The sequence below is a fragment of the Talpa occidentalis genome, unplaced genomic scaffold (genome assembly GCF_014898055.3).
Source record: "Talpa occidentalis isolate TD23 unplaced genomic scaffold, MPIMG_talOcc4v2.1 talOcc4.3, whole genome shotgun sequence".
Lineage (NCBI taxonomy): Eukaryota > Metazoa > Chordata > Mammalia > Eulipotyphla > Talpidae > Talpa > Talpa occidentalis.
The window spans coordinates 135,489,717-135,560,795 of record NW_023603184.1 but is presented as its reverse complement, the minus strand read 5'-3'; the positions used below and the strand labels follow the sequence as shown (position 1 = coordinate 135,560,795).

Here is a 71,079-nt window from a genome sequence, read left to right as displayed (position 1 = left end):
ATGGGAAAGGTTGCCCTGAGAGACAAGGAGGCAACTAGGAGAGGTTTAGATTTTGGTTTACATTTTCATCAAAAAGGGGCAGTTCCCCAGGGGCCACCCTTCAATTGTAACCTGGATGTGTTTTCTGAAACAGTAAGATTGATTACATAATTGCAAAAATAAATAAGCATATTAACCAGGAAACCAAATCTAGGCTTCTGCTCCCCCCTCCTCTGTGTCTACAGAACCCCCCCCCTTTTGCTTCTAATTCCATTTCTTTCTACAATTTTTATTATCATATTTTCCTCTCTTTTTTTAATCCAAATCCAGAGTGACTGGAAACCTCCGTGAGAGGGGGAGTGGCTCTTCCTGCCTGGCCACTGGGCTCATCTTGGTTCTAGCATCTCTCCTGGACTTGCCCTGGTATTGGCCAGAGTGTTAAAGCTGGAAGCAACCTGGCCCTCGTTTTACAGATGAGGATGCTGAGAAGTGCCGAGTCACTTGCCCAAATTTAGGTGCAGGGTTGGCAGCAGAGTAGGGCGTGCCCTCCTCTTCCCTCTGAATGTCCGCTCAGTTCCACTCTCCCTGCCTTTCCTCAGTCACCAGGGCTCCTGATGGGGTCAGGTCTAAGCTGTCATAAGACCTTTGGCAAATATTACCCAAAGCTGTCCTACCATAATGGGGGCTGTGAAAATGAACTAAGAACTCAGAACTTGGGGATGCTCTATCTTAGGGGAGGTAGTGAAGTAGCCCCAACATGGAAAATGCAGCACCCTCTTTCTTTTCAATCACACTCCATTCCATCCCAGCCTTGCAAGGAAGACTAGCCTAGGCCAGTGGTTTGGTGAGGGGTGGGGGCAAGGAAGATGGAGAGGGGGGTGGTGTTCAACCACACTTAAGGTCCTCATGCTAAACCTCATTTCCTGCCCCACAGGGCTCTGTCCTGGGGTGGGTAGGCTGGTGCAGCCACAGGGAGCTGTGCAGGCTGGAGCCCCAGTCCCTAAGGAGAATGCAGCACCAAGGTGGCTGCTTCCCATGGTAACCAGCCTCTGCCAGCGCAGGCCTTGCAGGCATCAGGGCTGGAAGGATGAGGGGATCTGAGCCGTGAGGTGGGAGGAATGAAGGAACAATCGGGGATGTCTGCATCAGGGGAAAAAGAAAGCCACCAAAGTTGGTAAGGAAGAGAGCAAGAGAGGCACTGAGCGTATGCAGACACCACGTCAGTGATGCGGAGACACAGGACCCCAGAGTATAGTAGATCTGGGGGTTACAGAGAATCATCCTGATACTTGCTGGAAGGGGGACAGCTCCTCCCTAGGGGAGTCTTCTGAAGGAGGCATATAAGATTAGCTGCTCTTCCCAGTAGACTAGACCCACCAGGTGAGCCCTAGGGGAGCTGGAAAGTACATAGGTGGCCTCATTTTTGATCCCACAACCTTACCTATTGGCTCTGAGCCATTTCTCTCCCCAAATTCTGAAGCCAGATCCTGTCTGTATTTGTACTCAGACCCCAGCCTCATAGACCTCCACTGTTTTGCATGTTTTATGTGGACCCCAGTTATCCTGGCCATCAAAATTGGACCCCCACAGCGGGCATGTCTCTCTGTCACCCCAGTGAAAAGGACTTACCTTCCAGACCACTTAGGATAACACTATCCAATTGAAATATAATGTCATATGGCATTTCAAAATTTCTAGTAGCCACATTTTTTTAAAATGGTAAAATGAAGCATGGTATTATTTTCATCATATATTTTCATTCAATAGATCCAAAATATTATACTTTAATATCTAATCAAATAAACAGTGATGGGATCTTTTACTTTTTTTCTTTGATATTAAGTCAGCTGTGTACTTTATGCCTATGGCACATCCCAGTTCAGACGCTGAATTCACTGGGAACCTGCAATCTGTATTTTTAGGTTTCATAAAATTTACAGTTGAAAAAGTCCATCACGCATCCATGTTGTTCTAAACATACTTAGAAATTTTCCAGTGACCAAATTGAGTACTGGTTTTCTAATTTAAATTAATTCAAGTAAAAGAGCTTTTAAAATTTCATCCACTGGTCCTATGTTAAGTGTCCAGCCACATGGGGCTAGTGGCCATCTAACCTGGCTGCAGAGGGGCCATCGTGAGCCCCTCCCTCACCTGAGAAGGGAACCCTGCTCCACTCTTTCCTCCTGCCCTCAAAGAGTCTAAACAAGAGTCTAGAGTTTTGATTGCCAGAGTGGACAGAATTCCCTTGTTTGACCCCTAGCAGAACTTGGGGGGAGTTCCAGCTGCCTGCTCCCTGCCGCCCCCTTCTGGCCATCCAGAACTTTTCAGTGGCAATAAGGGGGCCGCTCTTGTACTATTGGCCATAGGCTGTACTAAGCCATGAGTGGAAGTGTAGCCAGGTCAGAGAAATGGCCCTACCTCTCCTCCATCAACCCTGTTCCATGCTGAGGCTGCTCCCCACCTCGCCCCTCCAGGACCTGCTGATGTGGGGTGTATATGGGGAACCTATACAGATGTTCTTACTGAGCATGCTCCATTTTTTCCAACTCCAAAGAAACCTGACTGGAGACTCTCACCCTGAGAGATATGCGTGAGTGTATTTCTTATGGGTGACTCTGTCACCAGCTCCGCCCAGGGATCAAGGAATGTAAATTAGAGTCATGGGTCAGAATCCTGTTTTGGTCTTAGGGAGAAAAAAATGAGGGGGATCTTTTTACTTACCCCTGTTCTTTTGGCAGTGGGGGATATGTGAGACCCCACTTTGAGAATGTCACCTCCTTGACATGTGCCACATCTTTAGGGTCTTAATGCAGCATGAAGGAATGGAGTCGCAACAGGGAGGGGAGAGCTCCCTCACGAGACCTCTGAGAGGGGGCTCTTTGCAAAGTCCTTCTACTTGGCCATCAGGCAGACTCCCTAGAGCCTAGGGAGAGCCATCACTTAACTGCAGACCTTTCTGCCCTCCACAGAGTCTTGGCTCTTGTGCTCTGCAAGGAAGTAACTGTCAACCAGGAGCCATGGCAACCAAAGTTTTAGTTGATGAATGGAATGAAAGGCAACCGAGACCACAAAGGCAGGAACGGGTGCTGAAATCAATTAGCACGTATCAGCTCATTTCACCCTCATAACCACCCCACGGGGAGGGGGCTGTGTTCATCCCACCCATAACAGAGACTGAGAGCATTCCGAGGACATCTGCACACAGCAGGGCGGATAGGGGTGCATTTGGCAGCACCATCTTCAGCCCAGGAAGGCTTACTGCACGTTAAGAGCTTGCAGCCTGGCCATTTCCGAATCCTTGCTCACTCTACTGAGCGGTCTTTGTGTCTGCTCAGGACCAGAGGCTCCATACCCGCCTTGGCCAACTCTGCTGTTGGTTTCGAACACCTAACACGTTGGTTTTTGTGGCCTGAGATGGGGTGGGGACTGTGAGGGAGCTCAGCCAGGTAAAACTCTGGCCCTCAGTGTCCAGTCACAGATGCTGAATCTGCAGCCCCACTCTGCTCCTCACCCCACAAGCACAGGACTGATCTCTAGAGTGATGGTTGTTCGGGTTTGTTTTCCTCTTGCAAAGTCAGTGTTCCTTTGCTTCTCAGCCCATAATTTGGATTAGAAAGAGCCCAGGACTTGCACGTCCTTTGCTGAGCACAGAGGAAAAGGAAACTCTTCCAAGAGAGCAGGGGACAGGTAGATGCTGCTCAGGAATCAGGAATGGCATGGGAGGAGGATCACATCACCCCAGAAAGGCTCCTCAGTCCCCCGAGTGCCCTGTCCATGCCTTTTGTGCAAAGATGAGCACACAGCAGCCCTGAGTCATCTGGCATCTGGAAACCGGTCAGGAGACTGAGACATGGCTGACAGTTTTTTCAACAGTGAGCAGCTGAGCTATCAGTCTCCGTAAGCCTCAGGTTGTAGCAAAGAGCAGGTGGCTGCAGGTTGGCTAGGAAACTGGGGAGAAGGCAGAGAGCACCTGGCCTGGGCCTTACCCACACACAGGCATGGACCAGTGACCTCCACCAGCACTTCCACTGGAAATTCCTGCGATGTTGGAAAAGGCGTATGTCTCCACGGTCCAATTCAGTAGCCACCGGTAGAGCAGAGAGGCCCAGCAAGTCCAGGGCACCCGACTTCTGCCCACCCCCATGAGGCTCATCTCCTTGTCCTTCCTGTGGCAGTGATTACACTTAGAGACAGGGACACAGGGGAGATGACCACTCATGGCGTCCACTGAGCTCTCATTGGCCCAGATATTGCACAGAAAGGACCTCATGCCTACTATTGTCAAGCTCTTGAGCAGATCCGGGCATCTCTCCATTTCAAGATTATTTCTTCAATACCACACACCCAGGTGACCATGATAAATGATAAAGTTCTGCCCTGAAGAAGTTTACTCTTTAAATTCTACAGAGGGAGGGAGCTAGATTGAGGGCGAGAAGAAAAGCTCACCTTGTCATTCTTTGGAGAGAAATTCTGGCCAAACCCATCTTGTCTGCTGGCTAGAAAAAGAGACTTTCCTTTCCTTGGGCCCAGGTGGCCCAGTATAGCCCCACAATCTACCGGAGCTGCAAATTCTGAGTACCCCTAGTTCCTTCCACTTCTCTAAGCAAAGTCGCAATATCTGGGCCATCCAGTTTTCTCTTGTGTTTGATTATGAGGTCACAACAGAGCAGGAAGCTATTGTCAGTTGAGGGTCCAGCTGTTATTGGTACTGGGGGGCACTGAGAACCCCCTGGGGTAGGAGGTCTACAGCAGGATGGAGCAAGAAGAGCAGGGGGAGAGTAGGAGGATGTGGGTGGGTGTGTATATTGTGTTTTTGTACTGTGAGCAGCACTGCCCACCCTTGGGTGCTCCAGGTCCCGGATGTGCCTCAGTGGATGCTCCTGTACCAGTGTGACTGGGAATCCTCAGGAATGAAGGCAGAAGGGAGAGACGACAAGGCAGCAGGTGGGAGAGAGGTGGCTGGCAGGACTGAGGAGGAGAAGCCAGTACCCACCCCAACATACATACCAGGAAGATCCAAGGGTTCTTCTAAGTCTGGGAGTGAGAGCGCCCTGCCTTCTAGGCTTCCAGCAGTTGGGAGGGCCCTGAACATTCCACTTTCCCCTTCTCTGCTAAATCCTTTCCAAATGAAGCGAGGTCCCACATAAGCTTCTCTTCTTTCCCTGATTATTTTCTTTCCTTGATTCCACTTTTGGATGGAAGAAACAGCCAGGGTTATGCAGAGATAATCCATGCCTGTCCTCACCCCCCAACTCCCACACCTGCCTTCTTCCTCTGCCACCCCACCTGGCTTATTCCCAGTCCTCTTGGGCACAATTTACCTGACCCTTTAAATGCAGGCTTCAGGCACACAGAGAAAAGGAGAGGATGTGGGTGGTTGTCAGAGAAGTAGGAGAGGATGGAAGCAAACAAATTCCAGATTTTTCAATTGCTCAGAGTCCCTAGAAATTAGCAGCAGGACATGTCCTGTGGCTGTCAATCTCCTCCGCCATCTACTGGCCATGGGAGGTATTGACCTGTTGGGTGACCAGCTTCCAGACCCCACCCAACTGAGAGTCCCTTCTCTCCAGCTCAGGGGGAGCGCTGCTTCAAGCTGCTTCTCGGGCAGTCCCTCTCTGTATCCCACCTAAATCCCTCTGCAGTCTTGGTCCATTTTCTCTTAAAGAAATAGCCCAGGAGTTGCCAGTCTACTTGTTGTTTCTGGTTTTATTTAAAATGCAAACCCTTCCAAAATTGAAAGCCTATTTATGACTCGGCCACAAAGTAGCTGAGTGGGGCTAACTGGCTCCAGTGTCCCAGCCCTGGCTCACTTTCCAGTCCTTTAATCTCTGTGGCTCTGGACTGGCTCCACTCCAAGTTTCCGCTGTCTCCCTGAAGCCTACAGGTGACCACAAGGCCTTGATTAGTATCTCTGATACTCGACTCCCCGCTGCCTAAGTAATAGGTCCCATGGGGTTAATTGGCACCAAAATCCTGAGGCACATTAAAACCCGAATCCTGCACCTCAGAAGGGACCCAACTGGGGAGGGTGGGTCCTCAGGACGACCCCTGCCCCATCCCCTAGAGTGCAGCCCAGAAAGGAGACAGGGTTTGCAAAAGTGTTTTGCATTCCTTAAGGATGATGGAGGAACCCAGTTTGTTCCCTAACATCTTCATTGCCTCGCCCAAGGCAACACTTGCACACCAGCAAAGAGAAGACTAAGAGGTTGAAGTAAATGTGTCCCAGAGTTTCCCCAACCATTGTTAAGAGCTTCATCCTCCTTCCAGGACGGGTGACTCAAAGTTAAGGTGCCCACAGCATTTCTTAGAAAAGGTCCTTAAAGGGGGAGGACCTTGAGATGCATTATTGATATATGGGAGGCTGGACATGGCTGTTACCAAAGAGAGATGCCAAAATGACATCTGGGGGACAGCACATTTCACCAGAGGTAACCCCCAAAAACAGGTGGCCAGAAGAGGGTCAATGGGACCCCCCATCTTCTTAAGTTTTCTTTAAGAAGTAGAAAGAATACCGCTGCCAAAGGCATGGGGACTTGTTTCTCTTGGACACAGAGGGATGGACTAGGTGGTCTATTGGGAGAATTCCAGGAGCTGGTCCAGCTGCTGGAGATGGGCCACTTCCTGAGCTCTTTTCCCTGGATGAGGCAATTCTGGAAGCCCAGAAGGGACCCACCTGTCCCCTGAGGACAATTTTCTGGCCTTCCAGACCAGGCTGGATCTGTGTTCTGTCCTCCACGCCTTGGCCAGCACCAAACCCTCTTGTCCTCATCCCCCTTTTATCTGGTAACAATCTTCATGGAGAAGGGCTTTGCCTGTGTACCCCTAGAAAGCCCCCAGCCTTTCTGGGGCAACCCTTTTCCCAGTGATCAAGTGCTCTTTGAGGATTCGAATGCTTGTTGAGGCCCAGAGAGATTGAGTGTAGAATCTCAAGTCACTCAGTAAGATGGGCCCGGCGAGCCTTCCACACCCACCATGGTGAGCTTCTCCCTCCTCACCCTCCTCACCAAGACCTGCTCCTCAGTCTCTGCCTGTGTTCTCAGATGACAGAGTCCCCCAAACCAGCTATGCTCCTCCCTGCATCACGCCCCATCTTAGCACCCCCTTACCAAGAAAAGCTGGTGGACCCAAAACACTCCTAGCTACATCCCACCTCCAGGCACATCACCTGCTGATCAATCATCACAGCAACTTCTGATTAAAAAAACAGGGCGTAAGCCAACAAGAACTGGGGAAAAGGGTGAAAGGCCAAAAGTGGGAGGTAGGGGTTCTTGTCTTGAATTTTGTTCAGAGAGAATCTCCCCACTGTTTTGCTATTTGCTCTCTCCAGTCATTGTCCTCTCTTGTAACTACTTCCTTTCCTCTCCTGTAGATAAATACCCAAATCAAATAACCCTCCCACAATCCCCCCTCACCCCAGCACTGGAGTCTTCTTCAGGGCTGGGAACTTCACTGCTAAGGCCTTAAAGAGAGGATGCCAATACAATGAAACTTGACAAATCCTGAGCCAAGAGACAAACAGGTGCTAGAGTGCATTCTGCCACCTGCCACCTGACCTGGTAGACCAGGTCTCCCAGTGCCTCCCTTAAATGCCCTGAAACTTTTGCGGAGCTGGCAGCTCTGAGGTCGGGTTCAAGTCCTGCCCCAACACCCAACCGTGTCTTCCCATTAAGCTTCTCTCTCAGTGTGCCTCATTCCCACCTCCTTGTTTTCTACCCTTCATATTCCATATACCCCTTACCAACGCAGGTCCTGGATAACCCAGCGGCGTTGAGAGAAAACAGGATTTTTGTTTACCCTGCTTGAGTTATTGTGGCCACCCTAAAACACTAGTTCCTGAGGGTAGAATTTGAAAAGCAAAGGGAGCAATAAAGACAGGGTCTTCCCACTCCACCCCTGCCCCTCTGCTCACAGTGGGCATCCTGGCCAGTGGGGAAGAGCCATGTGAGACCTCCCCACTCTGAGTCTGCCAAGGGTGGTGGAGTCAAGGAGCTGACCATGGGACATCTAGGGGTGGGTGCTGTGAGATAAGAATTGGGTACAAGACAAGGTCAGGCAGGGAGAATTAACAGACTAACAAATAAGCGAACAAAGTCCTACTTCTTTAAAGGTCCTGAGAGTCAGCTAAGTATAGACTGTCACCAAGTCACCCCTATATATAACTGCTCCAGCCCCAGCTGTCAGCCTCTCTGGGCCCAGAACTGAGTTATGTTTCAGCCTGTCAGGGCATGGGGCACAGAGATAGGTCTGAGCCAGGGCTGGGAGCCAGGCCTTCCCACCCGCACTGGCACTGTTCCCCCAAGGCTCCATACTTCTGGCTCTCTCAGAACCCCTCCACCTGCTAGTCCAACCCCCCAGAATTCCTGCTCCCACTCCCCAAGTCCAAATATTAATATCTCTCTGTTCCCAGCAGTTCTGAAAGCACCAAGATGTCCCAGAAGATAGACATCACCTTTCCTGTCCATGCCCTGGCTGTCCCCCATTTTGCTCCCCCAGCCCAGATCTCCAGGCTGTCTTCTTATCCCAGCCCCCTCCAGCCACCACCCCGTCGCCTCATTCAGTCTCCCAGCAAGCAACAGCCCTCCCAAAGATGCTCCCCTCCCGCTTCCTCCTTCCAGCCCCCAAAATATTCCTTTCTCTCTTATGTCCCCTTGGCTTTTCCAAGAGTCTTCCACTCCCTGAGGTCTTGCGGGCTGACTCTCCACTCAGTGCCAGCAGCTCCCCCTCCACCGACACAGGTGTGGATTGCTTCCCTGGTTCTGGTCTCCCTGCTTTCCCCGGTCAGTACCCCAAACCTCCTCACCCCAAACTCCAAGTCTAGGCGCTGGTGCCTCCACACCATCTTGCTCGACCCGCAGAGGCTGACCCTCTCTCCCCACTTCCACCTGCAGAGAGAGACTCCCGCGAGCATGAGGAGCCTACCACCTCCGAGATGACCGAGGAGACCTACTCCCCCAAGATCTTCCGGCCCAAGCACACCCGCATCTCCGAGCTGAAGGCCGAAGCAGTGAAGAAGGACCGCAGAAAGAAGCTGACCCAGTCCAAGTTTGTGGGGGGCGCTGAGAACACTGCCCACCCCCGCGTCATCTCTGCACCTGAGATGAGACAGGAATCTGAGCAGGTGAGCCTCCAGGGCTCCTCCCCACCCCACTCTGCTATAGCTCCCTGCAGCCTCTGCCACCCTGTTCTTCCCACCATGCCCTGCGACGGATGATGGGACTCCTGGCAGCAGGGCGACTTGGGCTGGACCTATCCAAGGACCTACCGCTTACCAAGGCAGCTGAGCTTTGGATTCAGGAGGATGTTCAGAGCTTCCATTTATTCTGGGCGATCATAGATGTAGTGTCTTTCAAGAGCAATGCCAGCAGGCCTCAGAGGCCACACAGCAGGCCGTGAATGCATGCCCTGGGGCTGCGTCTCCACAGCAACAGCTGAACCTTCTCATAGAGCACCCAGAGGCTCTCCAGTCTTCATTACCCAGCAGAATGGAGAAGCTGAGGGTGGGCGGCCTGGTGGACAAGTGAGACATTGGCCCACTCTGGCCTGGTCAAAGGCAGGTTTTATACACCCAGAGTACATGACAGGCAGAGGAGAAGGGAAAGATCTGTGGTAGCAACTCATTCAGACCAAAAGCAGTCACTGTCCCCCTAGACCACTCAGCTCCCACACCCCAGGGTGGCTGGTCTGCACATGCAGGTGGCTTATGCCAGCCTCTCACCCTCTGTCCCTCCGCACACAGGGTCCCTGCCGCAGACACATGGAGGCCTCCCTGCAGGAGCTCAAGGCCAGCCCCCGCATGGTGCCCCGCGCCGTGTACCTGCCCAACTGTGACCGCAAAGGATTCTACAAGAGAAAGCAGGTATGCCCCCAGCCCGTGAGCCCCAGTGCAGAGGGCCCCAGGGAACCTCAACCTCTAGCCTGGTAACCTGAGTTACCAGGGAACCTCAACCTCTAGCCTTAACAGCAGTGTTTCCGGGTCCTCCAGCCTCCCCCACATACCACGACCTTCCATGCTGATTGCTTGGAGCCTCCCAGACTGTCATCTACTTTTAATGGTCCACCTTAAGTGCATGAATTCACCTTAAGGGGAATGTGCTCCTTGTCTGTGCTTGTTAACATCTCTGCTGGTGCAAACACACCCACTCATGTATATACATATATGTGACTTCACAACAGATTTTCTGCATGTGCCACAACAGATTTTCTGCATGGACCAGGTCATGTCTGGTCCAGGTCAGGCTACACTTTGGGCAGCCCTATTGTGGATTAGGCTGGAATACTTATTAAAGGGGTACGTGTGACCTCAAGGCAGTGGCCCTCAGACTGTCCAGGGCATCAGAACAGGCCCAGAGGACTTGCTGAAAACACTGATTGTGGCCAGTTGCACCCTAAGAGCTTCTGACTGGCAGTTCTGGAAGTGATTCAGAGTTTTGCATTTCTAAAGTTCCCCGGTTGCCCTGCTGCTCCATAGTGGCATCCCTCATGTAGATTAGGGGTTAAGTAGGAGACAGGTAGCCTGAAGTCAGTTCTTGACTCTGCCACTTACCAGCAGGGACTCCTTTACCCTGCTTGTTTCATGTCTCTGCTTCCTGAAGGGGAAAGGAATCAGCCCATTCTCCCCCATCATGAGGAATAACAGGTTAATCTTTGTAAAGCACAGTGACCAGGACCTGCCACACTGGCACACCTCGTAGATAATTGCGGGTTCAGTTCCAGACCACTGCAAGAGAGCAAATATTGAAATAAAGTGTGTCTCAGGAATTTTTTGGTTTCCCAGTGCATACAAAAGTCCTGTTTACACTACACTGTAGTCTATTTGGTGTTCAATAGCATTCTGTCAATGCTATTATATCCCTTAATTAAAAAGTACTTCATTGCTAAAACACACACACACACACACACACACACACACACACACACACTAATCATCATCTGAGCCTTCAGCACATCCTAATCTTTTTCCTGGTGGAAGGTCTCATGATAAACACAATATCTGCAAAGCACAATAAGACCAGGATGGGATGGCTGTTTGGTTTAGTGGTATCTGGTACATGATGAAGCTATACAAGCAGTGCCTCCTACCACTATTATTATCATTATCATCATCACCATCATCATCAGATCATGTAGCTCTCTGGCAAATCGCTGGAGAATACCACCTTGAATGGCATGGGAGATATAAAAAACCTGTAGGAGCTAGCCAAAGGCAGACCGGCAAAGAGGGCACCAGAACCCCGAGGATTGGTTACAGCTCCCCCAGCTCTCTGGGGCTGGGAGTCTCTCTTAGAGGGTGGGGAAACAGATAGGAGCAGAGTTTCGGGGTCCCATCGCCCTCACTGCCTATCGCTCTCCCCACCCCAGTGCAAGCCTTCCCGTGGCCGCAAACGTGGCATCTGCTGGTGCGTAGACAAGTACGGCATGAAGCTGCCAGGCATGGAGCACGTCGGGGACTTCCAGTGCCACACTTTTGACAGCAGCAATGTGGAGTGATGCGTCCCCTCCCCGCCCCACCTCCCCTTGCGCCCCTCCCGCCCCTAGCCCCGGCTCCAGCCAGCGCCTCCCTCCACCCCAGGACGCCACTCATTTCATCTCATTGAAGGGAAAAAATACATATATATATCTTTTTGAGGAAACTGAGGACCTCGGAATCTCTAGCAAGGTCTCAACTTTGAAAACGGCAACAACAGAGATGCAAAAAGTTAAGGAGAACCCCCTTTAAAATGGTTTTCTTTTGAGACAAGTCAGGTGCACATGGAAGGGAAGAGAGGAAGAAGAAAAGCAAAGGGCAGATGATGCTGATGTCAGAGAGAGGGAAAGGAGAGAGAGTTCAGAAAAGGACAAGAAGGGCGTGGGCAGGGAGGAAAGATCCCAGGACCGGGGCTGGATCCAGGTGTGCACCTGGCCGCAAGCTGAGTCCCTAGGGCGTTTGGGCCCTAGGAGATGTGGCCCAGGTATGGCTTTGCATGGCATACTTGCAGTTTCCCCAGTGTGAGTTGGTCACATGGGAGAAAGGAAAAGACCCAGGTGTCTGTGCCCAGCCTGGCTCTCTCTCCTCCAGGCAGCAATTCAGAAGGCTTGGAGCCTGTTCTTTCTCTCCCCTGATCCAGCGGAGTGTTCTCTCTCCCCCAAATTTGTGAAAACTGAAATGCATTCCATTCCTCCCAAAGCAAAACAAATTAATAACTGAGTGATATTAGATAGACAAGTTTTCCTGTGCACAGTTCACTCCCAGGCAGACTTTTAGAAATCAACACACAACCAATAGCCAATAACTGAAAGACTTGTCCTCCCAGGGTGACTAAAATTACCTGCTGAAGCCAGTGGTTTCAACCCCTATTGTATTCAATTTGCAGACAGTACAGCCTCTGAGGGAGAGGCTGGCTGGAAAAAAAAAAATTGTGGGCCTGTATTTATCTACCAGGCTCCCTATCGCCATATATAGGCATGTAAATCTCTCTTCTTTTTCTTTCTTCCTTCCTTTCTTTTAAAGGTTTGCATTTACTTTCCAAAGTACTTTCTATAGAGGCATTGAAGAGCTTCCTCATTCTGGGAAAACCAAGAAAAATCATATTCTTTTGATGGGACATAGTGTGGAGCAATTCCCTCTGTGCCTGTGTGTGTAACGACCGCCAGGCCAGGTAGATGAGAACTCCCAGGTGCGCCCACCTTGCTCCCAGTAATCACCCTTTTAGCCTTCAGACCCTCCAGAGGTCCAAGTTTGACCTATGGGGCCTGGCCAGACTTTTCATGTCTTCTGGGCACCATCTGCCTTTTGAAAGCCTCCCAGGCTTCAGACTGGAGAGCAGGAGACTGAGCGAGAGATGGTATGGAGGGAGATAGAGGTGGGAAGGTTTATATACAGGGAAAGAGCCAAGTGGTTGCTCAGGCCAGAATAGATGGAGGGATGGAATGAAGGCACACAGGGCTTGGGGAATGGGCTGGGGGGCTGATCGCCCCTTTCAGGGGCAACAAAAAAGGGGACAAAGCCAAGAGAAATTTCCTTGGGTCCTCACTTTGTAAGCTCTCTGGGATTTGGGAGAAAAGAGAGAAGTAAGAGGGGGAAGGTAGGTTTAAAGAGAGCAATGAGCCTCCTCCAGGCCATAGAGTCCCAGAAGTGAGTTCTAGACATTAGCAGCTGAGAAGGAATGCGGTCCAGTAGAGGACGGCCATGCTTTTGAAGAGACAAGACAATGTGCCCATAGGCCCACCTTCAGCCTGTACGAGGGACAGAGGCCAAAGAGTCTTTCAAGCTCTTCATCCACTCTGGCTGGTTCACGCTTCCTCCCTGGGGTGGAGGATGGAAGAAAGGTATAGGGAATGGATACTTTGGGGGTGCTGTCATTGGCAGCCAGATTCTGAACTAAGAAAAATCCCATTCTCCACTGGCTTTCTCAACAACGGGAGGCCTTAAAGCTGTCCTCCACGGCTGGAGATAGCCTGCAGGGGAAGGGGGCTTGGACACTGGCAGAGGAGGCCCTTCCTTGCTGTGAACAGTCTCTCCACTCTTTCCTGATGGCTTGACACCATGAGACAACCTCCAACACCAAGCTTGGGGCAGCGAAGAGGAAAACAAATTAGCACGTATATTTCGACCCATGGATACATGGAGCAGTGCACCCCGGGGACTGCCTCCTACTGTCCAAGATGGACAGTGACGGGCAGTGAGAGAAGTGGTCAGTCTTCACGGGACAGGGCCCAATGGGGCTGGCAGCCATGAGGACTCACCTGACCTGCCGAGTCATCACCCCCATCTCGGCACAACTCTCCCAGCCCCCAGCTCGCATCTCGGTGTCCTAGGCCAGTACCCTCTCCCTTTCCCACATCACTCTGCTCTCTGCCCATTCCTTCTTGGATCTTGAGAGCTTATCCAACTGAGATCTGCCAAGTGGATACTGGGGTACCATTCCCCCTAAGAAAAGACTGAGCCAGGAATTGCGTGCCCTACCCCCACCCCTCCCAAGGCCTGGACTTGGTTCCTGAGGGGCTTCCCCCACCCCCATCCCTACTGTTTACTGGACTTTACTTGGCTCTTTGCTGCCAGCCATAAGGTGGGGAATTGTGTTCTAGTTGTCCCTGCCAGCGTCATCGGCTTTCCAAAGTTTCCATGTCAACTCACCCACACCTGCCAGCGCCTGCAGGAAGTGATTCTGGTGCCACACCCCAGAGGAAGCTGGACCTTCATGACAGATGGAACTAAACCTCCCAAAGGGGAGGTCTGGCCTGAGCCCAGATTGGGGTGGGGGGTCACAAGGAGGGAGCCACTGAGGCAGATGGAGCCCCTCCCTTGGAGGGTGGGAGCAAAGGCAGGTGTGGAGGGTCAGGGGCTGTGAGGCCCTGAACACCAGCCTCCTTCACTCCCGACTGCCTGTTGCCACTATCTGCCCACCTTGGCCATGGACTCCGGTTTTGGACCTCACTTCTCATGCAGCCCCTCCCCCCAGCAGGAGGTCTCTGCCCATCTCCCCTTTGACTCATGCCTCACTCAGGCAGTGGAGAATTTACCTGTCGTCCCGCCACCCCTGCCCGGTGACTGAGGGAGACCTAACCAGGAAAGATGCTCCTTTCCCCCAGGGAAGCACTACCCACCCAGGCCAACAGGGCATCTGGGAAGAGACTCGAAAGTTTCTGACAGCCAGGCCTGGACAGACAGGCTTGGAGACATTCAACTCCACACTGGGGAGGACGGGCAGTCCTGCGTGGTCCCGCACCTCCTCTCTCGGCCTCCCCCACCTCCCATTGCCTGGGCTGTGTCTCCACTGGCACCCTGCATGGGGTTAACCTCCTCCCTCCTCCTGGCTGGTTAGCAGGGACAGGGCTGCCACGGCAACCGCCAGGCCCCCTTCCCATCCATCCACTCAGCCCCCCGGAGAATGGGGACTTGGGAGAGGCATGGGCCCAGAAGCCACTCTGGCCAGGAGAGCAGCGCTTCGACTTCCAAGAGGAAGGGAGGCTAAGACTTGAGAAGCAGCGGCTCAGCCAGCAGGTCTGCCAGCCGGCCACCTAGGCCTTGTACTGTCTTTATTTTAAAACCACTAAGGTGCAAGACTTCTTTTGCACTTTTCTCCACTTTTTTTTTTTTCCTCGTAGTTTTTTGTTTCCTTTTTTAAACATGCTTTCTTGGTTTTCGAATGGAGTATATAGTTTAGCCATTTCCACAGATTCTGGCCTCCTCTTTTTAATTCCTTTTGGATGGGAAAGGGAAGGTAGGGAGGGTCAGACGAGGGGGCTCTCAGCCACCCCGCACCCTTCACCCCAGTCCCTGGTCCCGGCAGCCAGCCTGAGCCCCACATCTTCCACCGCCACAGTCACACAGTAACCCACACGGATAGACGGTTGTCAGTCAAGATCCTTCAGATTCCGAGTTGCCTACCGGTTTGTTTAAGATAGCAGTAACCACAGCACATATTAACTGTAGTCCTTTATAGCACGGCATACATACCTACCATAGCTCTATCCTCTCTTCCTTTTTTGTTTTCAACTTTTTTAAAAAAAAAAAAATAAGTGCTCATAATCTTTACTGGTGAAAAGGATGAAAAAAAAAAACCAACAAACAAAACTAGTTTGTGAAAAAAAGTTGGAAAAAAAAATCACCTGAATGCGGAAGAGCTCGGTCTCCTGTTGAGCATTTTGTACCTAAGGAAATAAAAACAGAAAACAAAAACAGAGATCTCACGTTTTATTAAAAAAGTGAAGATTGCTGTATACTATTTATTCAAGTTATAATTTATGTTACTCCTTGATCTTTGTCTTTTGTCATGACAAAGCATTTATTTAATAAAGTTATGCATTCAGTTAGCCTGCGTCAGCTTCCTCCAGGGGCCCAGGGAAGACAAATGCAGGGTGAGATGAGCCCACCATACTCAGCACAGAGAGAGGGGCAGGAGAAAGGACCAAGTGGAGGCAGGGCGAGGGCCTGCCCATCCCCCCAGCAGGGGGCCCCCTAGACATGCCCTTCCATCCAGTTTGGGTGCCCCTTCTCTGTCCCTTCAACACTGTTTCAATGAATTCACATTCACCATTCTTAGAAGGGCAAATAATCTTCACGTGTTCTGCCACTGTTATTATTATTATCATTTCAACTCAGCCCCTGCTATTAAATAAAGTGGCATTAATCCACTCTTAAACAAATGGTGGGTCTCTTCTACTTGGACAGAATTTCAAGGAAGCCATTTCTAGAATGTTCCTCCATCACTTACTCCAGTGCTTCGTAAGCTCTTGACTCCTAGACACCTCTGGCCAAGGTGAAGCCCATCTCCTGCTCCCACCCAGTACCTGCCCACCCCCTCACTGGAGGTCCAGCCCAGTGAAGCAGATGTTCTGCAATGGCTCTTGTCCTGCAGTGGCTTCGAGAGCAGAGCTCCCACTGTGCCCCCTCTCTGCCTCAGTTACCCCATTGCCTTTCCTTTCCCCTAGGTCCCTTCTCCCCTCACATTCTTCTCCCAATCTACATGTCACCTCTTCATTTTCGGAGCCTAGAGCAGCACATCACCCTTGATACACCCACAACCATCTCTGTCCAGTGACACCCTCCACCTAAACCACCCCCCCACCTGATCTTATAAAGGCTTCCCAGGGCATCGGCTTCCTGGGGAGACGGAACCCAGACATCTCCACTCTGTCCAGCTCCAGGTGGTAAGAAGGAGCCCTCTTGAGTCAAAAGCAAGCAGAGGACTTGGGAACCTCCCTGCCTGTTGCAGGAGTGCATGTCATGGGGCGTGCATCCTTCTGAAGGGTGGAGGGAACTCGGTCCCCGAGACTTTGGACCCACCCAAGCACCACTGCTGCATTTGCAGACGCGGGGTCACCCAACAGGCCCAGCAGAGGGTGTAAACACGCTCCAGGACTGAGGACCCGCACCTCCCGGCTGTCCTGTGAGGGGCGTCGATGAGTGAGGGTGAGGGGCAAGTCAAGGAGATTCCTCCACCCACGGTCCCTCGAGCTCCACAGCTCCAAATCTGAGCTCATCTCCCCCACCGCAGCCTTCCCCTCCTTACCCACCTCTTCCTCCTCTGTTATCTCAGAGGCTCCATGGCCTCCCACTTGCCAAGCCTGGTCCCCAGGCATCGTCCTTGACTCCTCCTTCACCCCCTCCACGCAGTCAGTCTCAGAGTCCCAAGAATAAGCTGCCTCATTGACAACTCTCAAACCTGACCCTTCTCCTCATCTCCCCTGCCCAGTTCAGTTCACACTCGCATTTCACCTGGACCGCTGCAATTTCTTCCTTCCAGCACTTTCCATCCACCCCCATGTCCTTCACACTGGACATCTCAGAGTCCCATGCCTAAAATATGGATCTAGTCACACCCACCCTCTGCCTAAATTCCTTCCCTGGCTCTTGAGAGCTTTTGGTCCAAAGTCCGCAGTGCTCAGGTGAACACTCCAGCTCTCCCCTGGCTTCCTCGCCAGCTACACCTCTATCTGTACCCCCCCTTTCCACACGTCGCCTTAGCCACACACAGCTTTCCACGTCCACTGTGGAGCTTCTGCTGTTCCTTCTGCATGTATGCACATGCACGCGCATGCGCGCGCACACACACACACACACACACACACACACACACAGAGACACCCCACTCCTTTCCCCAAATTGCCTCTCCCTCCTTCCAACTCTGTCTTTGCACTACCCTGATGCCTTCCCCTCCATGACACACAAAGTCCTGCTGACTGTCTGCAGCACCTGGGCACACCTCCACCCCCGTCAGCCCTGGGCACCTCACGGTGATGAGACTGTTTCCCTCCACGAGAATGGCAGCCTTTCAGCACAGAGACTGTGACCTTTTTCATCTTCATGTCCCAAAACCCCAACACTGAGCAGAGGATTCAGGAGTGACGACATTCAGGCAGCACTATGACAGAAATGATTTTATATTCTCAAAACCATTCTTTGAGGTAGAAATTATTTCAACAGTTAAAGATGAAACGAATGAGGTTCAGAGGTTAGAAGTGTGTCCAAAGTCTCAGGAGTCATAAGTAGTAGAGCTCAAACCCCATTCAGAGCTGGTGGCGCCTCTAAGCCCAGGCTCTCAACAATCACGTGGTAGGAGCTGATGTGGGGATCCCGGCGGCTGCAGCGCTGGTTCCCCAAATGCAGAAGACAAAGCAGGCCAGCCTCGTGCAAGCAGCCTGTGTGGCCACAGAGGGCCCTGTGCTTGGTTTAATGCTCTTCTGTCACTCCGAAAATTCTTAATAATTTCTGAACAAAGGACTCTGCATGTTCATTTTGTCCTGAATCCTGGAAATGAGGTCATCTAGAAGTGAGGTGATTCTATAAATTAGAATGACCCAGGAGGCACCTTTCAATGCAGAGTCCCAGGTGCCTCCCCAAGCTCCTAACTCAGGCAGCCTGGCACAGGTGCCACGATTCTGAAAGTGTAACAAGTGTCCTCAACTGACTCCTGCTGGGCTCCTGGGGCCAACTCTAGCAAACTAGATTCAGACCCCAGTAAGCTCCGCTGCAGTTCCCCAGGCAGCCACATAGCGGCAGGAAAGCCCAGCGCTTGTCAACGGCCAATAAAACTTTTTTAAAATTAAGAAATAAAATTCCTATAAGCAAAAGTAAAAGAGGTGCATTAGTTGCAGACGACAAGAGATCAGCTTGGCATCTTCAAGATCCCCGACCCGCCAACCATCTTCCCCGAGCCAAGATGTGTAGATGACACTGCATCGGCTCGTGAGGTTCCTGTAGCTAAAGCCACAGCAGAGGCGTTGCTCATGCACCTGTAAAATCCACCTCTTCAGAGGGCTGAGTACCAGGGGGTTATGGGCAAAGGACCTGGAAGTGGGCGGGAAGAAGACCACTCCTCAAGAGCGCTCTGCTTTACGCCAAGTGAGTTGGCAACCGTGGAGTGTGGAATCTGGCGTGGGGCTGACCCTCCACCAGCTGCAGTGATGAGCCCTCCCATCTTACGCTGCCCTACAATTTTCAAATCTCGGGCCTCCCCGGTGGCGCAGCAGTTGAGCGCTGGGTTGCGAAGCTGCCCGCAGCCCCTGCGGCGCCGGTTCGATCCCCGGCTGCTCCCCGGCCACGGGAGGAGGGTCCCACGTGGCGTGCAGACCTCTCCTGCCGCCCGCTGCTCCCCTCAGCAGTGTACTTCGGTCCTTCTGCCTGCTCTGCTCCCCGCTCTGGCTCTGGTGAATTCTCTCACCCTCCCGCGCTTCTGACTGTACCCAGTGCTTGAATAAATAAATAAATAAATAAATAAATAAATAAATAAATAAATATTTAATTAAAAAAAAATTTCAAATCTCATTTACACCCACCACCTCGCACTGATACCCCCCTGTTGCTGGAGACTGACCTCATCCCCACTAGATAGACAGGAAAAGTGAGGCTCAGAGAAGGCGCAGGTGAAGCTCCAGGGCGATGGGATAGGAGATACCTGCGGAACCGGATTCACACCAGGTGTCCCAGCTCCGGCATCCTTGCCTCAGCCCTGACGCTGCATTAGAAACGCTTAGGAACTTCAAAGTGAAAACCCTACCCTGCCTGGGCTCCCAGACCACACAGAGCGGGACTCCGACGGCGGGGAGTGTCCATGGTGACACGCGCCCCAGTCCGTGGAAATGCTGGAACCACGGCGCTTCCTCGGGGGCCAGCCCGGGCTGCCCGGCCCAGAGACGGCAGTGCCCGGCAGTCCCCGCTGAGGGGGCCGGAGAGGGCCACCGAGAGCACCTGTCCGCTGGACAAAAGAAAACGCGGCCCCACATAGGAGGGGAGTTGTGCTGCCGCGCACGGACCCACCTGCCTGCGCGCTCGCCCGGCGCTCCCGGCGCTCCCCAAGCCGCGCGCCCCGCTTCGGCCCACAGGGGGCAGCATCGCTGAGGGCAGAGCCGCATCCTCCTCGAGTTCCGAGACGCCCAGCCCTGACCTGGGGATGCGGGGCCCTTGGGGAGGCCGTTCCCACATCTGTAAAGCAGAGCTAATCATAGCGCCTCTTTTATGGATATATGAGGATTAACTGAACTGGCCTCCACCAAGGGACTAAATGTCCTGCTGGCCAGGATCAGCCCAGGACACGGAGCTGTGTGCTGTGGGGTCATAATTTCCTACTCCAGGAGCCTCTCCTCACTCCCCACCCTACCCTGGCCCCCACAAACCCACAGCCCGGCCCTCAGCCTCTCCAGGTGGGAAGGGAGGGCACTTGCTTTAGTGGCACGAAGGGTTGAGGTCCCAGAGGTGGAAGAGGGAGTAACGTGCAAGGCGGGGCTGTGCCGCACACTGGAGAGGCAGTGTGGGGTGCGGACAGTGGGCCTTTAAAGGCTAGGACCCCTTCCCAAGATCCACTGCAAAGTGGGGGAGGCCCTGGAATTCCCCGGGGGGCGGGTGGGACCCAAAAGAACAGAGCAGGAAGAGCGCACAAGTGGAATTGTTCAGAAACAGCGCAGGCTCTGGGCCTGTTTCCCTGGTCTCCCAGCCTTCCGAGCATCCGCTGTTTCCAAGCAATACTTGGGCACTCAGAAGACGGGCCTCAGTCCTCCGAGGGCACACCAGGGTGGACTGCCCCGCAACCCCCCTTTCCTTGTGGATGCCCCTTCTCCCCCTCCCCCACAGGAGGGTCATCTCCCGCATTTTAGGGGCCAGAGGCTCCCGATTCCAATGTTACCCTGTTCCCTGGCTCCTCTGCAGGGTCACTTCAGTGTGGGAGAAGACATGGACCGTCACCTCTCTTCTCCCAGAGCCCAGCCACAGCAGAGGGGCCGGGGGCTCCGCTGGGAGGCAGATTACCAGACTGACCTGGAGGGTCACATCTGGACTCAAGGCTGTGTCCACAGGCCAGGCCACAGGGAGAGCCCCTTCTCCCGAATCACTCCCTATCCAGGTGACAATCTGAGGCTGTGCTCTCCCCATGTCCCCAGGAGTGGGGCGGCGGGGGGGGGAAGCTGGAGGGAAGGAGGCGCAGCAGCCCCAGGCTCAGCTTCCCTGGGAACTCCAAAAACTCAGACAAAACACACACACACACTTTATTTTTCTTTCTTTTAATCTTAAGCAAAAGAGACACAGGGGTTCAAAAATAAAAATTTCTTTCCTCCCTCCCAAACCTTGTCCCCAGCTCCGCCACTGCAACCACCCCTTCTTCCCAGTTGGGACAGAGAAAGGGGGGGCAGGCATCTCCAGCTGGGGAGGGGGGAGGGGAAAGGTGGGGGATGCCAAGCTCGGTGCTGGTCTCTTTCCAAATATAAATACACTTGTCGAAACTCCTGGAAAACCCTCCCCGCCCACCACACAAGCTCTCCCCTCTCTGCCGGTGCTGGTGAGAGGGGGTGGTGGCAGGGGGTGCCAGGCACCGGCTGGCTGTGGTTTACTGCATCCGCTGGGTGTGTACCCCACGAACCCCCTGCTGCTCATTATAGTAGAGATGACACTCGGGGTCACCCCGGATGGTGGGAGCTCCCTGGATCAGCTTCCCGGTGTTGGGGTTCACACACCAGCACTCCCCACGCTGCCCATTCAGAGACATCTTGCACTGAGGAGAGAAGAGGACACCGTGAAGGACACACCACAGCCACCGGCACTCCCCCCTTCCTGCAACCCAGCTAACGTGTGTGCTGAGCTGGGGCCTGCGGGGCGGTGGTCTCGGCCAGACGTGACCTTGCTAGGTGCAGAGTCCTGTCCAGGAGGCCTGGGGGACCACCAAGCTCCGGTGTGGCACTGTTGCTACGGCTGAGGCTAAGGCTCTGATCAGCAAGGCTACTGGGGATGTTGAAAGAGGAAAAGACCCAGCTGCCTGCCCACCACCCCGCCCGCTGCTCCGCCACAGGAAAGTCCGGTTCAAGGGGGACCAGCTTTGGGTGACAGTGGGCTGGACAAAACACATAATGGTGAAAGTCAGCCCAGGGCCTACTGTGTGTCACACTGCGTGAGCAACCTACACACTGCTCCTTTCTATATGTCTAATATACACATGCATTTGACCCTGACAATCCCCTTATGAATCACTGCTAGTATCACCACCTTACTCACAGATGAGGAAAAGGAAGCACAGATCAGTTAAGTACGTTGCCCAAGGTCACACAGCTATTTGAGAAGGCAACCTGGGCATTCGGCATCCAAAGACCATACACTATTACTCTTGTAAATCCCTTTAGTGACTGAAAGACACAGCACAAGCCTGTTCTTCATTAGAAGAGATCATTATGTCTTTCGAGTGCCAATGGAAGTAGCCGGGCACACGCACAAAGAGTGTTTAATGCTCAAGCAGTGCTTAATGCTAGATCCACATTTATTTTAGAAAGGGAGACACCTGGGCTATGAAGGAGATGAGCGTGAAACCCCTTGCTGGCAGAGCCCACCTCCTGGCTCTGAAACCCACCCTTTAAGTGGGGACCTACAGAATCACTAGGGTCACCAGAACAACTTTTGAAAATCCTGGTTGTGCTCAGAAAAGCACCCCAAGTCATAAAATCTGGCTCTCCTGGGGTGTAAGTGCTGCACTGCCACCCATGTTTTATAAGGCTCCTGGAGCCAGGGCTTAGAACCACTGTCTGAAAATCAAAGGCAGGGGAGCCCACAGTCCCCACCTGCCCACTGCTCGGCCTTCAGTGAAACAGACTCTTACTTGTCCTCCCCATACAAGGGATGACACAGGCCAGGTAAAGGGACAAGCAACCACTGCTCCATAGTCACTGACAACAGCCACCCAAGCTCCCCACCGCTGTGATGATGACATTAAGGGGAGCCCTGGCCATCAGCAGCTACAGACACAGGCAGGGGAAGGAGGGGGGCTCTTGTGGGCACATGGGCACCTTCTTAATTTCCTCTAATGTACTTACAATGCTCTAGCAATGTTTTTAGAAATATTTTAAGTTGGGTTTCTCATTCATGATTCTCCATTCCCTGAGATACTTGAAAACCAGACTGGCTGGCATGGTCTCAATCAGTGATTCTAGAAGCATGGTCTATAGACAATCATCACCCCGAGGGTGTGTGGTAGGAATGTCAACTCCCATCGGTCCCCAATGGACCTTCCCAGTGGCAATCAGGCCGGCATCACCTTCCAGGTGATTCTAAAGCTCAATGAAAGTCAACAAGCATTGTTCCAGGCACCTCTTCTCCACGAGACTCCTTGTCAACATGAACACCAAGCACTGATGACAAGTAGTCGGATAAGTGGAGTCAGCCTTGGACAGGCCTGACCTCAGTTAGGGGAGCCCCACTCCTGCCTTCCCTGCCCTGGCAGCCAGAATATCTTCCTCTCCCAGCACTCCCATCTCCTGGCACCTCCATCTCCTGGCATCCATACCCCTTCTACCCCCCAGACAGAAGTCTGGACCTCAACAAGATTACAGGTGGGTAAGGCAGGAATAAGGCCTATCCAAGCAGCAAGGAGGGTCCTCTCTCACCTGTTTGAGGTTGTACAGTCCATGCTTGTCACAGTTGGGAATGTGCAAGGAGTAGAGGTGTTCCAGAGGACCCCGCTCATCTGGAAGGCGCATGGTAGAGATCCGCTCCAGGACCTGGTCCAGTTCCTGCTGGCAGGGGGTCTGTGGGCACCAATGGGGATGGCAGGGAAAGAGGTCACTTCGAGTAAGAATGAGCTCAGAAAGACTGGCTTGCGTGTGACCCGGGGTCACACTGGTGCTGAGAGCACAAGCATAGGAAGGGACTTTGCCAAGGTCACACAGTCAGCTGTGGGAACAGGGCCTTCGGACACCATCCTAGTGCTCTCACTGTGCCCCGCGCTCCCCCCTAAAGAAAGTCACCCTAGGTATGAGTTTTCACTCCTCTCCTCTCTCTGGGACAACGGCTGTGTGGATCATAATGGAATCTACCTGCAAATACTAAACTCAAGTCAATGTCTCTAGAATATCTCTATCCCCACATGACAAACTCCTTTGTTCCTTTGCATAAACCGAGACCCAAGACAGCAGAGCTGAGCAGGAAAGAGCAAAGTGGGCAGCTGAGTGCAGGGAGCCACGAAAGCGAGCAAACTGAATGGGTCCATTTTCACCTCCAGCATCCATTTTCTGACTCTTGCTGGGGTGCCGCCCCCCCACTGGGAGACTCCCTTTCCATGTCCTCCTGCCCCTCTAACCAGATCCAGCCCCCTCTGACCCGGGCAGGGGGCGGCCGCAGCTTCTTGGGCTCTTCCAGGCCCATTTTCTCCATTTTCTCAGCCTAGGCCCAGAAGCCACACAGAAATGTAGAGGTTTTAGAAGGAAGAGGCCTTAAGAAACCCTGCCCCCAGTCCAGGCCACAGCCAGAGATACGAAGGCTCCAGATGAGATACTGGAAAGGTCATGGACCTATTAGGGGTAAAGCTAGAAAGCAGCGCTCTTGCCTGCGAGCACAGGATATGCATCTGGGTCTTGCGTGACTCTTGCTGGGGTGCCGCCCCCCCACTGGGAGACTCCCTTTCCATGTCCTCCTGCCCCTCCAACCAGATCCAGCCCCCTCTGACCCGGGCAGGGGGCGGCCGCAGCTTCTTGGGCTCTTCCAGGCCCAGGTGGTGCTTGCCACCTTTGCCCATCTGCCGGTGCTGCTCGGAGACCTTCTCCCGGAACACAGCCAGCTCCTTCATGCCAGACTTGAGGGGTTTCCGGCCACTGCTGCCTCCGCCTCCCAACATGTTCATGGTCCCGTCCACGTGGTTCTCAACCAGGCCTCCCTCAGAGTGGTCATCGCCATTGTCTGCAGAGAAAGGGAGAAAAAACTGTTGGTCCAGTTTCCCAGAGACGGACCTTCCAAGAGCAGCTGGACCCCGATGATGACTAAGATGGGCTCACATCCCAGGAATCGTGCTAAGCACTCTGCATGTATGATCACTCTGTTTCGCACAACCCCTGGTTAGTACTGTGAGTACATGCACCACCGATGACGAACTGGAGCTTGTGGAGGTCAAGTGTTGACCACGATCACAAATCCAGGTTTGAACACAGGCTGTGTGATTCCAGAGAAGCACCTGGGACATGACTCTACTCTGCCTCCATCCCGGGAGGCAGGCCAGGAGCAGAGAAGCACAGCAGGGTGAGGATGTCTCTGAGATCCTTTCCATGGAATGGGGTTCAGTTCTTTCAGGGGTTCATCATTCTTCCCAGAAAGACTTCCCACATCCACCTGCCTCTAACACCCGGTTCAAAGTCTTCACCACTTGTGGCCGAAAGAGGGCACCCACTGGATTGTTTTAAAACTCGTGCCACAAAGATCATTAGGCTACAGGCTACGCAGGGCTTGGGTGGGGGGACAGATTCTAGTTCCCAAAACCCCCTATTGTTATCCCTCATTTACATTGGCCCCCTCCCCAGGGGTGGGGTGGGGGGATTGTCCCCTAGGGTGTCTTGCCAGTGACTGATGTTCCCACTGCAATCCCCCATTACGCGGAGAGTCCCAAGAATAGGAACTATGACTCCCCTGACGTTGTCCATTTATCTTATCGCTCAGTAGGGAGCCTCCTCCAGATGTTTGTCTAAGAAACAACCATTAAGCCTCTCAACTTTCTTTAACCACCAGTCAGTCACCCAGGAGGAAAGGCTCCTTTTGTGGGCAGAGCTCATGGGAGGGGTCCCTGAGAGCAGCCCCAGCTCCCAGTCTGATGCGGGTTTAGGCATGTCCAGCAGGGCGGGAGGAGACAGAAGGGCATGGAAGAACCGTAGCCCAGGAAACAAGTCCCCGCCAGCTCAGAGGGCCAGAGTCAAACAGCCCCTTGTAGACACAGCAAACAGAGCCGCAGCCCATGCTGGGCCCTCTCCTGCAGGTCCGAACAAGAGCTCGGGAAAAGGAGGGCCGAGGGCGTGTCTTTAAGCAAATCTTGCACATTTTCTCTTCCCTTTTAATGCACCTTCAAAAACCTACAGCCCTGATAATACAACTAAATGGCTCTTAAATTTTTTTTTTCTGCACAAGAGTCTTGGTGAGGCACACAGTGCCTGGCAAGGCCTTCGGCATTCCAGCACAGCATGGTGGGCTGGGGCGGGTGCTGTCCTGGGCAGAGATGCAGGGTGGAAACAGCGAGCCCTGATGGGTGGCACTGCCCAGGACAGAGGGCCAGACCTCCTCTGGGTGGTAGTAAGCTGGGGCACCTGCTCACTCACCAGCAAAGAGACAGGGCACCTCTCCAGTCCCATGAAGGCTGGCGCCATGGCAACCCCCAACTCTGCAAAGCATGCTCTGACCGATTCCAAGGGAACGGGTGACTGGGCACAGGCAGGGCCCCAGCACACGAGGGAGTCTACAGAACTGCCCCATCCCCTCCACCCCTGGGACCACACAGCTGCTGTGCACCCTCACATCTGCCATGCACCCTCACATCTGCAGATGAATGAGCGCTGGTGAAGAGGGTGTTCTGGTGTTAAAACCCAGCTCTGCCACTTTTTACACCAGCTCTACTCCTGCACCTACAACCTCTCTGTGCCACCGTTCTCTTAACCATAAATCGTTGGAAAAAGTTCCTCCTTCCCACAACCGTTGAACATGTTGCAGATAATGCGGCCGACACACACGCAGGAATACAGCAGCTCCCTGCCGTGTGGAGGAAGTGATGGCTCCAATGGCGAGGACACGCGTCCCACTCTTGCTACCTCAGCAGCAAGCAGCAGGACCACGGGCAGGAGGCAGGAAGACAAGCCCCGAGCAGCAGAAGCCCTGGTGCTTCCCTCACAGGACGCGGGGTGAATCACACCTGGAGAGCCACCCCAATATTCCAACAGCACCGCTCAGGAAGCCTGGCTTGGGATGTCTGGTTTCCAAAGCCACCACAGAATAAAATCAACAAAATTAAAAACAGAAAGGAAGACATGTGGACAGTGGCAAGAAGCATCAGATGGCAGAGAGGAAAGAGGACACTAAAAAACCTAATTCCGGGGACAACTAGGGCCTGGCAAACAACCACACACCCACCGAAGATGCTGGGGGGGCTGCCATGCTGTGCAGCCCAAAAGAGCTATATGGATGATGACGACAACCTTGGGGTATCAAAAGCAAGGAGGAGGTAAAGCTCTAAGCATTCAGAATTTAAAAAATAAAGATTTCTAGTCAAAATTGTTAAACTTTAGGAAAATGAAAATTTAAATATTTAAATGAATGAGCCTTTGGAAACATGGAAAATTCTTCTCTCTAGAATGGCTATTTCCCCAGGGGTTCGGGGTGGCCTGGGTTCTATCATGAGTAAACCAGATGCAGATGAAGCCATGTTCCAGGAGGATGTGCTGCGTAGAGGCATTTGCCACTCAGCTCAGTGGGAGAGTCCAGTTCCACTACATTCAATCAGAATCCTCAAGCCACCTCCATCGCTCCTCACCCGCTCTGCCTCCCCCTTTCTGCTTCTTGAGAGGCTGAGAGCAACAGAAACCCAGGGGCCTCAGTAGAAGAGTCCCCAGTTCCCTGGCTCGGCTGCCTACCAGGTTTCCAGGAACCAGGACACAGAGAAGCCCAGTCTGCTGCAGTTTCTGTCCCACCAGGTCTGCACAGGGCCACCCTCTAGCATGGGTCAGGCAGCTGGAGCCAGAGGTGGAGGGCAGGGGGTTGGAGGAGAGAGGAAGGGCAAAGAATGAGAGGAAGCTGGAAAATAAATAGGATGGTCTGATGCCCAGTGGCCCTCCGCCTCCCTAACCCTGACCTCTGACACATGCGGCAGACATTAGCACAAGAGGAGGGGGAGGCATCCTCACCAGCTCAGCTTTCCTGCTAGTCCTCTCTTGGCAGGTTTCTCTGTGCAGAGACCTGGAGGGACAATCTTGGGGTCCTGGTCCCCATGCCTGGGGGAATGGGGCCTACCCAGAATCAAATAAGAGAGACAAAATTGCACCTTCCAGGCGTTTCATCCAACCCCTTGGACCTGAGATCCTCCTTGACATAACCCTACCACACTGTCCCCAGCCTGCTGGCTCCTGCCAACAGCGGGAGAGCTTTCTGGAGACCCCGACACCACTTCCAGACCTGAGACAGATGTTCTGCTCACGTGGTGATTAGAACAGTCGGGGGCTCTGGGAATCTGCTGGCACGCACACTTCCCCCACTTTCAGAACCATCCGCTCTGTTGTTGGGAAGCCTGCAACTCTCAGGAGGTCACCTACCTGCTCTTCTGTTCTGGGAGGCGGTTCACCTGCCCACTCCAGTCACCCTGGGGGCCACAATCACACTTTCTCTGGTTGAAGAAGGGAAGGCCAGTCCATGTTCAGTCCTATCCAGGAGCTTCTGGGAAGGCTCCACTCACCTGAGTCCAGTGCCTGCAACAGCCTCTGCATCAGGGTCTCCCGGGCTCAGCGCCTGACTCATTCCAGCTAGGGGTCTGCAGCGCAGTATTGGGATGGAGGGTGGTCACCTCAGGCATCCCAGAGGACTCTCAGCCCGCCACTCCCCTCCTCCCTAAGTCCTCAGGGCTCTTGGGCCAGACGGGGCCTAAGAAGCATCTCCAGAGGTCAGCTAACACACCATGCCCCAAACAAGACCCTCAGAAAGCTCTAGAAAAACTTCTAAAGAAAGAGAGGGCACATATGGATACACGTGCCCTCAGCCCGCAGGCTCCAGGCAGGCCCATCCTGCTCACGAGGCACAGGGCCTCGTCATGAGCTGGTGGACGTTTCCATTTCTTTCACATTTGTTAGAAAAAAGGGAACTTTTAGGTCAAAGAAGATATCTTCCTAGACAATACTGATACAGTCCCAGGTGTACAATACGACTTCACTTAGTCTTGTTTTACAGAGGAAGGGGTGCGCAAAGGCAGACGTGTCTTAGCCCTCACATCCTAACACTCCAGGTCCCCAGACGACGGTCCCAGCTCTCAGAGGTGAGGGTCGGTTTGCCACCCTCCCTGAAGCCACCTGCATTCAGGCTGTGCGCCTTCCCCTCCTTTATCAGCAGCATCCCTGCCAACAGACACGCTGACAAGATGATGAAATCACAGGCTGGTTTGCTGACGCACATGCTGAAGCCCCACATCTTGAAGTGGAAGCTCAGGGAAGGGAAACGAGAAGCAGCCTGGGTGGAGATCAGCTAGGACTGTAGGCTGGAGATCACCTACCTGCTTTTTTGACTCTTCTCAGCAAAGAGGCTCGAGAGTTCAGGCTCCAGGGCCTCCCTAGTGGCGCAAGGGGTTAAGCACTGCGCTATGAAGCAATCCGCAGCCTCTGCAGCACGAGTTCAATCCTGGCCAGACAGGGAGCAACCTCTCCTTTCTCGCCCACTGCTCACCTCAGCAGTGTATTTCAATCTGCCTGTTCAGCTCCCCACTCTGTCTCTAGCGAATCCTCTCACCCTCACACCTCTGGCCTGTACCCCTGCTCTTGTACGCATAAATAAATAAATCTTATTTAAAAAAAAAGTTCAGGCTCCAAAGTCTAATGGCCTGGGTCTGAATCCTAGCTTCACCCTTAGCTGTGCAGCCAGAGACTGATTGCTGAAGCTCTCTGTGCCCCACTGCTCAAGGGTAAAATGCAGACAAACAGCACCACTCCCAACGGGAGGCCTGGAGGATGGGGTGGGTGGGGGGGAGCTGCCTGCAGATTCGGTGCCAGTGCCGTACCAGGCACACCAGAGGGGTACATGGAGGCAGCTCTTAGTTCGTTGCATCTCCCCCACGTTCAGGGAAGTACCCGCACAGCACCGCCACGCTCAGCGAGACAAGGACAGCATCACACGTTACTATGTTCTTCCCCTACATGCTCTTAGAGGCGACAGGAACAGTCCGCGGGGAAACATTCCAGATGGAGAACTCCAGCTAGAGATGGAATTTGCCCTCAGAACAAAAATACCAAGTTGCATTTTTTTTTCTGCCCAAGAGAGTTAGGTTCAGAATAATATTTATTAAGCAACCACTGCTGCATGCAGCTCCATGGGCTGCAGGGCAAAGATCACTCCAAGAAACGGTTCTTAGCAACCCAAATCACACAACTAGAAAAGGTTTAATTAGGATGAGACAGGGACCTCCAAGGCCCCTGCAGAGACTTCTCCCTAAGGATTAGTGTGAACTATTCTCCTCTTTATAGGGGCCCAGGAAATGGGTCACCATGAAGGAGGCAGTGTAGGCGGAGAGCACAGCTTTCCAAAGAGATGTGCAGGAGACAACAAAAGGAGAGCAGGGAATCTAGGCTTCTTCCCGAAGAGTGGGGAGAAGCCCTCCCCCATGTGTCCTAAATGCACCCCTTCCACCGTAAGTCCCTGAAACAGGGCTAAAGATGAGAACAAGGACAGGCAGACGAGTTGTCCATTTGACAGATGGCAAGTCTGAGCCCAGAAGGATTCCCTCTGGATCTACAGGTGCACACCCAACTTCTTTGCCATCACCAGAGGCGCTTCACGGTTGGCACAGGGTCCCCCGGGTCCCCTGACCCGGCCTTACCCATCTAGCCAGAGAGGGCAGCTAGAAGCTGACACACCAGGAGAAAGTATTACGTCCTTGTCAATCATTAGTATCTGATTTTGAATTTTTTGTCATCACTCTTTTTCTGCCCAATGTAATCTTGCTTGATTGTAGCACCAACAACCTAAAATAAAGCAAATGGCCTTATATCCAATAGATCCTTATTCTCATAAAACCTCATTTTCTCCCAGTGTGAGGTTCTGACCTCAGTGTTCCATTTGATAGTCGGTGACTCCTGATCAATAAGAGATCTTCAAGTATCTGTAATGAAAATAAGCTACCCCCTATTTTTGCTTCCTTAGCATGTAAGGTGTCTGTCCTTAGGCCAGTCTGCTAAGAAAAGGAGAACTTTCCCCAAAACCAACAACTCCCTAACAGGCATATGCCTCCTTTCTTTCTTTCCAAGAAACCCTAGTCATTTTCCAATCTTCACCTTAGCTCGTCTTATAAATATCTGGAAACCCAGAAGCTGGGGGCATCACAGAGATGACCTTATCTAACCCCAAAATCTATCTCCCCAGTGGGGAGACAGTGTTCCAGGTCCTTCCAGAATTAACAGCGAGTTATAGGCCAGAGGAATGCTGACTGGTTCTCTGGTTTCACCCAGAGCTGAGCTGGGCACGGGACTCACATGGCTCCATTTTTTGATTTCTCCCAAAATGCATTTGCCCTTGACACATGTTGGGCAAAAGAAGAAATACTTTTTTGAATGCTGAGTAATATTCCATGGTATATATGTACCACATCTTCTTGATCCAGTCATCTATTTTTGGGCATTTGGGCTGTTTCCAAAGCTTAGCTATTGTAAATAGTGCTGCTATAAACTGATAAACACATGCAATTTGCAGCAACATGGATGGCGCTGGAAGGGATCATGCTCAGCGAAATAAGCCAAAAAGAAAAAGAAAAATACCGGATGGTCTCACTCATAGCAGGAATATAGAAAACTTAAATAAGGGAACAGGAAAATGAGTAACTATAAGAAAGTGAAAATCAAAATCAACAAAAAACTATGAACCAGAGATACTTTTTGGGGGGTGGGGGGTGGGAGGGGAGGGATTGGGGTCAGAATGGGGGGTTGCAATTGTATGGGGAATATAAAAATAAAATTTAATATTAAAAAAAAAAAAAGAAGAAATACTAACTGCCATCTTCCTCCGCCCGTTGAGACAACTTCTCCAATTAATATCCATGGCAGTAGACAACTCAGGAACGAACTCAGATGGGCAAAGACCATCAGGCTTTGCCACTTTTGGTTCAGCGATGATTTTGGCCAACCCCTTTAAAACGTACACAGTATTATTATCCAACTCCCAATGCAGAAAAAATCAAACTTGAAAAGATCTATTTCTTGAGCAGGTAAATCAAAGGTGTATTTGCTATGTTGGAAGAAGAGACTGGGGTTGACAATTCATGCTGAGGGGTAGGGAGGGAGGTGCAAGTTAGAAACGGGGTGTGTAGAAAGGGGGGAAATTTGTTATAGTTCATCTGAAATTTATCATGAGCTCTATAGTCTCACTGAGTCTTTGTCCACCTTTTTTTCGAAGTCAGAGGCAGCAGGTGGCAGAATACTGAGCAGCCCATGGACGTCAGTTATGGTGCAGCCTGGCACCCAGGACATTGGGTCTATGGCATTCTCCTGATTGGTCCATCTATCCCCTGCTGAGCCGCAGCTCATTCCCTTCTCTCCTCACCCCAGGGAGCCAACCTCCCAAGAGGCCACCAGATTTCAACAGAAATCCCACTTTGGCAATATTTCAGCAGCAACTGATGTGGCTTCTGAACAGAAAATGGGGCCTCCACTCTTAATTCCCCTGGTGGAAAGAAATAGTTGCAACATGCCTCCTGCTGTCCCAGATCCACAAGTCAGCCAGGTGATATCACACCAGGGAAGGAGTGGCCTTTCTCATCTGGAGATCATCTCCTGCACCATGCCTACCACAGGCCTATTACCCAGTGAGGTACTAAAGAGCTGGGTAAGAAAATGAAAGGTCAATAGGCACAGGTCCCCCCACATCCAGGGAGGAAACCACTACTGGACGTGACAGTTCATTGGGGAAGGGAAGTGAGCCATGCCACCGATCCAGACTTTGGAACACCAGTTCTCAGGTCCTGACTCAAAGGCTTAGCCAACTGGTTCTAGCATGGTAGGAAGCAGCGCTGCTCTGAAAGGCAGAGGACCAAGCTTCTGATCGTATGTCACCATCATGCCTGCGGTTCCAAGGGACCCCAGGCAGGGGTGCTTCAATGAGCTGTGCACTCGATACATTCAGGAAGTTAGACTAGGTGAAAGGTTCCTGACTGTGGCTGTCCATGAGGAATCATGTGGAGAGCCTGCCACAAATAGTACTGGACTCCTGCCCCAGAGGTCCAGGGCAAGTGTCAAGGAGTCAGGGATTTTAACAAAGCCCTTCAAGCTTGGGCATTTCCAAGGGCCTCGTTCATTTTCAAGTCTTGCGCTCCTGCCCCACTTTCTTGGTAACCTGAAAAAGATGCCTCTCTTTTTAGGAGCTATGGCTTCATGTGCACACTTTGTAATGGGGAGATTCCTATGTTCTTTCCACCTACTGCAGCAGGGGCTCATAACAGACACAGGTATGCTTGGATGCAGAGGGGCCCTTCTAGGCCAGGTTTCGTGGAGATTTCTAACTCTAGAGATTTCTAGAGTAAGGAGAAACAGCACAGTCTCTCCAGAGCCTCCCTGCCTATGCACTCGCTAAAGAGCTGCTTTATAAATACCAGGGTCATTCCTGGAATCGCACGAACCAGGGGAGGGTCAAGGCTGAGGCAGACAGATTGAGAAAACAAAAACATGCTCCAATTCAGCCAAGGTCCTCTGGGGTTCTGTGAGCCAGGCTGTCCTTGAGGAGTCGGAGAAATTGATATCAAGATGACCAACAGCTCGATCGGCTTTCCCTGCCTCCCACAGGTCCTGAATATTTCTCTGGTGGTGCAACTAAAGTCAACCGAGAACCTGGCCAGGTGTCCCATCTGCTGAAGCCAAGTGAGTAGAGACTGTGCTTTGGTGCAGACCTGCAGCTGAGGCTCTGGGAATGGGAGGGATGTGCCAGACCCAGCGATTAGCTTCCAGGGCGTGTGTGCAGAAGTGCTCATAACAACATAACTTAAAGTTGCAAAAAAAAAAAAAAAAACCTATTAACAACCTCATCCAAAACGCTTTCAAAAGGTGAATGGGTAAATAAAATCAGTAGGGTAATAAAATGGAATAGTATACAGCAGTTAAAAAGCATAGTCCTTATGTGCATCTATACAAACATGAGTAGATCTCAAATACCAAATGTTGACAGGGAAAAAGTGGCAGAATGAAACCTTCTATGGACATGTTCAATGCATGTTCAGAGAGTAAATGCAGATAATGGTCATCCACCTTTCTCTCATATACATAACGAAATCTGTTCAAATAAGAAACAGAAACACTAACTAATACCTGGTGGAGGTCAATGGCAGGGTAGTGGGGAAGTCCACCAGGGGAAGTTTGTATAAAAGACTTAAAGTGAGCATGACAAACTATCACCCATACCCAGTGTGGGGTGGCAGACTGGAGACATTATATTATTAGTAGTAGTACTCTTCTTTAATTTTTAATGCAGAAATTTAAAATTTTGTAATAATTACCTCTCTCACTCCAACCACACCTCACCCTCCTTATGAGGCAAGAGTGTCACTAAATGCAGGGTACCCCTCATATTCCACCAGCTGGAAGAGGATCAAGCAGGAGTGACAGGGCGGACTTCACCACCAGGCTCACCTGCCTGCCCATCAAAGACTGGCCTGAGAGCCTCTGTGACTAAGAAGAATGAGGAAATGAGTCAGAGGAAAGACCTGAAACGGCAACGGAGGAGAGTCATAGGGTCAAGGAGGGGAAGATAAAGGGATTTAGGCCCCTCAAGTGAGAATGGAGGGCCAAGCCCATCCTGGTGCAAAGGGCTCTGGAGACATCCACAGGGGTAGAGCACTGGAGGAGCCCAAGGGCCAGTCACGCCCAGTGGATGGAAAACTGCCCCTTGAGGACCTGAGAGGAAACAGGTAAGAAGCCACGCAAGAGTTTCCTGGGCAAGAACCAAAACAAGTGACAAAACGTAGATGGGTAAACTATTCCTCTAGAATAGTTCAGGAGGCACCTTTGGAGGAAGAAGGAGGTTGGCAAACATGGCCTCCCAGTGTCCCGAGGCCACTTGACCGGGCAGACGAAGAGCATCAGGAGGCAAAATGCTCTTGGAATTTGATTCAACTTCCTCCAGCCTGAGAGCACAATAAATGGTGGGTCCATGCTTCTTCTTTCTCCTCTAAAGGATAGAAATTATACAAACTTGGACTTGGTGTCCTTAGTGCTTTGGGGAAAAGTAAATAATGAAAGGAGGAGAGAGAGGGAGAGAGTCTGAATACTTCATTTACTTTCTTGGACTGAAGGTGACGGGCTTTCTTCTTCCAAGACTGAAGAAGCAGATGCAGTTCAACCCGAGTCTCTTACTTCTGTGACTTTATCCATCAGAAAGGGCTCTCAGAATAGTGTAGGCTGCCAAGGTCTTCCCAAGAGCCTTAGTCAAAATGCAAAAGAACCACCCACTTATTTGCATTAGATTAATCTACGGTCTCTACTGACTAGTTTTCTTCTTAGATAATATTCAACTTTTTCTAACGCTGTTTTGCTCTCCTCCAGGATCCAAGAGCAAGTTCTAGTACAGGTGGTATGATGACTCTATTTTCAGTCTCCCAGCTTGCACACAGGAAGTGCTGGGTCAATGCTGAAACAGGAAGTTGACTGCACCCCACCCCCAGTCCCCCAGCCCAGAGCGGGTTATCCTATTTGTTTTTCTGGGTTATCCTATTTGTTTTTCTCGTTGTTCTGGCCTCTCCCTCATCATCAGGTGCCACAGCAGCAAGACGAGTCATGACTAAAGACAGAGCGCAAAGGAAAGACAGAGATGGGATAGAAAGGACACTTCCCTCTCCAGACCCACAATTAAATTGTCTCCACAATGGGTTCTTAAGGGTGAACCCCACAGAGCAGCCCCCAGAGAGTAATAAAGACCCACCTCTTCTCCATCCCACTAAGATTGCGCCCAGATACTCCAAGCCTGATGAATTGAATGCAGGGGACGCAAAAAGAAACAAAAAAACCTGCAAAAATGTCTAGGATTGCCACATTCTCAAACCAGCACAAGAAGTGTCCTGAATATAAATAAGTGCCTTTAAATAGGTCACCATGCTTTTCTTTCTCTTCATCTAAAAGTTCACTAATTTTGTCTGATATAGAACCGCATCTCATCAGTTGCCTGGCATGGTTCCCCTCTCCTGACTGAGGAGTCCACCAGCGGCGGCTCAGGTGCGCAGCCTCACCTCTGGGATACGGGGACCGCGTCAGCCAGCCCCATGCCCTGGTGAGCGGCAGTGGCATCAAGGGCCGTGACTGCCCGCTGGAAACCTCCCCCCCGACTCTGCTCTGGACTCATTAGAAGTTTTCCAAAGCCAAGGGCAGCTAAGCCATACCCCGTGGAAAGCCATACCTCCTGATGGGATTCTAAAGTCTCTCTTCTCAATAAATTGGTCAATCAAAAGACACCTGAAAACTGGCATTTTCCCTTGTCCTTCTACTGTGTTGAGGTCACAGAGAGAAGGAGGCAGGGTCAGAAATGCACAATGTCATCTGATTATCTGAGTTTCTGTGCTAAGTGGTTTGTGTACACAGTTTCATTTTAATCATCAAGCAATCACATCAGGTTGATACTTTCTTATCCCTTCCTACACTTGACAAAAATGGGCCAAAGGGTTTGAAGTCAATCGTACAAAGTCACGTAGCCAATGGCAGAGCCAAAAACCTAAACCTGGCCGCTTGGCTCCACGGCTTGTAAGCAAATGGCATCTGGTCCCCTGCATCAAGGAAAGACTCTCAACCGAGACTTTTTAACACCAGTGCCCCTTTTGCTCCCCATCACCTTGCCCCTCCCCCTCTCCATGAGACCCCATCTTCCCAGGGCAGGCAGCCATCAGTCATAAGCCAGCTAGTTCCCCCCAACCTCAAAAGCTCTTATGATCCACTAAACCCATTCCACCAACCCTCTCTATCCTGCCTGCCACACCTCCTGCCACGGTTGCTATAGAAACTACCCAGTATTATCAGTTAGTTGCAAGAGCAGGGCACAGGGGGATTGCCATTTTCATTTTATCTGAACCTCCGGCACTTCAGAAAGCAAGTTCACCATGCAGAGGCAACTTGGCACCTCCATGCAGAAGTCAAGACAATAGACCTAAAAGAAACTTCCTGGGGAGTTGCATAAAGGAACATTTTTGAGAAGTTATGCCTTAATTACTACCTCCCAGGGAAAAGGAGCTTTTCCAGGCAGCAGTATATAATTCATGGCTGCTTTGCATGTGTGCCTGATGGAATGGAGCCCTGGAATGAGATCTGGAGCCTCAGACTACGCTCTGGTCTGTCCACTCTGGTCTGCGCTTGCCTTGGCATTTGAACCAGAATGCAACCTTGATTTCTTCCATCTGGCAGGTGGGGAGAATCCTGTGGCTAAAACACAGCTGGGGGCCTGGGGGGTGGGGAGGTGTGCAAAACTACAGGCAATTTGGTCTAAGTGCAGGATGTCTAGACACAGCCATTTAATTATCATTACTTTGTCACTCTTTCAGGAAGACCCAAGTTCACTGTACCCCCACAACCCAACCTGGATCCTAGCCTATGCAGATGGGCTGCTCTCCCCACTCCCATCTCTCAACTTCCCAAGACTTTCCGGTCCCAGTGCCCCTACCCTCTTCAGCTCCCTGGCTCCAGGCCCCACTTCCTTGAATGAGCACAGGCTGACACACCTACACCCGTCCACTAATTAGAAACCTCCCCAGGCTTTGCTCAGCCAACTTCACCAGGGCTGGAGGGCCAATTCTCTGGCGGCGGCTGGAAGCCTGCCAATCCCTGTCCCCTTCTCCCCAGTCTTCACTCCTGCCCTGCCTCCCAACAGCCAGGAAGAGATGTGGGGCTGGCGGCCAGAAGGGGCCCCAAGGGCTGCCAAATTCCCCCCCTCCAGCCACTACAGTCCACTCTGTATTTCTTTCCGGGGGAGCCGGCTTTCTGAGCGAGGTCTCCCTCTGAGTCCTGACTGACACCAGGAGCTGAGCCAGCCCAGATCTTCCCTGGCTTTGTTAAGGAACAGGAGTGGCCCAGAGGGGGAGAGAAGGGTCGAGGGTTAGGAGCCAAGTAGGGGGAGCGGGTGGGGGGTGATGATCCACTTTGCTGTAGGAAAAAAAAAATCGCTACCCCATACATTCTACTCTGGAACCTGAAAACTAACAAATTTCCCTGACCAGCTACCCCTCCCCAAGGCTGTGTCTTTTCCCCACTGTTGATGGTTTCATCATAAGCCCATGAACCCCCCAAAACTCAAGCATCTACCTCCTCTGCTTCCGGGGGCCTCGCCTTCCTAGGATGCCTGAGAACAGAGTCATCTTGTCTCGGTGCCCAGACAGGCTGTCACTCTGAGCCCGTGGACAGAATCAGACATTAGGAAGGGTCCCAGAAAACACGGCCCCCACCCAGCGTCCCTGTGGAGAGCCCCTCAGCCCCCTGCAAATGACAGCTGCTCCCCCACCGGGGAGTGAGGTCAAGTCTGGAGAAGGCGTAGTAAGAAAACGTCACTTTTTTGGATAGAACATCCAATTTCGTTGCCAGGATCACGTTCAACTTTCTGGCACCCCAGGCTGAGACAGGATGGATCTGAAAGCCCGCTTTCCTGGAGCAGGAAGTAGATGGCATAGGGTCCTCTCTGGCTGCCACTGCCCCCCACTGCATACCCCCACACTGGCCACAGGATGCAGGTACTGATGCCGAGGGCCAGTCTGGGGAGTACTTGACCCTATTGTTCTGAAGTCTGGGTGATGGCAGGTTTCCTGTACAGGGCATCCAAGGGGGCAGGAGCTCCCCACCTCTGAGGTGTGGCCTCTGGGGTCCTCTGACAGCCACAGCTGGAGGGCTGGGTCCTGCAGGGGGGGCTGGCCAGGTGAAGGTGGGACTCAGCCCAGGGAGCCCAGTTCCAGAACCCTGCAGCCACCTCTGCCCCATTTAGGTTCTGCAGAGTAAAGCTCCCGGAATAAGAATGGTCAGTCCCAGACAGCCAGGCCACGGGACCCAAAGAGCACCACCTTACTCACCCACCAAAAATGCAAGCCTGTCCACCTCCAACTGCTTATTTATTGTCAATGGGATTATAGTGTACCTAAAGTACAGTTTCATTACCCTTTTTACAGCTTCACTACAGCCCATGACAGTCAGTCAGAGGTACAGATACTTCCATTTTAGAGGTGAAGAAATGGAAATCAAGTGACTCATTACAAAAACAAAGTCCAAGTGATAAGCTTTCTATGCATTATCTTTACACACACACACAAACAGATGCACAGAGAGATGCACACACAACAATGTAAGCATGACCCTATGGAGCCAGTGCCATCGATCCCTGATTCATAGATTTGGAAACTGAGGCTCGGAGACACTCCACCGCTGCCTCAGTGACTAGTACATGGCAGAAAACTGGGCTGTGATCCGAAGCCGCTTCGCATCAGGATAAGACCCCTAATGCCAGAGGGACGAGTGGCCTGCATGGCACAGAGGCCAGCTAAATATACAACAGAGAGGAGATATCACATGCCAAGATTCAGGCAGCTCACATATATGTGGCCCTACTATGTGCCAGTCACTCTCCATTATCACTTTGACCCCCACAGGCACACCATTTAAGAAGCACAATCAGCCCAATTTCATAACAGGGAAGCTGGCATATGAGGAGGCCCTTGGCCACCAGCATCCAAGTTCTAAGAGATGGGTCTGCATTGGAACCCAGGTTGATCTGACAGCAATGGGAAGGCTGACCCCAGCCCTGGCACCCTTCAGTCCCTCCTAACTGCTACTCACTTCTGAAGTCCCCAGGACTGGGCCTCTCAAGAGACGAGAGGGAATGCAAACAATGGAACCTGGCAGTGGTGACCCGTGGCCCATGTCACCAGCACATGGCAGATGTCCAGGACCAGCTTCTGGATGAGAGGGTCAAAGGCTTTTCCTGACAACAGCCCCACCCCTTGCGTGACCATGGAGGCAGGGCGTAGAGAGGCGAGGTGGCCAGAGTGGCATCCCCTCTTATTACTTACCTGCTCCGGTGTCCCCTGACTGGGCCCCAGAGCCTATACCTGCGAAGTGGAAATAAAATCCTCTCTCACAGGGATGGGTTAAAAGTGGACACAAAGCAGGCAAAGAAGTCAGTTCATAAGAGATGAGGACAGATGAGAGGGCAACCCACCTCCTGGTGGCTGCCTGCCATCACAGCAAGTTGCTGGCCAGAGCCAGCAAGAAGCATCTACAGCCAGATCACCAGTTCCCCTGGTTGTTCCTCTGTGCCCTGGGCTCAGAAGCCGCCCTCCATGAAGCTCCCCTCCATGAAGGCCCCTAAGAGGAAAGAACCACTTCCCCAGCCACCAAGCCTGGTCCTGCAGTGCCACTCAGCTGCCCTGGTCATTTAAGGATTAGGTTTTTTGCAAACAGTCCAATCCCCAATCACCTATGTAGTCTCCCTTTAATAGGATCCTTGAGGAAGGCTGAGGCCAGTATATTTTCCATGCCATTTTCTCAAGCCCTGCCACTTCTTTAGCTTCCGCCAGGTATTCTAGACCACGTGAGACTGGGATAGGTGGGGAAGAGGAATGGCTCACTGGGGACTGAGAAGGAGAAGCTGGGGACACAGAGGGGAGACTAAAACTAAATGCAGTCCCTGGATATGGAATCGCTAAAAAGCCAGCTCCTCCCCCACCCCCAACACTGCAAAACAAAACAAACCTTTTCTTGTTTTTCTCTTTGTTTTGTACTGTATCGTGCCAAATATTGTACCAAACTAAGTATTCGGGTCTGGAGGGCCAACCAAAATGTGGGCATAGCCTGTTTATTTTCTGTTCCTCCCTAATTCCCTTTAGCAGCCCCCCTCACCCCCCCCACCCCAACCTGTACTGGGGTTCTCTATTTCTTCACAGCCAAGAATTTTTGGAACTTCACCATATCAAAGCTTAGCAGTTATGCATAAAACAGCTCATCTGAAAACCAACTAGAAGCTAACCTAATCACCAGGCAAGCAAGCAGTGACTCTCTCAAATAAGTCCTCAAAATGTTTGACAATGAGAAAACGAACATGCTCCAGTTCTCAGGAACTATTTTTATATAACTAAATTCCTTGTAGTCCCCTCCTAAAGGAATGACATGTCTGAAATTTTTACTTTAAAGCTCAACGCTAAGGTCGGTCAGCTAACAGTGAGCATCATCCAAGTTTCCCTTTTCCCGCTGCCTGCCAGGAAACTCAATACTCCAATGAACAAAGGACCAGTGCATCCTGACTCTCATGACACAACAGATGGGTTCATCTTTCCCCCACACTCCGCCAACCATTCCAATTCAGAGATCCTTTTGGTTTTGGTTTTGACATTGTTATATAGGATTTTTTTCCCTCAAAACTTCCCCATATGTCTTGTCAAAAGAATGGGGTCATTATTACCACACAAAAGGAACTAGGAGGGGGGACACCTTGGATGTACATGGAAGGCGGGTAGGGAGACTGCAGTGAAGACGGATTGTGATTTCCCTAAATCCCAATCCTCCATGCACAAAGGCAGTCCAAGGTGAGACAGCCAAGGACAGTGCCTGCCTGGCTGTCCTTCTCTGGTTGGGACCTGTGAGCCATACCCTCCAGACCAACCCTGCCTCCAAGGCCAGAGTGCAGATGCCACACCCTGCTTGGCTGGTAGCCTTCAGGAGACTGGACCCAGAAACAGCAGCCCTCAGCTCCCCCATCTCTTCCTTCCAACGCACAGCGGTGACTCAGGCAGAGCAGCTTAGCCGAGCTAGTTCTGGGTGTTCTGTCCAGGAGGGGGAGGGGGGGCGGGAGGTAGTGGTGTTAGCAATCAGTGACAGCGGGTCCCACTCATTCCCCAAGTCTATTTTACGACTTTGAACTCAGTATGCAAATTTATGCAAGACAAGATGCAAAGCAGCACTTTGAGCCAGAAGTCCCGTTGCTTTTTCCCCCTTTTTTTTTTGAAGTTGCACTGGACCACTGTAAATCAGTGCTTGCCTCTGGTCCCCCTTTATGCTTCCCCAGCAACTGCACATGCAAAGCCTCCGAAGGCAGCCAGCCTGCCTGCCCACCCGCCTGCCCGCCTGCCTGCCCAGAGACTGAATTAACGCACATTTCTATAGCACCTTTATATGTGCAGACGGCCATTTGGGTGGCTCCGCCCCTCAGCATAATCCAGGGCTTTGTAAGGCAGGGAAGGAGGCAGGGGAGATGCTGGGGGAACTAGTCCAGCCTAGCCTGGGGCGAGTCCCCGGCCAGGAATTCTGAAAGGGCTCCAACCTGCTTCCTCTGCTTCCTCCCATATTTCTAGACGCTTCTGTCCACTCCACTACCAAACACAGCCACACACTTTTATGGTACAGACTTCAGGCAGATTTTGGGGTCCCCTTGCCATTATTCTTCCATGCCCACCCATTCCTACCTCCTCCGCCTCCCGTTTGACTTCTCCTTTCCTTGAACCAACAAGTCCCAGCCCATCACCCCCACGGGATACAGGCGCAGCACCCGCTGATGTGCCCACCCCCACCCCTGCATCCCAGCCATCCCCAGGAAGCCAGCAACTCGGCCCCTGAGTCCTGGGAACAAAGACAAAAGAGCTAACAGCAAAGCCGGAACTGCTGGAGTTTGCAGCCTGGAAATAAGAGGGTATGTTTAAAATTCTCAAAAGCAACCTGCTCAAAGAGGAATGCAGGCTGGGGGGGGGTAGGGGGGGCAGGGGTTAGGGCTCATTCTTCAGAGCGGGGAGAAGAGATGGGAGGAGAAAAGGGCAGCATTCAGCGCTAAGGTCTCATCTGGATTCCCCCTCCAGTCCTCTCCTTATGGCCCTCCCATCCCTGCTCCAACCCAAGATCCTCTCCTGCAAAGCGCCTCAAAACTTGTCCCTTCCCAAACCCCTGCTTCCCAAACCCCAGGCTTCTCCCCTGCAGTGTCTCCTTCCCCACCCCTCAGCCCTACTCTTGGTCACTTCTTCAGCACACCCGCAGGACCGCACATCTAACATTCACCCGTCCCCCCAACTTGCCGGCCCCTCTTCCCAGTCTGGAACAAGAGAGAAAAATGCAGAAGGGGCTGGGCAGTGGGAGGGAGGCGAGGGACTGGAAGGGGGGCAGCGTGGGGGGGAGGCTTAAGGAGGTTTAGGAGCCCCATAACCAGACAGAGAATGCAGCGACATTCCTCCAATCAACTCACCCCATTGTCCCCTCTCCCCGCTTCAGGCTCCAGGGAGGAATGAATGGGGACAATCTCTGGCATCTGCTCCTTTCTCAAGACCCTAACCTGCTTCGGGGGATCTGGGAAGCAGGAGAGTTGTTTTCAGGTTAAAAGTGAGAGGAATGAAGAGTGAAAAAAAAGCGCTGAAACGTTTAGGATGGAGATGTGCCGCACACTTTATTCAAACAGTCAAAATCCAAGGATTCTATGAACTTAGCGGCCTTTCGAAAACTTCACCCTGCTGAGGGAGATGTTTAGTTTGTCAGAGTTCAGCCCAGAAATCACAGTCCCGCCCTGGTGGACCACGGGGTGCAAAGGGGTGATAGAGGAACGCAGGACTGAATGACAGGCACCCCGCCGTGGAAGGACCTTCACCGAGTCTAAGATCCTACATTATTTTCTAAGAGAAACCGGAGTGAAGGGTTAACCGGAGTGCAGGCTGGGTTGGGGGGCTCTAGGGTGAGAAAGGAACTGGGGGGCTGCACTCTCAGAAGCCCTCATAGTCTCTACACTCAAGGTCAAAATACCCCAGAGAAACAGAAGAAGTAAAAGAAAGACTTCAACTCTGATCCCTAATTCCACTCCCAAGGAGAACAGGGGAAAACAATAGCAGGCCAGAAGAAGGTGGGGGGGGGCTCGAGAGGGGGTGTAAATGACAGAGAAACTAAGAAGCCAGTCACGATTCCACTTTTTCTTTTTTTTCCCTAAAGTTTGGGAAACTTTGTCAGACTTGCTTACTTTTTAAACAACAGAGGCAGGCAGTGGGCACAGTTCACCACTGTCTCCAAGAAGAAAGAAAATAATTACAGCTTCTCCAGACACTGGGTCCCGAGGCTTTTGTAATTAAATATATTTATAAAAAAAATACACACATACACACACACACACACACACACATATATCGTGAGAGATCCTTCTAGCCTGGTTGTGTCCCTCGAAAAAGTTTTTGGGTGAAGGCCCCTTACAAAGAATCTCGGGGTCCCATCCTTGTAAGAGAGCCTTCAAATTAGGATAGAGTTGGGGGGTAACACCTCCTAGGGTACTGGTAGCCGCGCCCCTGCTCCCCCCTCCCGCCCCAGACCCCGATGCTAACCCGAGCTGCGTGGCTGCCCCTGCGGGGGGGGGGGCCCCCCGCAGCCGACACCGGTTAAGTCACACAGACTCAGCCGCTGGGGTCGCTCCCTCGCCTCCCCAACGCGCCGGCTTTATTTTTCCATCCAGCATAGTGGCGAGAGCCTTCTGCGTGCTCGATGTAAACCGGCAGCATTCCCTTGTATATGTTCCCCTAAAACCCCACCCGACAAAGTACCAAGAAGTCCTGTCTTCCCACCCCACAACCCCGGCACAAGAGGGGGCCCTCCAGGGTGCCGCCGCCTTCTCCTAGCGCCCCCTCTCACCAAAGTCCCAGGTGTCCCCAGCACCGCCAGCGGGTCCTCCAGCAGGACCCTTCGGACGGCGGGGACCGGCTCCAGCCGTCGCCCCCAGATTCACTCCTCCAAGTTCCTACTCCCACCGATCTGACAGCGCCCTCCTCCCCAGAAAGGCCCCCCTCCATAATATAAGTTGGGGTACGCTCCACCCGGGGAAGCCTATGGTAACAGACGCCTTTCCTCGCCCCGCTGACCACCACCTAGTCGCCAGGGCTCTTCCGCGCGCCCCAACGACTGGACCCCCGCCCAGGGCTGACTTCGCGCCCCACTTGCCAACAATCCCCCCAGAGTGGGTCGGGAACAGCTTTCCTCTCCGCTCCCACGGCCGCCGCGGCCCCGACGCGCACCCCTTCCCCGCACCACGCTCGCCGGCCAGGCTCGCCCGCCGCCCCCCAAGTTTCCCCCGACCGGCTGTCCCAAGCCGCGTACCTGCAACCTGCTCGGGGCTGGCCCCGTACTCGGCGTCGCGGCGCTTTTCGCAAGTGCCTTCGCCCAGGACCAGCGCCTGCAGGGGCAGCTCGGAGCCGGGGTGGGGGTAGCAGCGCAGCCCCTGCGCGCAGCGGGGGTGTAGACGCCGCACGCCTCCTTCTCCAGCCGGGCGCACACGGAGCAGCAGCCGCAGCCCGGCTCCCGCACCAGCTCCGCGCAGGGCGCGCGGGCGTCGCCGGCGGCTCCGGACACGGCGGCGGCCGGCGCGGGCCGGGGGCCCGCAGGCGGCCAGGCGCTCGGGCGTGCAGGGCGGGCAGCGGAACAGCACCTCGGCGCGCGCCCCGCGGCCAGCGCCGCCCGCGCCCAGCAGGAGCAGCAGCGGCGGCAGCAGCAGCGGCAGCGCGGGGCCGCCCAGTCTCGGCAGCATGTCGGCGTTGGGAGCGGGAGGGCGGCGAGCGAGCGGACAGGTGGCGCGGCCCTGGAGCGCGGGAGCCGCCTCGGCCGCTTCTTCCTCCTCGGCGGCCGCCGCAGCCGGGTCCTAAAGGGCCCTGCTTCTCCCCGCCCCCTGCTTTCTCCCCTCCCCCTTTTGGAGACCACCCCCTTCCCCCAACACTCCCGCGCGCCGGCCGGGGCGTGCGCGCGCGCCCACCCCGGGCGCCCGCCCTGCGCTGTGGGTCCCCCGCCGCCCGAATCCCCCCGGCCTGCGCCTCTGCACGTGCCCTGCTCCCTTCCTCCAGGGGACGATGACTTGGGGGTGTGCAGGAGCGGCGAGGGAGTGGGGAAGAGTGGGTGCCTCTGTCTCCGGTCTTTCGCGCAGTGCCAAAGGAGTTCCTTGCGCCCTCTCCGGAGCCCGCGCCCAGCTACCTGCTGGAGAATGCGAAGAGCTTAAGGCGCAGTCTTGACCTTCGGGGAGATTTTAGCCCACGACCACTCCCTCCCTCCACCCAGCCTGTGGTTTTCATCCACCGCTCGCACTTTGCTCGGGGCAGTGACTCTGGCACGGAGTGTGTGCTGGGAAGTCCCTTCCTAGAGGCCAGCCTAGCCAAGAACAGCCCCTCTTAGTGACCACCGCAGATTCCCAACCCTGGGAGCCTACGGTGACATGCAAGTAACAGAACTGCTGTTTCTAGGCTCTGGGAAGCCGGCTGCCTTCCTCTTCACCTTCCCCCCAGCCCTCCAAGTAATCCCTTAGCAAATGGGCCCCCATGCTCCTATCTGCAGCGGTTTGCTACAGGAAGGATCCCAGAACTCTCTGCTTCAAGGGTCTTGGAGAGGTCAGATCAGCCCTCCAGGTGTGAGAGAGGCCCTGGGTAAGATCATTTATAGCTCTCTCCAGTACTGCAGATGGCCCAGGGGGGCTGGGGGGCTCCCTTCGTTGTTCTGGTTGATTTACTGAGTCATCCATCCAAGTTCCTCCAACCCCCAGCATTCCAGGCTGGGCCTGAATTATCACCCGTTTCTCTAGGTGGTGACCCTAACAAAGACCCTTGTCAGAGAGATTCCCTTAGTGAAGGATGGACCATTTGGCTGGCTCCAGACCAGGTTTAACCCCTCAATACTTCCTTGCCACCCTTCCCCCATCGGCTGGAGCCACTCCAGCTCTTTCTAACTTTCAGACTCAGAGACATTTGCTTCAATTCAGCTACTTACTACGTGGCCACCTGGCCCTGGAAGTGAGCTAGATGACCCTGGGAAAGGCACATTCCTGGTCTCAAGGAACTAACAATGTTATGGGGTAGAGTTTGGTAAGACAAACAAGTAAGTAGTTGTCAGAGGCTCTGAAGGGGAGACATATTTACAAGGAAGAGCTGATGGGGGTTTCATGGGTGAGTCCGAATTGAAGTTTAGAATTTCTCCTGGGGGAAATAGTTATAGCAAGCACACCCAAGCAGAGGGACCAGCCAAAGCAAGAACACAAAAATGAAAGAGGAGAGGAAAGGGATGGGGTGGGTGGGTGGGGTGGGGTGGGGGAGGGGAGAAGAAAGGAGACCGGGGAGTCCAGTTCACTCTGACCAGCAAAACGCTACTTGTGAATGGGGCATGCAGGAGACTGACAGGAAATCCAGCTGGCCCATGTGAGGTTTGGCATCACTTTTGGGGCAGGCAGTGTACAGTCTCTATGTCTATGCACAGAAAGGAAATAGAGCTGACTTCTGGAAAGCTCTAGAGCTGTGCTTAGTACAGATCTGACAGAAGTAAAAGGACACCGGCATGGGAAGGATAGGAGGAATGCCGGCCACTTCCCTTAGCTGTGCCAGGCTGGTGCCCTCCTTTCAGTTAGTCACAGCCATTAGCATCTAAGTGTCTTCAGAGGAGGGACAGTGTCCAACATCACATCATGCAGTAGAAATCTAATGCAACAGGGCCTCCCCGGTGGCGCAGCGGTTGAGCGCTGGGTTGCGAAGCTGCCCGCAGCCTCTGCAGTGCTGGTTTGATCCCCGGCTGCTCCCTGGCCACCGGAGGAGGGTCCCACATGGCGCGCAGACCTCTCCTGCCGCCCGCTGCTCCCCTCAGCAGTGTTATTTCATCAGTCTGCCTGTTCTGTTCCCCGCTCTGGCTCTGGTGAATTCTCTCACCCTCCTGCGCTTCTGACTGTACCCAGTGCTTGTATAAATAAATCTTTTAAAAAAAAGAAAGAAATCTAATGCAACAAAAACATGAACCACAGAGGCAATTTCAAATTTTCTAGTAGCCACATGAAAATATAGTAAGAAGAAAAAGAATCCATTTTAATTATATACTTTACTCAACCCATTAATTCAAATTATTATCATTTCAATGTGTGATCAATATTAAACATTATAACAATGATATTTTTTATACTAAATCCTCAAGTTCTGATGTGTGCTTTATGCTTTCAGCACGTTTCAGTGTGAACCAGCTCAAATTCAAATGCTCAACAGCCACATGTAGCCAGAAGCTACTACCATATTGGTGAGTGCACCATTCTAAAAGTAGTTCCGGTGCCTAATAGTAGGCACTCAATGAATGAGTGAATGAATAAAAAGTACTATTTCTAAAATACTCCTGACAACACCCCTGTATTTTCAGTCTCCATGGCAATTTCCAGCAGCTGGGGATAAAATGTTGTGCTAATCTATTGAGAGACTAGGAGAGGCATTCATTCATTCTTCATTCATTCATTCAGCTACTCCCTTGTCTTTTGAGATCCATTCTCCTTTTACCTCCTTTTAAAGTTCTTCATCTTTTAGCCAAGAACCATGGTGATGAGCAGGTAAAGTAAGGCTAGCTTGACAAATACAAAGTACTCAGTGGGATTTCTCTTTCCTATGATCTGAAAACCGCACTTTAATTCTTTTCTCCTCGCACCCAGGTTAATAGTCAATTTCATACACACACACACACACACACACACACACACCAGCCACCAATAACCGCATCTTTCTAATCTTTCTCCAGAACACCTGAGGGTTCTACCCTTGGATTCTACTCCAGAAACGCCAACTGCTGCTAAGGTTTCATTCCCAGATGAAGGGCAGGAGAGCTGGACTCACGTCCCAACCTGGGTAATTGCCAGGCCTGGGATGCCACCATTCTGTTCCTTGCTGTAGGCTCAGGGCTTCCACCCATGCCTGGCACAAAGACTTAATAAATATTCGTCAAATGAACTCAAGTTCTCTGTTCTAGTCTCTGCCAGCACACCGTGCTTTAAATTTCTCATGAAGCCTCTGTAAAGGTGATATATCCTTAGGCCTGAGAGCCTGTCTGGGCCCAACATGAGTACTCGTTGAGAGATGGGGACAGGCTCAAACTAGTTTTCTCCCCTCCCCCTAATCCCTGCCTTTTCTATTTGAAAAGTGTTTCACAAACCCAACCCTCCTACCACCTGTACTATTATTTACATAATATTTTCAATGTAAGTCAATTCACTTTTTTCTCTTTTACTTAAAGCTATTTTTCAAAGAAACTTTCTATCACAACCGTGAGTGGAAAACCAGTAAGGATACCTATGTATAAATAGCAACCATGTAAATAAACACAATGAAAACAAAGTAACATTATTCGAGCTGGGTACTGTTGCTCACTCAGTCACCCTGGTTAACAAAAGATGACCCCAAGAAGAAAAGGATTAAAGGCCAACCAGACCCACCCTGAGACTTTCTCCATTAAGTCATCCGTAGGAGTGGAATTTTTTTTTAAGATTTATTTATTTATACAAGAACTGGGGTACAGGTCAGAAGTGCGGGAGGGTGAGACAATTCACCAGAGAGACCGGGAAACAGAACAGGCAGACAGATCCAAGACTGCTGAGGGGAGCAGCGGGTGAGGCAAGAGAGGTCTGCCACGCCATGTGGGTTTCTCCCTGGCTGGCTGGGAATGGAGCCTGTGCTGTAGAGGCTGCAGACAGCTTCACAGTGCAGCTGTCAACCCACTGCACCACCAGGGAGACCCAGGAGTGGAATATTTTTTTAAGATTTTTTTATTTACGCATACAAAAACTGGGGTGTAGGCCAGAGGTGCAAGGGGGGACGGGGGGGGCAGTTAGAAAACTCACCAGAGACAGAGTGGGAAACAGAACAGGCAGATCTACTGAAATACACTGCTGAGGGGAACCGCAGGGGAGATAGGACAGGTCTGCTGTGCCATGTGGTTAGTATCCTGGCCAGGGATGGAACTCATGGCTCAGTGGCTGGAGTTAGCTTGGTAGCTCTGACACTCCCCGTGCCAGCAGGGAGGCCCAGGAGTGGAATTTCTTTGAACAACATATTGAAATGTAATTTACGTGTGAAAAAGTATACATATCACAGATTTGATAAGTGTTCACAAATTGACTATCCTAAATACCGAGTACGCAGGTGAAGACAGAGAATACTAACAGCACTCAGCAGCCCACTTCCTATCCCCCTTCCACTTATTTCCTCCCATGAGGTTAACTATTTTTCTGATTCTTTTTGTCTCTGGTTTCTTTTGCTCAACTTGTGAAACCCTCCTATATTCCTGCGCACAGCTGCTAGTTCCTCCTCCTTGTCAGTATCGGTGATGGGACTACACCAGCACTGCTTCAGCTGTTCTTCTGTGGACAGGCATTTGGATAGTTCCCATGTTTTGACTATTCTGATTCTAGGTGCTATGAATTTCCCAAAATGTGTCATTAGTTGAGCTTGTTTCTTTGGGTCTATACTTAGACATGGAATTTCTGGATGCTAGGATACATGGTACAATGTTCAGCTTTAGTAGACATAGCCAAAAACATCGCCAGGTAAATATACACACCTACGCTCCTATGAGCAGCATTGCATGTTTTACTTGCTCTGCTTCCTTACCAACACTTGGCATTGTCCATCTTTTTCTCAACATAACCTGTTCTGGCCGATGTGTCATTGCATCTCATGATGGTTTTATTTTTCAGTACCCTGATGTCTGACAAACTTGAGCACCTTTTAAATGTTAGAATAGGAAGAATTTTAAAAAGGGAATCATAACATACCACGTTATATAACATCATGTCCACTCATCACGATTAAACATCTGAGTAATGTCTAAAATCATCTTCCACGGGTTGCAGGTTTTTTGTGATGGAGGTTTTTGTCAGTTTTCACTGTTTGAGTTGGATGGGAAGAGTATGAACGGATAGGAGCAGTGCTTGAGCAGAGGGCGTGCGCTCTACTTTCTATCCAGACCCCTGGGGAAAAACACAGCACCATCTCTTTGGCAAGTCCCTGAAATAAAGTAAGTAGGCATGAGGACCTGTGGCGCTTTGCATCCAATTCTCTGGTCGCAGACTCCATAATGGAAATCTAAGGAGCATCCCTGTGGAAAAGATGGAAAAAGAGAAAAATACCCTGAGGTCATGAAGACACCAGGACTGGAAAGATTTATGGTGATTTCCTGAATAAACCTCAGGTGCCAGACCCACAGTTGGCTCGGGCCACCACCACTGTCCAGTCTTCAGAACATCTTCACCAAATGCCTCTTCCCAAATGTTAGCCTAGACTCTGTATGACCTCGCCTCTAGAAGTTCAGGAATTAGGCTGGATGATTCTAAAGTAACCAAATGGAAAGGACACACACACACACACATCAGAGTCAGAATGTGAGTGCCAGAGATGGACAGAGGAATTAAGAATTAAGCAGCGGGGCTGTCTGGATTTACATCCACTCATACGCCACGCCATCTGGGTCAAGCTACTTAACCCCTCTAAGCCTCAGTTTCCTCATCTGTGACAAGCTGCAGAGGGTAACTGCAAATGGTAAACAAAGCAATGGAGGTGAAGTTCTTCACATGTTTCCCAGCAGGCGACCCTCAACCGTAAGCCATATGTGGCTGTGGAAACGATTAAGTTCCTCCAAATTGAGAGGGTAATTTGAGTCTGAAGAGGGAAGCTGGCACATGCATTAATCATGATTTAAGTTTATTATTACATCCGGGGTCCTCGTTCTGATGAGCTAGTAGACTCAGGATGTCGAGTTGAGGCAGGATCCACACCTCCCACCCTGACAGGGCACCCCTTCCATCCCACTGAGGCTCAATACTTAACTCAAGAGTAAGTGCTTGTGTAAAACAGCTAACACCAGGTGTCCAGGGTACATGATGTGTGTGTCTTTGTTCTATTAAGATGAATAGGTGTGGGGGTGGTTTACAGACACAGGTTAGCGTGGCTGAAGGAAACAATGGGGAATTTGGCTGTCTTCCCGGAATGGAATAACAGTTCATCATGGACCTAAGATGGAGTCCCTTTGGTTTCCCTACAGTGCTCTTGGTGTTACTCTTACCTTGGGCTCTTGGGGAAAGGCCCATGTCCTTTGGCACAATGCAGGAGTGGAGGATGAGGCTAAGAGTCCCTCAGTGTGAAGTCGGGAATGCTCCACATCCCTTCCTTCAATAAAATGGGTACAATCTTTGCAGGAACTTGGTGAGAAGGATGGAAGTGGGTCCCCAAATGTTGTGTGGCAGGAAGGGGGAACATGGATGCTTAGGGCTCCCAAGAGATGCATGAAAGAGTACCAAGAAAGCAATAGAAGAAAGCATCAGAGCACAGTGGCCCTCGGAGGCCTGGAAGAGGACCTGGAAATCAGTGGTAGACCCAGAACCTTATCCCTGCTATTAATAGGCAGTCCAGTGGATCTGCATGGCCATAGCAACAGGTGGTGATGTGCAATGACGAAAGGGAAGAGGACCAAAACAGAGACCATGCAAATACTTTTACAGATGTTAGTTCATTTGATTTTCCTCAATGTCAGATAAGGCCCAGAGAGGTTAAATGACCTGGCCATGGTCACCCAGCTAGTTTATAACAGATCCAGATGTCAACCCACTGTCCAGAAAAGCCAAGAAACCAGGACTCTGAATCACAGTTGTCCACAGTGCCCATGACACCCTTCACAGCCTTCACCCCATCCTGGTTATCTCTTGCTGTGTGACAAACCATTCTAAAGCTTAAGTCTTAAGTCACTCATTTGTATCATTTCTCGTGGTTCTGTGAATTGACAGGACTCAAATGGGTAGTATCTGTGGGGTTGTAGTAGACAGTCTGGGACTTGGGTCATCTGAGGCCTGGACATCCCAGATTGTTTCCCACTGCCCTCACTGCTGTTCTGCTGCCAAGTATGGTGGTTCCCAATAGCACCTCCTCCGACATCGCCTGAGGCTTCCCTAAGCTTGATTTTCAGAGGGAGTGTCCCCAGAGGCAGGTGGAAGTACATCTTGGCTCCAGAGGTTCCTCAGCAACACCCATTCTACAGTTCAGTCATATGAGCCAGCCCATCTTCAGGACCGAGGGTAAAAGACTGTCATGTTCTCTGCGAGGGTCCCAGACTCCCACAGTATCCCTCTCTGTCCCCACTCCCTCCCGCAAAGTGAGGTCAGTGTCACCAGAAAACAGTCTCCATTCGGGACTTGGCCAAGGCCCTGCAGACCTTCCCTGATGTTTAGGATAAAGCTTGGAACTGGACAGGGAGCCACTGGAGTCTACCTGAAGACAGCATATGGCACTGCCCTTCCTCGCTGTCTAGAACATGTGTATCTAAGCCAGGCCACAGTTAGTCTCTCCTCAACATCCACCCCCCCCCCCCCACAAAGTGTTGTGCTCTGGAGACTTATGTGAATCAAATGAATCAACCCTCTGAGGCTCCTACTTTCACAGAGAACACTGCCAAGCTCTAAGCCTGGGGTAGAGGTGCTACCCATGAAACATATTTACATTTTCCCTCCCCCTCTGGGAGCTTGTGGAGGCCAAGGAGTCATGGAAATCCTTGCACTGGGGACACTCAAGGAATCCGTTCATCTGATGGTGGCAGGGGCTGTTGAGCAAAGTATCCCTCAGCTGGAATTCTCTAGATCAGAGGCCAACAAACTTTTTCAGTAATGGTAAACATTTTAGGTGTTGTACCAGGTCTCCCCAGGACTGCTCACTGGCAGTCCCCAAGCCACCAGGGACCATGCTTAATCAAGCAGCTGGGCTGTGTTCCAACACATTTTGTTTACAAAAACACAGGGAGGCCAGAAACAGCCTGAGGTCCATGGTGTGCTGATCCCTGCTTTAAGGCCTGCTTAATTTTGAAGAGTAGAGTAGGCTTCTAAGACTATTAGGTCAAGGAGATGAGCAGGCCCTGGGGACTACTCCCCGCCCTCATCCCACTGACTGCCCCTGCAGCAGCCCTACCATAACCTCAAGGGCACTAGGATGCCTGCTCAGAAGGCAGTTCCACCAATGTCATGTTCTCTGCGAGGGTCCCAGACTCCCACAGTATCCCTCTCTGTCCCCACTCCCTCCCACAAAGTGAGGTCAGTGTCACCAGAAAACAGTCTCCATCTGGGACTTGGCCAAGGCTCTGCAGACCCTCCCTGATGTTTAGGACAAAGCTTGGATCTGGACAGGGAGCCGGCAAGGGTTTCCCAAGACTTCTTAGAGAAGGAAGCCAGGTGGAGAAGCACAAGGAGGCCAGGATCAGAATGGGAGAGAAGGGTTCCCCCCAAAAAAGCTTTCGGCATCTGTGAAAAATATGAGCGGGGCTGCTGCCTCCATGAGATGTCCCCCCCCACCACTGCACCCTCTGCCCATCACCCACCATAGCCTCCCTTTCCAGGAATAAGACTACATCTGTTTGGCCACACAATCTGGAATCAAATAACCCTTTTGGGCCCTGGGAAACAACAGCCCATCTTATCCTGGCCCACTGGGGAGCTCCTGAAACACAGGGGACTCTTATCCTAAATCTGTCTACAGGCTTACCCCCCCAGTGTAACCCGGCTGCCCCCCTAGCTGGGAGAAATGCTGCACACACTTCCCACCTTGGGCCCGTCTGGACTCTGACAGGTTCTTGGTTTTGAGTCCTCAGGTTTATTTGTTCTATTGTGTGGTTGGTTTTCTCTCTCCCCCTCCCCCTTCCCTGGGGTCTCTCTCCCTCCCCAGCTTGCCTAATGGATGTCAGCCACACAATAGTGTCTGAACAAACTTGTTCAAACCCCCACCCCCCATCCTGTTATCTCATCTCCCCATCACCCCCACCCTCACCCCCTTGAGGCCACTGAGGGATAAAAGCCAGAAAAGCTAAACAAATAGAGCCTAGCTAGGAAGGACCCAGCTTTTCCAAAGTCCTAGCCACATGAGATGACCAGCTCACTGGCTCTTGCCTCCAAACCCCCATCTCAGGCACTGCCCCCCCAGAGTCTCAACACAAAAAGCTGAGGCCTTCTAGGGATGAAACCCAAGCCCACTGCAGGGGGTGTCACGACCCTGCTGGGCTGGCAGGGTCTGGGTGTTCAGCTGAGCACACAAACCTCTCCCCACCCCAGCCTCTCACCCCTTCCCTCAAGGGTACACCCTGCCTCCCTTTCCAGGAAATCTGTGGTGAGCAAGACGTTGCCGTGGGCACATTTGGTCTCTTACAAAACCGCTGCTGGGTGGTGGTGAAAAATGAGTTGGAACAGCACCCTTCTGCCGCCCTAGGAGAAGGCTGTGTGGACGGCACACCACAGCAGAGCTGGGGCCTGCTTCTCTGTCCTGAGGGCTGGTTCTCCCTGTCCTCATACTGAGCCTCCCCAAAGGGGAAGGGAGGGAGATTTGAGTGTGGGAGGAAATGATGAAAGCGCCAGTTTAGAAACTGAACCTTGGGGGAGTGGGGCGTGGCGGGAAGAATCTGTCCTGAGGGCATGAACAAGACCCTTTAGTGTGAAGATGAGGAAAGGAGATCTGTCTTGCCTCCAATCTGACTCTTGCCTGCCTCCCTCGTTGAGCAACTTCCTGAAGGTGAGAGACTCCCCAGCTCTGTCCATCCCTCCCAACATGACCATTTCAGAATGGAGCTCCAGGTGCAAGATTGGAGCTGAGGTTGCCTGGTGTTTCTTTAAGTGTCCTTCATCTCCCCAGGACACAGGAAGCTTAGTGAGGGCAGCGACTAGTGTTCTCTAATTCCTGTTACCTGACACACACACACCCCCCCCCCACACACACACACCATTCTTATGGGACTTCTCTGCATAAATTAAAGAACTGCAGCCTGAAGAAAGGAACCGCCTTCCTCCACCAAATTCACTGGATGAATCTGTGGTTTTACCCCTGAGCACTGTGACTCTTTGCTCTTACTCCTTATCCTGGCTCTGGGCCCGAAATACACCCCCTTGGGCCCAGCACTGCAGAGCTGACACTAAGCAGTGGTTCCCAAAGGGCAGTCATTCAGAACACACTTCTAACTTGTGCTCTATCTTTGAATCACCTCAATTATTTCCTTAATATTGACCTTTAAATCAACTCGCTGGCTTTATTTAAATAAAACACTAGAAACAGTATTATGTCAGAAAACCAATTTAATATGCCACGTTTCCTATTATACATGGAAACAAAATACATGTCAAACAAAAGATGTTCACCCCTTGGAATCCCAATTAAACTGTGGTGCATATGTTGGTACAAAATGTAGAAGGCATTTTAATCTTTTATCTAGGTTAAGGAGTTTAAACAAGTCTATGGGACTCTGTCTTTTCCTCTCTGGAATGGAAATACTAGTGCCTGCTGGGGCTTCATGAGATGAAACATCCCCCGTGGAAGGTCATGGGCAGAAAAAAGAGCTTTCAAGTAGAAGGGGGATTCTTAGTAGAAGGCATGGCCAGTAGATTGGCATAAAATTCCATATGCATGGGAGTTTTTCAAAAGTTTAAATTGCTAAGAGAGGAAGGAGAGAGTGCTGCACGTACTCAAAAGAACAGGAGCCCTGCATGACATACTGTGAAGGAGATAGAACAGAAATAGTAAAGGAATGTACAGGCTATTAAAAGAAACAATACACACCCACATGAAAAACACAAACGAAAGTGCCTATAGGGATCATAATCCTGATTATAATTCTGTGGTGTCCTGAATGCAAAATAAGGGCCAAGGACCTCCAGATGATCCCCGGGGGGCTCTGCTGCCGAAACAGTGGGCTGGGAAGGCTCCCTGGAGGTGGTGTTGGAAATCAGCTCTGGCTCCTGGGGTTGTAACAGTGTTTCTGGAAGCCTTTCTTCTCTCTCACATCTCAACTCCACATTCCCCTGTGTCCGCAGGGACAGCAGGTGTCTGTTGGAAATGTGTGCAGTGTTCTGGGGGGTGAGCCAGCGCCCTGAGACTCTCCACCATTCCACGCTCTTCCCCTCTCACCCACAGCCTCCCCTGTTCATCTCCTTCCACCAAAAAGCTTCAGGCTGCTGCCCCCAGTGGGACTTGTCTCCCTCACTTTCTGGAAAGTGTTTCTCTCTCCTCAGCAACTAGCAGTGCAACTATTTCTATCCCTTACTCTGTTGTTCCGCTCTGTCATGCTGTAGCTTACTTTGGGGCTGGTCACTTTCTCTCTGCACACTCTGCCTCTTTTTTCTCATCCTTGTTGTCTGCATTAGAGATATTATTTTTTTCATCCCCTTGCCCATAGGTAGCTAGAAGCATTTTCCTATGACCCAGCCCTTCTACACAGGAGAGACCTGGTAGATAATGACAGATAATGATCATCAGTGGCTTGGGGGTTGGGCAGAAGGGAACGCTGAGAGTCGCAATAAGTCCCTACCACCATTTTACACACACACACACACACACACACACACACCCATATATACACATACACACTCATACACTACACACATTCTATATACTTACAGACCATGCACACCCATACACCATACATACACAATACACACTCACACATACCATGCACACTTACACACCCACACACAATATATACTGACACATGCACATATACTCAGACCACACACACACACAGAGTATGGCTGGGGTGCAGCACTGGGCATTTTGCCAATGCTTTGCAAATTGTGCCCCCTGCCCAGGAGCCAGAATGGAGAATCAGTAATTATTTTTTCTTAAAGGAGTAAACAACCAGGAGACTCAGTCATGGCAGTGACCTGAGATCTTGCTCTTCATCCAGATGCCTGCCCCCAGGACCCTCAGTGGTGAGGGGGCACTGGAGCCCTTTCACCAAGGCCTTTGTAACTTGAAACAGCCTGGACAGCAAAGAACACATTAGAGGCAATTATTTGGGGGTCCCAATGCCAGCTCTGCCAGGTTTCCCACTGAGTGACCTTTTGCAAATTACCAAACTGCTTGGAGCCTCAGTTTCCTCCTCTGCAAAGGGGTAGGAAGACTGACACCTGGGGCTTCCGTAGGACTGAGTGGATTCAACCAGAAGGCCCCTGACCCACTGTCTAGTCCAAAGAGCAGGCTCAGCTGAATGTTTGCTGCCCAGCTGGGTCTTTGGTGTGGAGTGCTTGCCTCTTGGAACCATCCTCAGACACTGAAAGCTCCGACTCAGAATTTGAGTGCTAGTATTCATCACGACCACCAGGCAGCACCATGAGCCCCTCTCTTCTTCCCTGGCCTCCACAGTGCCCAGGGTGCCTTTCCTCACTGCACGGCTGCCCTGTTGGGTCCTGGCTTCTGGAACAGTGCCTGCTCTCTAGGGGAAAATATTGTTTTTTGACCACTTCTTTGATCTTCCGGGTCAATATTTGCTGAGATAAGCACAGTGCCATGTAGCCAGCAGGCTTGTTTACGATGCTGCCCCCACCCCATGGGTTCTGGTCGCTTCTGGGCCATGTGTGAATGAGGGAGTGTGTCTCAATAGCAGTCTGTCCTGTTGCCCACCTAAGGTGCCTGGCGAGGATATGGAAAAGGGGCTGGAGGCAGCTCACTTCTGCCCCTGGAAGGTGTGCTCTCTGTCCACAGGACCAGAATTCACTGCTACCTTCCAGAAGGCTGGCAGCCTGGACTCCTGTCCCCTCTCCTACCCCCAGCCTTTCCTGGCTTTCCCAGACCCACCCGGCCCACCCTGGTTTTCTCCATTAGATTGTGAGGTCCTGGAGGGGGTGTTTTCTATAAAAATAACATTTTCTGTTTCCACTTCACATAAAATTGCCTGGAGAGATTTTCCAACTGATCTGAGGGTCTTATTTCAAATGATTTGACTTAAAATATAGGTTTTCAGGGGTATGCAAAATCCCCTTTGAAGTGGCCTTGGGGGGAGGGCACCCTAAGCACTGGGTGGGCGGCCATTCTCCCAGGCAGCTACACATGGGACACAGTGAGAGGCCAGGGACATCAACGAAGAGAGACAGGCCGCACATATTAAGCCATGGAGGACAGAGAAAACATACGTGGTTTCAAATAAAGTCCCAAACCAAAAGTCATGAGGGCATTCAGTCAAAGTTGCAATTGGGCTGCTTCTCATGTGGGCAATTCTATATAATTATAAGGGAGTAGTGGCAGTGTCTGTTTTATTTAACCATGTTTAATGGTTTTCTGGAGAAACACCAGGGAGGCTGGCCAGCTAATAATGATAATAACAACAAGAAAGGAGGAGGAGGAGGAATAAGAAGGAAAAGGAGAACGTAGGGAGAGAAAGAGCAGAAAGGGGGAACAGGACAGCTGGGGCATAGCTGGGTATCGGCTAGGTACCAATCTCTTAGCAAAGTGACCTGTAAAAATGATTGCATTTAATTGCCCTATTTAACTCTTACAACAACCCTACAAAGCAGTTCTTATCACCCCCACTTTTGAGATAAGGAAAGCAAAACTGGAGAGGTGAAAGCGATTTGCCCAAGATCTAGAACATGCAGAAAGCAGCCACCAAATGACCCTTTGCTGACCTTGATCAAGACCTTCCAACAGACAAACAGACACATTTTTGGTGACTTCATCATTCTGTTCCTCCGTAGCCATTTCCTTGATGACTTGGGTTTCTCCCCTTTGAGACAATGGGATCCTTTTGTATCCTTGACATGGACACTGGCGAGGCCCCAGGATAAGTTGGTGGAATGAGTCAAGATGTGATGTCTGATGTGCTCTATGACCAACCAAGCATCTGAGATGGACTTAGCCTTGCCCTGAAGCACATGCGTAGTTTGGGGGCATTCAGGTATTTGGGGCGCACCTGCTATGTGCCAAGCAGTTTTCCTTGGTTGGGATAGATCAGTGAACAAAGCAGACACTTCTCCCTGCTTGGGGACACGTACATGGGGAGGGAGCCCAGGAATGACTGCCAGACACCATGGGAGGTTTCCTCTCTGACTGTCCAGCTAAGAAAGCTCCACCCAGCTGGGCTAACAGCTAGAGAGAATTCTTTTTCAAACACAAATCAGAGCCCTACTCAAAACCCTTGTGTGGCTTCCCTTTGTTCTTAGGATAAGGACCCACAGTCTTCTACCTGCCCTCAAGGCCCTGTCTGTGGGTCCCTACCCCTCTTCAGCTCATTTCCCACCTAGCGCCCTCCTGTTCTCTAATCAGCTCTTCAGTCCCTGTCCTGCTCTCCAGGCTGTTTCTGCCTTATCTGTCATCAAGGCCATCGGAAGGCCTGTCCTTCCTCAGCAACCTCTGGTCCGAGTCCCTAGGACAGGGGCCTCCCCATGGCTCTTCTCACAGTCACACACTCACAGTTAGTCATGCAAGTCCAGTGAGTGCATCTCCCACACTGGACTGAAGCTCTGTGCACGGAAGTGTCCACTCACCATCATGTGTCCGCAACCTAATGAGGGCCTGGCCCGGTGTGATTAGTTCAGTGAATGACTTTCACACCACTGTTTCTACCACCCCACCTCCCCACCATCTCTCATCTGATCTGTGCAAAACTCCCTTTCCTAAGAGAGGAGAGGGCAAGGGATCCAGAGCTGCAGGGTGTCCAGGTCACCTAAACCTCAAATCCAGACCCATGGGCTCGCAGTCTAGGCGCAAGGAGAGGGACAGTGAAAGCATGGTGGCCCTCTAACAGCTCAGACCATGTGTGATTCCCTGCTCCAGGGGTGAGGAATCGAAGTGCTGCCATGTGAAGGGAGCAGCGGGCGAGACAGGAAAGGTCTGCTACACCTTGTGGGTTAGCTCCCTGGCTGATCGGGGATCGAACTTGCGCTGCAGAGGCGGCGGGATAGCTTCATAGTGCTGTGCTCAACCCCTTGCGCCACCAGTCACACCCCCCACACACACCTCTGGCCTGTACCCTAGTTCTTGTATGCATAAATCTTTTTTTTAAAAAAAAAAAAAAAAAAAAAAAGAAGTGCGAACATGTGACGTCCTGGAGAAGGAGAAATTGAGCTTATCAACAGAAGCCTGCTGAGCCAAAGCCCCAGACTCCCAAGGCTTGGAGCTACACACCTGAGCTCTGCTTGTGTCCCCTCCTTGCTGATGCTGGAAAGAGCAGAACTGGAGAGGCGGGAGGCGTCCCTTCACTTTTCATTCATTCACCCTCCGTGAGTGAGCCCCTGGAACTAGACTCCTGCAGTTCTTGACTCTGGCCCCATGATCCAACCCACCCCAGCTTGATCCCTTGGCTTCCCTCTTCTGCTCTATCCTGGCCTCCTGGCTGGTCCCTAGTGTCCACCCACTGCTTAGATCTGATTCTTGCTAGGGGGTGAGGAGCACTCTGAGTTCAGTTCTGGTTATAACAGCAAGCAGAGTGGGAATAGACGGTGTCCTCGAGACCGCCAGAAAGAGGGTCAGTGGGACACAATCATGTGGCTTAATCATCTCAGATGAAGAATCCTCCTAGCTCCAGCACCTATCACACATGTGCCTTAACACCTGCCAGGTGCTCTTCCTGCTCCTGGGATGAACTCACAGAATCGCTCCATGATCTCACCAGGTGGGAGTCATTATCACCACTCTATACAGAGGTGAAACAGATAGGAGAGGTTCAGTCACTGCCTTAGGACACCCAGCCTCTTTCCAACCAGCTCACCTCTAGTGAAAGGTCAGTTTCCCACCAACTCACCACAGGCCAACACTTTTGTAAACCAGTGTACTCAAATGGATTTCTGGAAAGTGAGCGTGTGTGGGCATGTGCTGGAGCAGCGCAGCAGCGGCCTGACTCTCTGCACTTCTCCCAAAGCCTGCCCTCTGGTTCCCACAGGGTGGGGGGAGGGGACCGCCTGCGGGCATGGCTGGGGCCCCAGCACTTTGAGCAGCTCTAATCCAGCGCACTACGCGCTTGCTGGCACCGCAGACGCGAAGGACAGAGCTGAGCGCTGGAAAGTCTCACTTGTCGGCATTCCCGGGCTGATGGGTTAACCTCACTGCTCACCCTAGCATTAACGACTCCGGCGGGACTCTCGCTGTGTTTCTGGGCTGGGTGACTAATCCAGGGGTCCCTGAGTTGCAAAGGTGCGAGATGCATGAACTCCCAAGATCCCTTCCCAAACCCCGTCGCTAGGAGCCCCTCTCTTTTTGCAACCCCCCAGCTCAGCAGACCCGTTTGCAAGGGCCAGCTGTTCTTGTCCCCGCCTTCATTAATAAAAGTAGTGATGCAACAAGAGCCACGCTTTTCTTTCCTTTGTTAGTCCTGAGAGGGGGGCAGGGAAGGAGCAGGAGAGCCTGTGGACGCAGGGGACGTGCCAGACGTGCGACAGGAAGGGCTGAAGACTGCGAGGGTGGCAGGCAGGTGGGCGGAGGGCAGCGGGCGGGGGGGGGGGGGGGGGGGGGGGGGGGGGGCTTGGCAAAGGCTGACAGACACGCTGGACCGTTCACTCTGCATGGAGGGGTGGGGGTGCACCTGAGAAAGAAAAGACACCTGGTGGTTTCTGGCACAGGAGGATTAAGGGCTGCTGAGGGGCCTGGGGGAGACTGAGGGGCTTCAGAGAAGGGATCAGCTGACTGGGGACCTTATTTTGATCCCTTGGTGATTAGGGAGCTGCTGTTTTTTGCTATCTTGGCAGGGGCAAGGCAGAGGGTGAGGGGCACTGAAGCTCTTTTATTCAGACTGAAACGAAGAAAATTGGTTCCAGAGGTCATAGAAAAGCCTTCTTAGTGGAGGCAGCAGAGGACCCCAGGAGTTGTGAACTACAGTCACTGATTCAACTTGAATTTCAGATCAGTACTTTTTAATATAAAAAAGTAAATGGAGAATGTATGAAATGCCACAGACTTGTATACTCTAAAATGGTTATGATGGTAAATTCTGTATGTTACCATAAAAAAGAATATTAACAAATATTCATTTTATTGAAATTCACATTTGACCCACTGTCCTGTATTTCTGCATTTTACCTATTACATATGGTCATCCCTCCACCAGTGGGAACTCCAGGGTCTACGGGGGGCTGCCCAGCGGAGCTGGGAGCCCAGGAGGAGACTCAGCTGCTGCTGCTGAGCCTGCAGAAAGCCCGGCCCTGGGAGCGGCTGCTTCTTCCCTCGTCCCACCCTCCACTAGTCCTCGGGTGCCTTTAGGAGCCAAATCCAGAGGGCAAAGGAGACTCAGCAATAGAGGGGCAGAGAAATGACCAAAGAGCAAAGATGCAGTTATTGTACCTGGAAAGTCAGACTTGCCAGGGACCACAATCCACAGGCTGAGATGGAGCAAGTCCTATGAGTCCCCTGAGGTCCTTGTGCTGGCATTCCTGACCCACGGGAGCGTAGTTACCCGGTGGCTGCCAAGGCAGCAGACTGAACACATTTGGGGAGCATGTTCAATGGAGCAACAGGGAGGAGTGCAGGAGTGCTTCACTGCCAGGAGGCAGAAAGGGCTCCCCTTTTGCAGCTGGGCCTCCAGTGTCTGTTCATCCCTCTTTCTCCGGTGTCTACTTAGGAGCCCCACACTGTCGGTGGCAACTGAGAGCATGGTCTACGTCAAACAGACACAGTCAGCATTCTGAAGCTTCTAGTCAGTCAGAAGCTCTCAAATGCAACGAGAGTGAACAATAACACAAGCTGTGAATGGCAAAAAAAGATCAGCAATGAATGGAAAGGGATGGTGGGTGCTACCTGCAATGGGTATATGGCGAGCCCAGCCTGGTGCTCTTGCAAGCATGTCTCTTACAAGCATGTCTCTTATACAAATCCCCAGAGGTGACCACAAATATTTGTCTATCCATCTTGGCTTCCCATAACCTGGCAGGGAGGAACATTGAAAGAAAAGAGCAGGTTTTCATTGCCCAGAGCTCTTGGTTTGCTGCCAAGTTCTGCCTCCAGCTCTGTGGGTCCCAGGCCTCCATGTCCCCCAGCAAAGAGAAGTCCACCTCCCTGATCTCTGTCCCTACTCTGCAATTCCTCCTGTCCCATCCTACTAACACTTCTTTATTTTGTGTCTGCTCTGCTCCCCTGGCTACCTCTGACGGCCCCCAAGAAGTGGCAGGAACTGCATCTAGTCACTTGTATTCCTGAGCTCTGAGCTCACGGCTCCTGACAGGTGACCCAATGTACCTTTACCTGTCACCTGGCATGGGAGTAGCGGAAAATTGGAGCAGGACTCCAGCGTCTGGCTGCTGGGGTTCGAATCCTGGCTCTGCACTCACCAATCTAAGCAAAGTCGTATGTGCCTTCAGTGGGTCCATTTCTGGATTTGTAAAATAAGGTAATAATAGTACATGACAGAAGCAAAAGACTACAGAGTACCAGTGAAAGTGCTTAGAACTGCTTGTTAGCGCTCATTCTTTTATTATCGGTACTTATTAATCAGCCTTCATAGATTTACAGACTAATAATAAATGTCCTCCAGTGGCCCAACTTCATGTTGTTGTGCTGCTGTCTGTGGGTGATGAACCATTGGTAGGTTATAAAATTGCTTTAACAGATATATTGTTAATTGAAATATTTATTTTGACTATATCACAAGGGCCTCCCCGGTGGCGCAGGGGGTTGAACGCCGTGCAGTGAAGCTGTCCGCAGCCTCTACAGCACGGGCTCGATTCCCGGCCGGCCAGGGAGAAACCCACATGGCTTGGCAGACCTCTTCTACCTCGCCTGCTGCTCCCCTCAGCAGTGTATTTCAGTCAGTCTGCCTGTTCTGTTCCCCGCTCTGTCTCTGGTGAATTATGTTACCCTCCTACACCTTTGACCTGTACCCCAGTTCTTGTATAAATAAATCTTTAAAAAAAAAAAAAACTATATCACAAAAGCACATATGTAGGAAAAAGGGACAAAAGCAATGGAAAATATTGTGTATTCCGAGGGGAAGTAAAGGTAACTACTGACCCATGACACCAGGGTTTCAGTCGTGTGTGAGCATGCGTACCACATCGGTATTTCTTACTGTAGGTCATGGTCAAAAATTGTGAAACTGATGCTCCAGGTGAAATCACCTTTCTTTATAATCTTACCCTTCATGCTTTTCAGCACTTTGCTCTTTCTAACATGCAGGCCAACACCCTTAGTCTTTTCACACACATGCTTTCTCTTCCTTCCCCTCCCCTCCCTCACCCTCCGCCCTTCCCCTCAGGATCCCAGAGACCTGGCCTTTCTCTCTCCCTGATCTCTAAATGGCCTCATAACCCCCTCTCCTGGGTCCCTCCACTGTAAGATACCAGAAAGGTGCACTGGTGGCGCCAGTCGGGTGGAAGGCCTGGGAGCTGGCTGCAGGAAGAAAGGAGGAGGCAGGAAGAGAGGGAGTCAGTTCTCTACCAGAAGAGCATGGAAGGAAGTGGGCTTTGGGTTAAATGACAGACAATGGGAGAAAAGGTAAGGGTCTGGGACAGTTCTGAGCAAGACATTCCTGAGGGAGAAGGGGTTAAGCTAGAGGGAGGAGAAGAGGGGAGGAAGGACTGGAAAACTCTGGAAGGAGAGTCCTTGAAGCCTCTGGAGTCAAAAAGGTGCTTTGCAAGGGTAAGCTGGAGCAGAGCTGTGGGGCAGGTAAGGAAGAGATTGGAGAATTCAAAACCATGACCAGACCCCATGTGAGTAGGGTCTCATCAGAGCCAGGCCTGCCCAGAGTCTACAGGAGGGTTTCCCTGGAGTCCTGGGAACAATCCCTGGCCTTGCAGGAGCCTCCTCTAACTCCCCCTACTCCCTCTTCTCCTTCCTCTTCTGCCCCCACCCCCCTCCTCCTAGTCTAAGTGAATCCAGTAAGCCAGGTTTCTCAGGGTTAGGCCAACTTAACAGCAACCAGCATTACTTTAGCCTCTGGCTCTGGTGGCCTCAGTCCCTCCAAGTCTAGCCCAGCAGTGGCCAAGGGATGCCTACTTCACAGGAGAAACCTAACCACAGCTGTCCAGGTCCCTCCTCAGCACATCCGCTGCTCCCAGCCTGTTCTCCCACTTGGTTTCTGTGAGGTGAGAGCAGACAGTGGACAGTCTCCACCACCTTGCCCGCTCACCAGCTCACCTTACTCCCAAACTCCTCTATAAAGGGCAACAGTCTTTCTAGAGTCTCATCTTTGAAATCATCTTAGTGGCTTATTGTTGGCCTTCTGGGCCTCGCTGGCATGGTGAGGGCCTCTGGGAGATCCCACTTGCAGCAGCTGGTGCCCCCTTGGGCCCCTCCAAAGTACAGGTGTGAGGGTCACTTCAGCTCACACTCCAGGCTTGGTACTGACAGGTACCCAAACCATAGCCTCCTGCGGGTTCAGCTTCCTCGTCGTCTCTTGAGTGACATGCAGTTACCTTTATAGGTCCTCAGCTGTTATAGGGTGAAGGCTCTGCCTCCAGGGCAGATTCCATTGCTCAGCCCTCAGAGAAGCAGGAAATCTGAGACTTTTTTCGTTTGTTTAGAAAGTAGTGGTTTAATAATAACATATCAGGGCCTCCCTGGTGGCGCAAGGGGTTAAGCACCGCACTGTGAAGCAATCCGCAACCTCTGCAACACAAGTTCAATCCCTGGCTGGCCAGGGAGCAACCCACATGGTGAAGCAGACCTCTCCTGTCTCGCCCACTGCTCCCCTCAGCAGTGTATTTCAGTCAGTCTGCCTGTTCTGTTTCCCACTCTGTCTCTGGTGAATCCTCTCACCCCCCTGCATCTCTGGCCTGTGCCCCAGCTCTTGTATGCATAAATAAATCTTTAAAAAATAATAACATATCAGAAAAGCAATCGTCTGAGATTTGCATGTGAAACCTCCAAGCTTTTAAACACTGACACCTAATTTCAAACTTTTCAACCCTACCAGCCAAGCAAAACCACCTGGGACTCAGCCTCTTGGTGCCAGTTTTCTGCTTCTTCCAAATGGTTTTTGAACTTGAATCTACATGAAAGTCACGTAAAGGCTTGGTAAAACACAGGCTGCCTGGCCTCTCCCATGGTGTCTGATCCCCTCAGTCTGCACTGGGCCTGAAGTACAGCATTTCCACCAAGTTTCTGGAGGATGCAGACACAGCTGATCCAGGGAAGATGCTTGGAAGCATGTTTCACATTGTAGGAGCCCTACCCCCACCCCACCCACTGCTTCACATGATGCCAGAGCAACTTCTATGTCCCTAATGTGACACTTATTTGGCAATGATGACAGTGCTGATGGGGAAGATTACAGGTGGTTACCTAAAATGTGTCCTATCTGCAGGGAGAATTTTACATACATTGGGGGCTATTGTCTGAACAAAGGCCCCAGAGGTAGACACTACAGATGGCCCCTAATTACAGATGAAATAGCAAATAGGTGGTTACAAGAAAACCAAAGTGACTCCATCTCGTGTAGATACCATCTCTGGGTGACTGACACTTGCCTTCCTCCTGGAAGATATTAACACTGGGTGCTGGGATTAAGATTTTTTAAAAACCTAAATTTTTATTTTGTTTTTAAAGATTTTATTTATTTTTGTGTAGTAGAACCGGGGTGTTGGCCAGAGGTGGGGGGTGGTGTGAGAGGATTCACCAGAGACAGAGTGGGGAGCAGAAGAGGCAGATTTACTGAAATATACTGCTGAGGGAGCAGTGGGTGAGACAGGAGGGGTCTGCTGCGCCATGTGGGTTGCTCCCTGGCTGCAGATTGAACTCAGGCTATCGTGGTAGTATACCGGGCAGAGACTGAACCCCAAGGCCATCAGGGAAGCCCTCCGAATTTTTGATTTTTCTAACAGTTCTAAATTGATTTTTTCTAAATTGATTTTTCTAAATTGATTTTTTCTAAACTGATTTTTCTAAAAGTTCTACAATGAAGGATAATAATAGCGAAGCCCTATTGAACAGATGGGTGCAACGCAAAGGCTATGTGAAATGGAGTTAAGGGGGGAAATGGTTAGAAAATCTGGTTCTGTGCATTCACCATTGTCATGCAAATTGTAAGATCAGCAGTGAGCACAGACAAAGCAAAAAGGAGTAGAAGGCAACAAATTAAAATTTTAATCACGGAATCCTAACCGATTTTAACATTTTTCTCTTTGCTTATCTGCATTTTCTCATTTTTCTACCGTAAACATGTGTCATTTGCCTAATGAAAAGGAGGCATAAAATCTGATAAATCGCTGGCACTGTGATATTACAGATTACTTTCTGCATTTTCATGAACTATTTCATTCTTGTTTTTCCACTGTGAAGATTTAATTTAGTTAAAAAATTCCACAATTATTTTCGGAACGCTTACTCTGTGCCAAGCACTGTGCTAGGCACGGCAGGAAATGGAGAGATTAAAGAGACCTGATTGGGCCTCTTAAGTAGCTCATCTGTCCAGCTGAGAGACAAGTATGGATGCAGAGAAAGGTCCTCCCATGTGGTTTGGGTCTCTGGTACAGGGCATGACAAGGAGGTGTGAGAGGAGTTTAGGGAATCAGTCAGCAAAGAACCTTTTTAAAGCAAACTCTATTGTCAGCGCAAAAACATTTGACAGAACTAATCTCTCTTGCCTAACTAGCTTGCAGAATACAGACCTCTGATGGCCTGAGCTATTCTAGGAGGTGAGACTTTTTTCCCTGAGGAGCTAACAGTGACCAGGCATCTCCCAGGATACTTGATAGAAGAAGATTGGGCTCTGACCAAGCTGCGTGGGTTCCATGCCAGCCTCTGCTGCTCCCTACTTATATAACCTCTGGCAAGTTTCATAATTTCTCTGTGCCTCAGTGTCTTCCTTCATGGAGTGGTTTAAGACAGCACACCCCTCACACGGCGAGGCAAGGACAGAATGCATCACACAGTCTCAGAACAGGACCTGATACAGAGAGGATGCCAGGATTTTATTATTTGATATTTATACCCCACCAGGTAAATACTCATGCTACTTTTTATTAATTACCCTTTTCATGCGATGCTTCAGAGTTTTTTCCCCCTGAAAAGCCAGTGTGTGACAATGATTCCACAAACCATTGAGATGACCATTTTTGGTCATCTGCTGTCACCCGATACTGAGTCTGTCTGACTGCTGGGCAAACAAAGGTGAGTAGACATGACCCATCCTGGCACAGCTTGCAGGTTAGTGCCAGAAACGTGCATGTAAGTAACAGAGCAGGACAGATAATGAGGGACAGTGGTTGCCTAGAATGTTCTAAAGTCCTAGAAAACTTTTTTCCTCTCCCTCTAATAGTTAAAATGTGGTTCCCATTATCATGTTTACAGTATTGGCTTGTGAAGGAGAGAAGGAAGCAAAAGTTCCTGGGGTGCCTCTGCTGGACACAGTGGGGTCGTCTATAAGAGCAGAAGGCTCGCCGTGTGCCAGACACCACGCTGAGGCCATCGACGCACACTCTCCTTTAATCTCTGAAGCCAGTACAATTATTACCCTCGTTTTACACGTACAGAAATCAAGGTCCTGAGCTCAGAGGTCAAGTAACTCCCCCTAGGTTCTACTGCCAAGAAATGACAGAGTCAGGATTCAAGCTCAAGCCCATGCTCTTTACACTAAATGAGATCTCCTCCCAGAGTAATTGTCTCCAGGTTGTGAATTTAATTCTCATAACAACTCTTCTCAGGATGTGCTACATGCCCGTTTCTATATATGAGGAAACTGACATTCAAAAATTGCAATGATTTGCCACAATCAAAGTTAGTAAGTGACAGGCCCAGGGCACCCAAAGCTGTGTACTTGGTTACATAAGAAAGTTCCCCATTTTCTCCTGTGTGGGTTATGTTGGGTTTCCACCCAGGTCTATAAAAAGAGAGCCCTGGATTGGGACATAAAAAGGAATGAATTCTCATTCTGATTTTGCCACTTGTAAACTAGGGCCTTGGACAAATTGCTTTCCCCAGGGGAGTCCTCATGCCCTTACCTGTCAAAAGATCACTTAGGACTCATGCTTCCCAAGACCTTCCAGAGAGATGTCACAGAAAACAGACTGAGACAAGACTGAAATAAATAAACTGAGGGTGGGAACCTGGGGTGATGTCCAAGTTGTGAGGTGGGAAGAAGCTCCCCAATGATGCTCCAGCCCTCTCAGTGGGAAAGGGTGCTCTGTCTCCCATCTGCCAAAGAGGAGGTGCAGGATGGTGCGTATGTGATCTCTTCATGACTCACCTGGACACTCTATTCCATTTTTTTCAACATCAGCAAATCTACATGGAATGACATGTCTCCAGTTATAGGGTTACAGAGTCCCTGCCACACTGGAGAGAAAAAGCATTTACTCAAAGAAACAGCAAAGTAAGCATGTGTGGGCTAATGCTCATAGGAGTGTAGACACAGAAGTGGGGCTGAGAGAAAATAGGCAAGACTTTAGAAACGAATTAACAGCAGCAAAAGAGGATCGGGCTGCATAAGACATCTTCTCACAGAAGTGGCTGCAGATTCATTCACTCACCACGCATGTATGGACTCACCATGCCCTGGACTAAAGCAGTGACAAGGGTGCCAAGGTGAGGAGAGACAAGACTTCAAGAGGAGATGCGTTTCATACAAACAGTAGGTTTTCATTAAGGGTTCGGCCACCATTTGGTGGCGAGAAAGACCGTTATCTTTTCAACAAAGGGTGCTGGAAACTTACTTTACACCTCACACAAAAATTAATTCAAAATGCACCCAAGACCTAAATTGAAACCCATACAAGTCTTAGATGAAAGCACAGAGGAACATGTTCATGACATTGCAGTTGGCAATGATTTCTTGATAGGAATCCAAAAGCACAGGAAACAAAAAAACAAGATGACTCAGACGTCATAGAAATTAAAAGCTTTGTGCATCAAAGGACTCTATCAAGACAGTAAAAAAGGCAATTCACAGAAGGGGAGGAAATACTTGCAAATCATAAATCTGACATGGGTTGAAATCCAGATTCTCTAAAGAGCTCCTACAATTCAACAAAGCAATTTAATTAAAAATAGGCAAAATAGTACATGTTATGGGAAATGTACTTTAACTTCATAAACAACAACAAAGGCATTTAGGCTGATGGCAGTGATAAGCGCCCACAGCCAGCATATTTTGAGCTGTGGGATTTAGAATCTAGGCTAATTTGGGAGGAAGGAAGCTTTGGTCTCACGGAGTTTGCAGTTCAAGAAGAGGGTGCCATTCTATAGCTGTGACGAATTGGGGGGACGAAGAGGGGAAGTGGCCTTTCCAAGTATGGGGTTAATTTACACACTAAGCTGAAAACTGAGAGGGGTCTCAGGAAAGTCACTTCCCAGGCAGAAGGCAAACGAATCTCTAGAACCTGCCTTGGCTCGTCAAAAATCAAAATAGAACTTAGATGAGCTCCAGTGTGACTGGAGTAAAGAGCTGGGGAAGAGCCTTCTCCTGCCAATGCTCTCATCAGCCAAGGAGACAGAAATGTCGCTTTCCACCCGCTGGTGCCTTGGAGGGAGTCTGGCCCCCAGCTGGGTCTCAGCTACCATGAGCAGAGTGAATGATGGATCCAATAAAATAACAAAATGAACAAATGAGTGGACGAGCCCCATTTTCAGTCCACATTTCACTGATAAGAGAGATAAAATGAAGGACAAAGTGGACTGAATTATTGCAGCATTTTGATTTTAACTTTGTGCAGTCACTGTTGAGTGGGGATAAAGGGTGTGCTCGGGTTGGAAATAAACAAAGCAATGTGCAAAGGAATAGTGCCTTTCATTTAGAGTGATTTTCAGTTTACAAAGCTATTACGCACACATTTTTTCCATAGAGCTTGTAACTCCCTGTGCACAAGCGCAACAAATAGGACTCGGCTTTGACGAGTAATGATGCTGCAATTTAAATGTCTCCAAGGCCAGCTCGAAGAAGGGCAGAGCACAGATTGAAGCTCGGGTCTGAACCCTCTTTCTGACCTGTGGTTCTCGCTCTCAGAGGGCCTATGCTCTGGGAAAAAATAATTCTACTCATGTGTTCAGCTTGGCCAATTCCTTGGAGAGCCTCCTTTTCAATCCAGGTGACCACAAATAACATTTGGTCTTGTTTTGTGTGGGCTGCTAATTTTTTTTTGTACAAATTATGCAATTAAATTATGAAATGTGTAACTTAAGTATTCACATGTCTTCTCCACAAACAAAGCCATCCATTTATCCCATGGCTCAGGACATCAGAAATCCCATTTTCATTTTTGTCCTTCTCGTGGTTGTCCTGTTCCCCACT

General features: G+C 51.2%; 2 protein-coding genes across 2 annotated transcripts in view; one reads left to right on the top strand and one right to left on the bottom strand.

Annotated features, from left to right (window-relative positions):
• Positions 1–11,609, top strand: part of IGFBP5 (insulin like growth factor binding protein 5) — a 16,734-nt gene extending 5,125 nt beyond the window's left edge. The window contains exons 2-4 of the mRNA XM_037524014.2: positions 8,868–9,097; positions 9,716–9,835; positions 11,338–11,609. Of these exons, the coding sequence (XP_037379911.1) occupies positions 8,868–9,097; positions 9,716–9,835; positions 11,338–11,466 (479 nt within the window). The 3' untranslated portion in view covers positions 11,467–11,609. The remainder of the gene's footprint in view (positions 1–8,867; positions 9,098–9,715; positions 9,836–11,337) is intronic.
• Positions 11,610–20,931: 9,322 nt separating this feature from the next.
• Positions 20,932–44,911, bottom strand: IGFBP2 (insulin like growth factor binding protein 2). The gene is given in 6 exon segments (XM_037524013.2): positions 20,932–21,440; positions 23,317–23,457; positions 24,375–24,604; positions 44,470–44,607; positions 44,610–44,737; positions 44,739–44,911. Coding segments are annotated over 6 exon segments (960 nt in total). The 5' UTR covers positions 44,897–44,911; the 3' UTR covers positions 20,932–21,275.
• Between the last annotated feature and the right edge of the window lie 26,168 nt (positions 44,912–71,079).